This window comes from Triticum aestivum, chromosome 5A, assembly GCF_018294505.1.
Source record: "Triticum aestivum cultivar Chinese Spring chromosome 5A, IWGSC CS RefSeq v2.1, whole genome shotgun sequence".
NCBI classification, from domain to species: Eukaryota; Viridiplantae; Streptophyta; class Magnoliopsida; order Poales; family Poaceae; genus Triticum; species Triticum aestivum.
The window spans coordinates 503,356,678-503,428,766 of record NC_057806.1 but is presented as its reverse complement, the minus strand read 5'-3'; the positions used below and the strand labels follow the sequence as shown (position 1 = coordinate 503,428,766).

At 42.9% G+C, this 72,089-nt stretch overlaps 2 protein-coding genes across 7 annotated transcripts; both read left to right on the top strand.

Moving 5' to 3' along the window:
* Positions 1–17,947: 17,947 nt before the first annotated feature.
* On the top strand, positions 17,948–28,534 carry LOC123104350 (ADP-ribosylation factor GTPase-activating protein AGD3). Of its 2 annotated transcripts, XM_044526180.1 has the most exons (19): positions 17,950–18,368; positions 19,386–19,462; positions 19,585–19,685; positions 20,510–20,580; positions 20,669–20,731; positions 20,819–20,863; positions 21,387–21,452; positions 21,532–21,579; positions 21,665–21,760; positions 21,845–21,886; positions 24,229–24,444; positions 24,545–24,676; positions 24,784–25,005; positions 25,145–25,231; positions 25,310–25,648; positions 26,036–26,178; positions 26,270–26,366; positions 27,398–27,888; positions 27,996–28,534. In XM_044526180.1, exons 1-19 carry the CDS (start codon positions 18,324–18,326, stop codon positions 28,108–28,110), a joined length of 2,496 nt encoding a protein of 831 aa, XP_044382115.1. In that variant the 5' UTR covers positions 17,950–18,323; the 3' UTR covers positions 28,111–28,534. The 2 variants fall into 2 exon arrangements, with proteins under 2 accessions (XP_044382114.1, XP_044382115.1); XM_044526179.1 differs by having other exon boundaries at positions 17,948–18,368; positions 21,665–21,886.
* Positions 28,535–39,108: 10,574 nt separating this feature from the next.
* On the top strand, positions 39,109–41,269 carry LOC123107385 (transcription factor bHLH137). 5 transcript variants are annotated; one of them, XM_044529373.1, is made up of 8 exons: positions 39,109–39,454; positions 39,570–39,710; positions 39,827–39,895; positions 40,004–40,072; positions 40,173–40,259; positions 40,384–40,524; positions 40,650–40,791; positions 40,960–41,269. In XM_044529373.1, exons 1-7 carry the CDS (start codon positions 39,230–39,232, stop codon positions 40,758–40,760), a joined length of 843 nt encoding a protein of 280 aa, XP_044385308.1. In that variant the 5' UTR covers positions 39,109–39,229; the 3' UTR covers positions 40,761–40,791; positions 40,960–41,269. The 5 variants fall into 5 exon arrangements, with proteins under 5 accessions (XP_044385308.1, XP_044385306.1, XP_044385309.1 ...); XM_044529371.1 differs by having other exon boundaries at positions 39,116–39,454; positions 40,381–40,524; positions 40,957–41,269; XM_044529374.1 differs by having other exon boundaries at positions 39,117–39,454; positions 39,827–39,892.
* The last annotated feature ends 30,820 nt before the right edge of the window (positions 41,270–72,089 follow it).

Below are 72,089 nucleotides of genomic sequence, written 5' to 3'. Positions count from 1 at the left end.
GACTACTCATGGCCAGGTGTCCGTTGGCCACACCTTAATCCGGACACCTGGTTGAGGGACATTTTGTGTGATGAGCAGCTTTCATATGTATAGCGGTCACAGATGATAACTATCATGTGGGCTATTTGGCACTCACGGAACAAATTTATGCACAATGGTGAAATGTTGGACCGGTAACGACAATTCGACGCGTCAAGGAAGATCTGGCCGTGTTGGAGATCCCGCGTGCTTGTGCGGCTGTCCTTCCGGGCCATGGCTGGAGACCTCCGGGTCCGAGCATGGTTCAGATTAACACTGATGCAGCGATGAGGATGGAGTCGGACAAGTGTGGAGCGGGAGGGGTAGCTCGATCAGATGCTCGCTTGTTAGGTGCATGGTGCAAACCTCACTTTGGGGTTACGGATCCTTTTATTGGCGAGACGCTAGCTCTATGAGATGGTGTCATATGCTTCATTATGCGGTTTCTCACGTGCGATAATGGAGACAGACTGCCTGGAGGTGGTGAACCTCCGGAAATCTCGTCATAGCAGTCATTCTGTTGTGGCACCGATACTAGTAGAAGTTGGAGAGGTAGCTTTATATTTTGATTCCTTTTGTATTCAACATGTACACAGTTCAGCCAACGTTTCGGTCCATCTTTGTGCTAAGCATGTTTGCTTGCTGATGGTTACCGAAAGTTGGACCGATACTAGACCCCTTTCCTGCTCACAAGCCTTTCGGTTGATGATGTCAGGAGCTCTTTTGGGGCTTTTTGGTTTTAGGTATTGCATTGTCACACTTCACCACACATTTTTACCAGGCTTGCCTAAGGTTATTTCATCAAAATGAGAGTCACAAGTTGGCAAGTCTAAGGGAATTTTGTCACACTTTTTGTGTGTATGCCATGTAAGGCCCTAGTGTGGCTTAAACCAAACACTCATCTAAGTTGGTCAAATTTGCCTAACCATATGTGTGGCAATCTTTGACAAAGTTAGTCACAAATCAAACAGAAAAAGCTCTCAGGTTTGAACCGCAAAAAAAGGCGAACCAGTGTGATGTTTACGATGGAAATCATGTCGTTCTTGTGCAACAAGATCCAGATACAAATGCTGCCGCGGCAAAGGAAAAGGCTCTGGCTCTGGGCGACAGCGATGCCGACGACATCTCATCTGGCCGCCCACCACGCCATCCATCCATCAACCCCTCACGTCAGGCCAACTCCATCGCGCGACCCTATCCTGTCCGCCCCCGTCTGTTTGGGGTAAAACGGACAAACGAGACAGCCCAGCGCACGGACGCAAACGGACTTTTGTCCGCTTTCGACCCATCCCCGGCCCAAGTTTGTGCCGGTTTTGGGGTGAAACGGACAGCGCTCGGACGGGCGGGACGCGCACGCTTGTCCTCCCCTGGCCCGCCTGTCGGTGGGAGAAACCAAAACCCACACATGCCCATTTGCCGCCATTTCCCCCAAACCCTTCCACGTCCCTCCCGCCGCCCCTCTCTCCCCCGGCCATGGCCGACGCCCCGCCGAGTTCCGGCGGCCTGGCCGTCGACCCGTCCACAAAGGTGAAGAAGAAAGCGCCAAGGAAGCCGCGGTCGGAGTGCACGACGAAGGAGATTGCCAAGTTGGACGCGAAATCGGCGAAGAGGAGGGAACGGAGAGCGGCCGTCAAGGTCAATGCCGCCGCGGCCAAGTTCGCCGCCCAACGCGAGGAGCTGGAGGCCACGAGGAGCTAGAGGCCGCGCGGCGCAAGGCCGCTGCCGACGAGAAGGAGGACCTCGTCAACAAAGCGCACGCCATCCTCATGCTTGGCGGCATGGGCCGTCCGGCCGGGTTCCCTGCAGCGGTCGTCGGTCCGGCGAGCACAGGCTCGTCGGTCGCCCGGCCTACGCACTACCAGTCGCCGACGTCGCGCACCGCACCCATGTCGCCCGGCTTTCCTCCGCCAAGGCACAACGGCCAGACCCGTTTCTCGGCGTCGCCGGACGTGGGCTTGTTCGCGCCGTCCACACCGCGCCCCGCAACCGTCATCGACCTCAACATCACGACTGGGTCCAGCAGCGGCGGGGGGGCGTCCGTCGAGATGCAAAGAAAGCAGGCACGGGCACCGTTCACGGGCACCATGCCCCCCCCCCCCGCGTCTTGTTTGACGGAATGCCAACCCCAACGCCAACGGTCGACGACCCTTTCTACAGCCAGTACATGAAGGACGTGATCTTCGAGAGTGGGCATGGCCGTGCGTACGACCCCGAGAAGACCCAAAGTCAGGATGGCCGCGCCGAGTACGTGCCCGATGAAGAGGCCGACGACCATGCTGACTACGACCATGGTGACTCGTGGCATGAAGACGATGACATCTATGTCGAAGGTGATGAAGAAGAAGGCAATGACGTTGATATTAGTGGCGAGCCATTGTTCATCGACGAGCTCACCCAAAGAGCGGAAGCACAAAAGAAGAGGAAGAGCATTCGCACGGGTTCATACACACAAGATGAGGACAAGTTGATTTGCCAAGCTTGGATGGAGATTAGCCAAGATCCGAGGACCGGCGTGCAAAAAAAGGGCATTGTTTTTTGGACGAGAGTCCACAAAACATTCCATGAAAGGAAGATGTTTGAGCCCTACCAATTTACAAGCAACCGTGGCATCGGCTCGATTCAAAAGAGATGGTTGTTCATCCAACAAGAGTGCAACAAGTATTGCGCCGCATTAGAGAGCGTTGAAGCACGGCCCGTGAGTGGTCTCGGCGTTGGGGACATGGTATGCTCTCCTCTTCCTAGCCCTTTCCTTGCTATGGCCATGACACTTCGGCCGTGTATATGTTTGCATGTTCACTTGTTGTTGATCATGTGATTTAGGCATTTCAATCTTTGGAGGCATTCAAGGCCCGGCACAATGACAAGCCATTCACTCTTACGCATTGTTGGACGATTATCAACAATTGCCCTAAGTTCAAGGACCAATACCGTGAACTACAAAGGAAGAGGGGACTAAAGACGGCCAAGTACGCCGGAGGTGGAGATGGCGAGGCCTTGAAGAGGCCGAGGGGCAAGACCAACTCCAAGGTTGATGACATACGTGATGCCTCATCCATGGCATTGCATGACACTTTGCATGGCATGATGTCCCAAAAGGATGTGAGGGACGAGAAGAAGCGGCAAAGCAAGGAGGAGCAAATGAAGCAATACCTAGACCTTCAAACAAAGAAGCTTGAGATGAAGGAGGCGGCCAAGAGGAGGAAGATCGACATGAAGGAGGCGGCCCGGCAAAGGCAGCTCGACATCGAGGCCGACAACGTCAAGGCCAAGCAGAGGCAGTTCGACATCGAGGCCACGAACGCCGCCACCAAAGCGAAGGAGGTGGCCCTTGCGATCATGAGCGTGGACTTGTCGAAGATGAGCGACAAGACAAGGGCCTGGTTCGAGGCCAAGCAGAAGGAGATGCTTGAAGCCGAAGGCCTGAACTAGGTCGTCCGATCGGCCGTGGCCGTTCTTTTTGGAGGCTGGCATGGGTGTCGCCCGCCCGCTGGGCCGCTGGCTGTGTGCCGGCGAGAAAACATTCATTTTGGTGGCCGGCTGTGTTGCCGGCCACTGGCTGTGTTGCTGGCGAGGACAACTAATCATTTTGGAGACTGGTTGTGTTGCCGGCCGCTGCCTGATGCCGGCGATGGACATGTAGGCCGCTGGCTCTGTTGCCGGCGTGATGAACCGGGACCGCTGGCCTGAACTAGGCTTGGCATTTGAAACGTTGCTACTGGTTTTTTAAATAGACGCGGACAGGATGTGGCAAATGGATGCAGTCGCGCGCTGGGCGCACGGCCACCGCACCCCAGGACACGTCCGGACACGACCCCAAATCGCTACCCAAACGGACAGAATCCGGACAAAACGGACGTCCGTTTGGGGTCGCGCGGTGGAGTTGGCGTCAGTCACACGGACACACACGCACACCTGACAGCAACTCATCTTTCTTGGCTTTGTTTTCGATCATGTAGCACCTGCTATGTACTCCATGTCTCTCGCGCATGTAAGGACCAGTGGTCTCTCTGCTCTCGCTACCATCCAATCTCCTGCGTCAGCATGGAGACACACACACACAATATTGCGTCCAAAGGCGTCGAAGCTACTAGGAAAGTTTTCAAGCACCGGCTTGTTTTCTCATGAGGAATAAACAAGGGCTTGCTTATCCAGAGTGTCTGACTGTCTGTTGCATCAGCCAAGCAACCGTTGATTGAAGGCAACAACACCTCATTAACCAGTCAACTAAACTAGGCGGCGCCTGTACGACTCGACTAATGCCCCTGCGTCGGCAAAAGGGAACGAGACGTTGGTCTCAAGCTTCTCCGGGTCAGGTGGATGGATGGCCACAAAGCATGAAAAGAAGAGCAGCAGAGGACGAAAGCGAGACAGAAACAGGGAGATTCCTTGGACAAGTGTGCGTCTGTGTCTCTGCTGCCGTCGGTATAAGCAGATGTTAACTCGTCGACTTTGCTGCTCGCCAAACCTCGATGCCGTCACTCATCTGCTTAGCCGTCCCTGAACGAACGTGTGTAACGGGACCCGGTCAGTGCACTAACACTAGGACCATCAGCGCACTGTCACTGAGACCTGACAGGGAAACCTTGTCCTCGCCGCTCCGGTGACCGCCGGTGAGCGAGCGAGCATCCACGGGCGTCGGCAAGGGAGAGAGGCTGTAGTTTAGTGCGGACACCGGCGGCGTGCAGGCATCATTGCCGTCCCAAAATGGGGTGGCATCCTCATACAGAGGATTCAGACCTCGGACCAGCAGCGGCGGTCTCTGTCACCATGTCCCCACGTTTCCACATTTCTTCTTCTTTCTGAGTGGGTTTCCGCATTTTCAACTGATTGCCCACGCCTGCATGTCTCGCAGTTTCCAGTACGTACTCGTCTACGTTCCCCAGAAGAAAAATAACCTGACAGTCGCAGAATCAGCTACAGTACAAAGTAAACAGACCGAGGAGAAACTCTGAACTGAACTGAACTGAACTGAACTGAAGTGGGCGGCAACCCCACTCGAAAGTCGAGACGACGAGGGGCCGCAATGATCCATGTCGCAGTCCCGTCCGTCCACCCCTGATTGTGCAGTGCACCCACAATTCCTACCCAAAAGTCAGTGTAGGAGTATATACCGCCGCATCTATACGTGCCTGCCCGGTTTGGTTGCCGACTCTTTGCCGCCCGATAGTATTAGATTAGTTTAGCTTGGTCATCACGAGCTGCAAAAGCTGCTGACGCCTTACAAAAGCACACAGATAAATCCTCCATTGTTTATTCAGCGTGCGGCCAAGTTATTTTAGTAAATTTGGACGAAATAGATTCGCATATCTGGCAGGCGAGTGCATGTAATTATGCAGGTTGGAGATCATGGTAGAGGGGGCCCGGGGGATGAGTGAGGTGTTTACTGAATACTGATAGCTAAATATAAGTTCAGATAGATTGTATGCCACACAAATTAACTAGTACTACTAGTTCACTTAATTATGCGCTACAATTATGCTATAGTTAGTTTACTTGAGTAGTAGTAGGTGAGACAAGAGCAATGAAAAAGACCACTATCATGCATGATCGCTCACGCTTAATAATTGAGTTCAGCCAGGGTTCAAATATGGTCCCATCATACTCCAACATGGACATCACAAACTAAGAGTGGACGACCAATTATACGTGCACACGTATTTTCCCCAAATATAGTAAGTAATATCTTTTTTAATTTCCCACAGGATCTAATGACTGGACGACATTCGGCACTTGATAATAGTGGTGACATGTCTTCCTAGATTTTCTATCTATAAGACGAAAGATGTCATTTGGCCGCTTGTTATTGTAAGGAACAAACAAAAAACAAACCCTCCCTCGGCCATTTCCGGGGAAGCAAAGTGAGGCCAGATGAAAAGCTACTGGGCTAGACTAGACTAGACAGCGATCCCTGTTAATTCCATCTAGCAGCGTAGCAGTTTGAGGGGAAACAGGTAGGGGCCGCTGATTAAAGCCACACTCATGAGCGTCTCCGGGCTCAACTGTCCGAATTTCTTTTCTTGACTTTTTTGACACAGCACCGGTACAAGTACTCCCTCCGTCTCAAAATTCTTGTCTTAGATTTGTCTATATATGGATGTATCAAGTCACATTTTAGTATTAGATACATCCGTATCTAGACAAATTTAAGATAAGAAATTTGGGACAGAGGGAGTACTAACGATTTCCTCTGAGCTGCTTTTCATCAGGCACGTACCAAAAGCATTTTCCACGGAGCCATTATTCGCGCTTGATAAATCAAAACATTCGACCAGTGTGCTTGTTTAGTCCTGGAGACGGAATAATTCGATTTGAACCCAGGGACGTACTGTTGGCGCCATGATGACTGTCGAGGGCGGCTCACTGTGTGCATGCCGGACACGCGCGGTGAGGTTACCCTTGATTTTCCCGGCTCCGGTTCTTGTTTTAACCGTTGCGTGTGGATTTTGGGGCCGGGCAGATCAATCATGGGTGAGCTGCACTGGTGTAGCTGGTAGTAGTACGACGGTACGAGCTCACGGCAGGGATCTAGGCGCACATCTATATATGTGGTGTTTTGGTCCCTGCAGGTCAAGCGCCCACGATGGCCTTGTCTAGCCAAAATAATAATCCCTTGAACATTCAGTTGGTGATCACTCTGGCGTTTCACTTTGGAGTAATTGCTAGTTGTTGGCCCAAAAACAGTGGATGAGCTCAAGTTTTGGTCACAAGTTTCTGTTCGACATGATTAATTATCCGATTTTTCTTCCATTCTTCTTGAGGAGATTATCTTTTTTTCTCCTTAATCATGTGTTTTTTTTCAAAAAGGGATCTCCCCGGCCTCTGCATCAGAGTGATGCATACGGCCATCTTATTAACCAGATAAAAAGGTTCCAACAAGGTCACAAAGTCTCCAACTGGAAAAAGTGAAAAAAACCTCACACAGAGCCAAAATGGGCTAGAAACACAAACTAGCCAAATAAAGGACGGCACAACCGGCTGGCTAAAGAGAGATAGGTAAACTAATTGTCTATCCTATTACATGACCGCCATCCAAACCGGTTGAAGATATCCCGAGCTACCATCTCCCAGCGGACAGATCCAGTAACCAAATGCTCCCTCACCTTCATCGGAGTGAGTAGCGACCACGAACGGATCAATGCCGTGGCTCGGAAAATAACCTGCAAAAAATGAATACATGATGTTCTGTTAAAAACCAAATCATTTCTGCAATTCCAGATAATCCACGGCAAAGCGCATACTCCAACACGAATATGTCTCGCTAAGTCAGGCTCAATTCCATTAAGCCATGTCCCAAATAATGTGTTGACAGAATTCGGTGAAGTAATATTAAAAGCAATGTGGACCGTCCGCCAAAGAACTTTGGCTAACAGGCAATCAAGAAAAAGGTGCTTGATCGTCTCATCCCGATCAAACTACACCTAGTAGGTCCTGTCCAATTATGCTTTATCAAGTTGTCTTGGTTAAAATAACTTGTTTATGGACAAACCACATAAACACTTTTATTTTCAATGGAACTTTGACAGCCCAAACATGCTTGGAGGTAGGAATGAAGCTTGAATTGATAACATCAATATACATTGATTTAACTGTGAATACTCCAGACCTAGTAAGCTTCCAGCGTAGTTCATCGCGTTGTTGAGAAAGCTGAACCTCCATCAGTCTCCTAACTAGACGGAGTCATTCTTCCCAACGATTGCCCGCTAGCGACCGTCTGAACTGAATATTAAGGGGGATAGATTGAAATACCGTTGCAACGAACACCTCACGTCGTTGAACAATATGATATAATGACGGGTATTGAATGGCCAAGGGTGTCTCTCCGAGCCAAGAATCCTCCCAGAAACGTGTACTAGCACCGTTGCCAATAATAAACTTTGTCCTATTAAACAAGGATTGTTTGACTTTCATCAGTCCTTTCTAGAAAGGCGAGTCGGTCGGCCTGACTGTCACCTGGGACAAAGTTTTGGTCTGAAGGTACTTGCTACGAAAGATTTGCGCCCACGTGGCATCAGTCTCACTGGACAACTTCCACAGCCACTTACTGAGAAGGCATCTGTTCTTAACTTCAAGATTCTCAATACCAAGCCCTCCTTGGTCTTTCGGTCTACAGATGATATCCCATTTAGCTAGCCGGTATTTTCTTTTTAGTTCATCACCCTGCCAAAAGAAACGCGATCGATAAAAGTCCAGTCTTTTCCTGACTCCAACTGGGACTTCAAAGAACGACAAGAGAAACATAGGCATACTCGTGAGCACCGAATTTATCAGAATTAATCGGCCTCCGTATGACATGAGCTTGCCCTTCCAGCAACTCGGTTTCTTTTCAAATCGGTCTTTGATGCACTTCCATTCTCTGTTTGTCAGCTTACGGTGGTGGATTGGTATACCTAGGTAAGAGAAAGGTAAAGCCCCCAAATCGCACCCAAACAATTGTCGATAAGCCTCTTGTTCATCCTTGGCTCTACCAAAGCAGAACAACTCGCTCTTGTGAAAGTTAATCTTTAACCCGATCAATTGTTCGAAAAGGCATAACACCAGCTTCATATTTCTCGCCTTCGCCAAGTCATGCTTCATAAAGATGATTGTATCATCAGCGTACTGCAGGATGGATACACCTCCATCAATAAGATGAGGTACCAATCCACCTACTTGACCATTCTCCTTAGCCCTTCCTATCAAAATTGCTAACATATCAACCACAATGTTAAATAGGATAGGGGACATCGGATCTCCTTGTCTTAGGCCTTTATGTGTCTGGAAGTAATGACCAATATCGTCATTCACTTTAATTCCGACACTCCCTTTTTGCGTAAACGATTCAACCTGGCGGCGCCAGGCTTCATCCAAACCTTTCATACGCAATGCCTGTTGGAGGAATGGCCATTTATCGTACGCTTTCTCAAAATCCACCTTAAAAACTACTCCATCTAATTTTTTTGAATGGATTTCATGGAGCGTTTCATGAAGGACGACCACTCCTTCAAGGATGTTTCCATCCGGCATGAAAGCAGTTTGGGATTGTTGCACCACAGAATTCGCTATCTGTGTGAGCCTATTAGTCCCGACCTTGGTGAAGATTTTGAAACTAACATTGAGAAGGCAGATCGGCCTGAACTGCTCTATTCTCACAGCATCCGTTTTCTTAGGAAGTAGTGTGATTGTTCCAAAATTCAAGTGAAATAAGTGAAGCTGTCTAGAGAATAGATCATGAAACATAGGTAACAAATCCCCATTAATAATGTGCCAGCACTTTTTGTAAAACTCGACCGGGAATCCATCCGGTCTGGGAGCCTTATTGTTTTTCATCTGTGCAATAGCATCAAACACCTCCTTCTCTGAGAACGGGGCAACCAGATTATCATTATCAGCAGCCGATAGTTGAGGCACATCCTCAGTCTTGGACTCATCGAGAGAGACACAACTATCCTCCGGAGGTCCAAATAACTGCTTGTAATACTCAGTTATATAAGTTTTTAGGTTGTCCTGTCCTAAAATAGTTCCTTCATCTTGTTCAAGCTGAAAGATCCTCTTCTTTTTGTGCTTACCATTAGCAATCAAGTGAAAGAATTGAGTATTCACATCCCCTTGGACCACTTTGCGGACCTTAGCCCGCAATGCCCACTTCAATTCTTCTTCGCGGAGAAGTTCTTTCAACCTCTTTTCCGTCTCAGTTTTAACATGAAGCTCTGTTGGCTGCAAAATCGTGGATTCAACCTTTAAGTCTAGGGTCTGAATAAGAGAAAGGAGTCTGTCCTTTTCAATCTCATACACCCCACTAAGGTGCTTAGCCCACCCCCGTAGGAAACTTCTCAAATACCTAATCTTATTCTGCCAACGCTCGACAAAAGTCCTACCTCCTACACACTTAGCCCATTCCCTGGCAATCAGGTCCAAGAAACCTTCGCGTTCGAACCAGGCCATCTCGAAGGAAAAGGTATTTTTGTTTCCCACGTGGTTCGGCTCCCCTGAGTCCACGAACAAGGGTGTGTGATCGGATATTCCACGCGAGAGGGCTTGTACCGTTATGAGAGGGAACTTCTGTTCCCACTCAACGCTCGCGAGAACTCGATCAAGCTTTTCATATGTCGGGTTTGCAATAGCATTAGCCCAGGTAAACTTTCTACCAGAAAGCTCTATCTCCCTCAGATCCAAGCTTTCAATAATGGTATTGAACATAAATGACCACCTGTCGTCAAAATTATCATTATTCTTCTCCTCTCTCCTCCTAATGATATTGAAATCACCCCCAACTAAAATTGGAAGCTGCTCGGACCCACGGATTCGAACAAGGTCCGCCAGAAACTCCGGTTTAAGCTCGGGCTGTGCGGCACCATATACCGCCACCAAAGCCCAGTTGAAACCATCAGCTTTAGACCTGACTCGAAACTTAACCGCGAAGTCGCCCATCACTACACTTCGGACTTCTAGCGAATCGCATCTCACACCAAGCAAGATTCCACCCGATCTTCCTCGCGGAGGAAGACAATGCCAATCGAAATCAACACCGCCCGCAAGAGAGGTAAGAAACTGGGGCGCAAAGTTTTCTCGACCAGTTTCCGATAGAGCAATAAAATCTAAACGCTGCTCCAGAGATGCCTCAGCAAGAAACCTTCTTTTAGCCAAGTCTTTCAGACCTCTGCTATTCCAAAAGATTCCTTTCATAATTCATCATGAAATTTTTTAGTAGTCCGAATCCTAGCACTCCTACGAACTACAGAATCGGGATAAATCTTTTGTTTTCACTTGTGCTTTGGTTTACTAGGTTCTTCCCCCCGGTCCTCATAACCGGGCTCAGCAGTATTAACAACTGCGATGGCTCAAGATACTACCAAATTGTGTGACTTCACCAATACCAATAATAATGATTTCCTTAGCACTCCGATTGCTCCTTTTACCGATGCTGAATCTTGTGAAATCAATACTGCTTTGTTGAATCTTGTTATGAAAGATCAATTCGCCGGCCTTCCTAGTGAAGATGCCGCTACTCATCTGAATAGCTTCATTGATTTATGTGTTATGCAAAAGAAAAAAGATGTCAACAATGATGTCGTTAAATTGAAGCTATTTCCTTTTTCGCTTAGAGATCGTGCTAAAGCTTGGTTTTCGTCTTTGCCTAAAAATAGTATTGATTCATGGAACAAGTGCAAAGATGCTTTTATTTCTAAGTATTTCCCTCCCGCTAAGATCATCTCTCTTAGAAACGATATTATGAATTTTAGACAACTTGATCATGAACATGTTGCACAAGCTTGGGAGAGAATGAAATTAATGATACGTAATTGCCCTACTCATGGTTTGAATTTGTGGATGATTACACAAAAAAATTTATGTCGGATTGAATTTTGCCTCTAGAAATCTTTTAGATTCGGCCGCGGGAGGCACTTTTATGGAAATCACTTTAGGAGATGCTACTAAACTCCTAGATAATATTGTGGTTAATTATTCTCAATGGCATACTAAAAGATCTTCTAATAAAAAAGTGTATGCGATAGAAGAAATCAATGTGTTGAGTGGAAAGATGGATGAACTTATGAAATTATTTGCCACTAAGAGTGTTTCTTCTGATCCTAATGATATGCCTTTGTCTACTTTGATTGAGAATAACAATGAATCTATGGATGTGAATTTTGTTGATAGAAATAATTTTGGTAACAACGCTTATAGAGGGAATTTTAATCCTAGGCCATATCCTAGTAATCCTTCTAATAATTATGGGAATTCCTACAACAACTCTTATGGAAATTATAATAAGATGCCCTCTGAATTTGAGAATAGTGTTAAAGAGTTTATGAATTTCACAAAAGAATTTTAATGCTTTGCTTGAAGAGAAATTGCTTAAAGTTGATGATTTGGCTAGAAACGTTGATATAATTTCTCTTGAGATTGATTCTTTAAAAATTAGATCTATTCCTCCTAAGCATGATATCAATGAGTCTCTCAAAGCCATGAGAATTTCCATTGATGAGTGCAAGGAAAGAACCGCTACGATGCGTGCTTCCAAAGATGCCTTTATTAAAGCGTGTTCCTCCAATTCCTATGAAAATCAAGATGAAGATCTAAAAGTTATTGATGTGTCCCCTATTAAATCTTTGTTTTGCAATATGAATCTTGATGAAACTGAATATGATCTTTCTTTACCTAGAAGGCGTTCTAAAAATTCGGAGTATTTAGATCTTAATGATGAAATTGATGAAAGTGGGATTGAAAGAAATAAAAATCTAGATGTTGCTAAACCCACTATATTGGATTTCAAGGAATTTAATTATGAAAGTTGTTCTTTAATTGATTGTATTTCCTTGTTGCAATCCGTGCTAAATTCTCCACATGCGTATAGTCAAAATAAAGCCTTCACCGAACATATTGTTGATGCCTTGATGCAATCTTATGAAGAAAAACTTGAGTTAAAAGTTTCTATCCCTAAAAAACTCTATGATGAGTGGGAACCAACTATTAAAATTAAAATTAAAGATCATGAGTTCTATGCTTTGTGTGATTTGGGTGCTAGTGTCTCTTGTGGAGATCTATTTGATGTAATCTTCTTTTTGCGGTGTGTTTGTTGAGACCGATGAATTGTGGGTTTATGATCAAGTCTATCTATGAATAATATTTGAATCTTCTCTGAATTCTTTTATGTATGATTGGTTATCTTTGCAAGTCTCTTCGAATTATCCGTTTGGTTTGGCCAACTAGATTGGTAGTTCTTGCCATGGGAGAAGTGCTTAGCTTTGGGCTCGATCTTGCGGTGTCCTTTCCCAGTGACAGAAGGGGCAGCAAGGCACGTATTGCATCGTTGCCATCGAGGATAACAAGATGGGGTTTATTTCATATTGCATGAATTTATCTCTCTAGATCATGTCATCTTGCTTAAGGTGTTACTCTGTTTTTAACTTAATACTCTAAATGCATGCTGGATAGCGGTCGATGAGTGGAGTAATAGTAGTAGATGCAGAATCGTTTCAGTCTACTTGTCACAGACGTGATGCCTATATACATGATCATGCCTAGATATTCTCATAACTATGCTCAATTCTGCCAATTGCTCAACAGTAATTTGTTCACCCACCATAGAATAATTATGCTCTTGAGAGAAGCCACTAGTGAAACCTATGGCCCCCGGATCTATTCTCATCATATCAATCTCCATCATTTTAATCTTGCTTTGCTTTTTTACTTTGCCTTTACTTTTTACTTTGCATCTTTATACCAAAAATACCAAAAATATTATATCTATCAGATCTCACTTTCGTAAGTGACCGTGAAGGGATTGACAACCCCTAATCGTGTTGGTTGCGAGTAACTATCATTTTGTGCAGGTACAAGGGACTTGAGCGTGGCCTCCTACTGGATTGATACCTTGGTTCTCAAAAACTGAGGGAAATACTTACGCTACTCTGCTGCATCATCCCTTCCTCTTTGGGGAAAACCAACGCAAGCTCAAGACGTAGCACCCGCCCAGTCGCCTCCATCTCAGATCCCCCCTGAAGGCCTTAATCATGTGTATCGATTAATTAATCAGAATTCCTCATGCAGGAAAACACGTGTGCATGAATATAATCTTCACTTTTCAAGTGTGTGCACGAATATGATGTCAACAGTGAGTCACTGACTCATCCCTTTGTAGTTGTAGGATATACAAGCAGTGAGTGATGGAGCTAGAGAAAATTTTCCGTGGGTGGAGGGGGAAGACCGGAGGATAATCTAAGCTCTCGTAAAGAAAATTCCTTACTAATTTGGTTTAGGGTACCTGGGCACAGTTGCGCTGGCGCCATGTGGTGCACATATTTACGGTGGTAGTTGGCTTGAGTCCGAAGGAATGCCTCTACTGATTCGTCATATCAACAAATTACTACAAGGAAACGCGTTGCACCGTTGTTTTTAGGCACCACCGTTTCTTAGCGTTGTCATGGTGGTTCATATGAGAAATAATTCCTTGTGTAAGCAAAAGTTTCTATCTAGTCACTTGCTTGAGGAATGTAAGGCAAAGTAATTGAGGAATGAGGTACAAAGTTGAGCTATAATAAGAGGTCATGGAGTAATTAAATTAAGGACACATTAGCTAAGTACCACTTTGTCATCTCGTTGTTGTTGCAACCTATTCTAATAGCACCTTGAGCAACCGCTGGAAGCATTTTGTCTAATGATAATACAGATTTTGCTTGCTCTTGGTCATTCACTTGTTGCTTCAATCGATGCAATGTGAAAGAGTCTGGGTTATTTTTTTTCTTCAATCAAGGTAATGTGAGGAACCATGTAGAATTTAATGATATTCCTACATTCCAAACAGATGTGACTTATAACTTTTCAATGCTTCTCTTGGGATTGAAGTAACATGTCCCAAGGTTGCTACCAAAAATATTTGGTGTATTGTTGGCTTCTGCATCACTTTTTGGACCTCAAAACTAAAACTCATGTAGGATGACCGTAGGATCGATAAGTATGTCTAGATGGGGTGAATAGATTACTAAACACAATAATTGACTATTTTCCCAAGTTTTAATTTATTAGCATATTTTAAGATTTTCTAACAATCTATAAAACACTCTACAGATGCAAGTCTAGAGTAATAGGCAACGGAAATAAAAGACATGCAAGTGCACAATAAAAAGGCGAAGTTGAGAGAATCTTACATCCACTTTGATGGATGTTTTCAATCCATGATGGATCTAAGATCACAAGGATCTTGTTTGCTAGATTCCATAGAGGAACAAACCACAAAACGACACTCACCCACAAGGGGTCCATGAAGGAGTAATCCAACCTATTCAACTATATCTTACGCCCACAAAGGACTAACATCACTAAGGTAAATCTTCACAAAGTAGGCGATCTCTAGTCCGTTCAAACTTCTTGGCTTCTTCACAAACTTGAAGACTCCCAAGCACACCTAGTTGATCTAGGATGCGTGCACCCTCCAAAAGTGGCAAGATATAGCCTGCTCGGCAATGAATCCCTTGCTCTTGAGCTTCAAAAGATAATCTTCTCAGCACGCAAACTATCTCAAGATTTGTGTATGGACTTGGAGACACGCTGGGCATAAAATCTGATACCCGATTCTCGAATTCGAAAAACCTGAACACTATATCGGGTAGCAGTTTCAAAAATCGAAATTTTATTCAAGAAATTCGTGTTTGTATCAAATGTACCCGAACAACCTGAATTATCAGAATTAAGCAAGAATCCCATTAAAAAACTCTCTGGAAGGCCCAAACGGCCACAACTGACCCAAAATCCACCAACCTAGTTTCCTGGGTTTCAACCCTATTGCCCTGATCCCCGCTCACAACCGCCACAACCCACTGACACACCAACACCCCTATGCTTCCCGACTGCTTGGCCCCCCTCTACCACCCGTCGCTCGTTGCAACTATGACACACTGGCACCACCTGCAGCACTGCAACGCAAGGGTTGGAAGGAGGTTGATTCTCTTGATGCATGGAGGCTGGCGGGTTAGAAGGATAGTCCATCAATGAGGAGGCCTAGGGATGGTGGTTTGATTTTGCGAGTGAAAGAAATCACAAACACGAGCACAAGTGATGCCTCCCAGCTTTGAACTGAAAAGGTCCACAAAATCAAAACTAAACGTGTCCTCTAGAACTCCTGACCAAACACCAAGTCAACATTGAATCACAGAACCCTCTTTCTACCCATCACTACCCTCAAATGGAACTGGAAAGCAAAAAAAGACATACCAATCCTTACCACTGGCGAGATGAAGGAGCGGCGCACAACCAACCCACCATCGGACGGAGCGCCAAATCCTCCCCTACTCTTTTCTTTCCTAGCACTAGCATACAAGTGCTGCTGATGAAAGTTGGCAGGAAAGTGCTAACTGACCTTACCTTATTTCTAGGAGAAAGTGAAGGCTCATTGACGATGTAAGATATAAAGAATGAGGAGTCGATGCTTTGAGCTAGGGCTTTGGTTTCCTTCATAGCCAATTCCAATTCCCAATCATTTGCTGATGTGCGGACCCTGGGAATTTAGCTCCAAATCAAAGATGACTTTGCTTTGCTGCATTTCTTGGGTCGGGGCTTTACTTGATTTTGGAGAAAGAAAGGCCATATAGAATCCTATTTGCTTTGAGCGCCCCTATCCTATATTCTCCCCAACTATAATATGGAGAAAGACATGCTCGATATGAATTGGGACAAATAAGAAAGTCAAAAGAAGGAGGTAGGTCCATGGTTTCAAGTTGGGTAGTGAGTTGTTACTAAGGGGAGTCGGCAAAAACCTTTACTTGTTTGATTTCCTCCCAGAAAAAGGAGGGGCACAGATGATGTGGTTGGAGCCAAGAAATATGCCATTCAATTAGGCACCGGGCGGCAAAGTTGAGAACAACAAAAATTCTTCCTTTTTGAAGGGATTGCAGGTCTTCTTAATCGTCTATTCGACACAAAAGCCTTTTACTTGTGCCGATTCTTCTTGTATGAAAAGAATAAAAGTTTGTTTTTCTTTCGTGCTTCTCCTAGCGCAGGCAGTAGTTTGTTAGCATGTTTACCTTCCTAGTAAGGTCTGCTCATTTCATTCATTCTCATTCAAATATACTTCTAAGGCATGTGGATACAAAAATCCTTAACATAACAGAGCCCAAACAATAGGGCCCACTATCAATCTTACTTTTCGTGAATAAAAGTTTGAATTGAATAAACAATCCTACTTTCATTCCAATCATTAAACAAGGGAAAAAGATCAAGGAATAAAACCTTCAAAGAAAACTAGTAACCAAATCCCTTGCGTTTGTTGAGCAAAAAAGAACAGTTCAACGAGAAGAATATATGAAGAGATTGGAATGTTTCAATCCCGGCTAAATATATAAGTGAAGAATGCACGTGAAGTATTAAAGGTACATTCGACCATGCCTCAACAATTTGGACAGAAAATGTAGTTGTTAGGTTAGGTTGGGATCCTGGGTAAAAACTGATGATATTTAATTTAGTAGATAAATTAACGCCTTAGATAGCGAGCAAATCAATGTATACCATAGAAACTGGATTATTATGGGCCATATTTGGCCTAATTTAGTTCATGCCACGACAATCTATATGGAAAGGGAAGTTTTTTTGATGTTTTCCTGTTTAGAATAAATAAAAACAAAGATAAATGTGATGAGCATGAATAAATGGTCATGTAGACCTTCTGTTTCACTAGAATTCATTGATTGCCCCGTCCTCATTTCCTGCCCTCTCTACTCGGGAATAATCCTTTCTTAACTCGTACATAAGTTTCAGGCATCGACAAGAGAGTTAGCAATCTCAATTCCTCCGATGCACTGGGCCCATGGGAAGCCCTCACACCGATTCACCAATTTGTAGTCGTGCCTGCGACAAAAACAAAGCACATTCCTGCTCCGTGCCTTTCCCGCCCGCCAACCCTCTCCCCCCTCCCCCGAGCCGAGCAGCTCCACAGAGGCGACATACGCAGCCGAGAAGGCCTCAAAACCCCTATCAAAGGGACTCATCAGGACGAGGACCCAGTGAAAATCATGGACATGATATACAAAACTGAAGACCTAAATCCATTCCGAGAGCGCCAAACTTAAGAATTATTTTAAAGGTTATCGAGTGGTGTATATCGACCTTGGCTTAGCATGTGGACAAATCAGTCCATAGCACAAACACGATCATAGAACTAGCGGCAATTTTCATTTAAAAAATGCGTTGTGTATGCCCCGGTCAAAGACATGTAACCGGCCCATCATTACGCTCACCGGCGGGTGACCGCCTCCTCCGAGCCCAAACCGCCACCCCACGGCCCCGTGCACCGCGTCCACCAGCGCCCCCCTCACCGCCACCGGGCCCCCCGCGCCCCCGTACGCGAGGCCCACCACGCACGATTAGCTTCCTAATCCCCCACTCCCCTTAATTAACCCGAGAAATTAGTAAAATCGAACCAAAAGGGAGGGGCGCCGTTATTTTTCTCGCCGTCCCCCCGACCCTCTTTTCTCTTTACACCCCTCTCTGCGCCTGTCCCCTCGCCATTCCATTCCATTCCTCCGCCCCCACCGCCATTTCGCCGATTCCGGCCGCCGCCTAGGGTTTCTCGCCGGCCCTCGTCGGTCCCCTCCCGTGGCGCGTCCTGCTGCTCCCTCCGGCGGCACGCGGCGTCCGGAGCAGGAGGCGGAGGAGGAGGAGGAGCAGGAGGAGGGAGGGCTGTGAGGCCGAGCTGGCGGCGGCGGAGGCGGAGTGGGCTGTCGGCGGGCGAGAGTTCGTGCGGGCGGAGGCTGCGGAGCGGGGGTTTATGAGGTGGTAGGAGGGCCGTGCGGTTGCGCTGTTGGAGCGGCGGCGGCGGCTTATAGGTGGCAGACATGTATTTCACTCGGCTCGATGACTCGCCCATGTTCAGGAAGCAGGTGAGCCACCTTACTCCTCGGATCTCGATTTCAGGCCATTGGGGAACCCCGCTTGGTGGCTGGGAAGGGCCGGGGGTGACTAGTTAGTGGGGAGCGACGAAAGCTTGCAGTTTCTGGTCTAGTGCTCGCCGCTGCTGGCTCCTGGATTGGGCTCCCTGTGATGGATTGGATCTGTCCTTGTTTTTGCGGCTGCACCGATGGGAATGGGTGGAGCAAGTCTGACCCCTCTCGCCGTAGCTCCCCCTTCGCATCGAACCGTTCGAGATTGAAGCAGCTCTGTCTGTCTGTCTGGCTCTGTCTGTGGTAGCGATGTGCAGGTTTCTTGTCTGTTTATTTTGTTGTTTGATTGATTGATTGGCCTCACTGCTATATTTTTAAACATGTTATGATCTTAGCATGTGAGTAAAGGTTCCACCTGAGTTCCTAAGGACAATCGTATGGTATTCTAAGTCCATCCTGTTAGATGTTGGTTTTCTTTTGCCATGCGTGTGCGTTGATTGGTCAAAGTTTGTTTCGATGCAAATGAGACAGCAATGCTTGCTTGTCTATGCAAGAATTTGGTTCGAATTACTGGTGTAGGGTATGTTTGCTATACACGACTGCTGGACTGTTTGATATTGTGTTGGTAGGATTGGTTGGTTCAGAGTTTTGGCTATTGGCCAAGCAACTCGACAGGCTTTATCTATGCAATTGTATGAGTAATAAAGTAATTATTATACACAACAGTGTCACATCCTTTCAGAGTTTTGGCTATTCACCAAGCAACTCGACAGGCTTTATCTATGCAATTGTATGAATACTAATTTTATAATTATAAACAACTCAGCAAAAGGATGAGCTTTTGATGTGATACATGTGCTTTTATTACTAAAAAAAACATTTTTTGTGTGCTCCGCTGATTACAAATTGCTTTGCACCTAGGCTTTTAATGGTTCTTTCTGGGTTTATACCAAAAGGGTCAACAGATTTTGTTTGATTGACGAACACTGTTTAAATTGTCTTTCCTTCAATAAATAGATGCAATCACTTGAAGAAGGTGCTGACTTGCTGAGAGAGAGATGCTTGAAGTATCACAAAGGTTGCCGTAAATACACGTAAGTGACCATTGCCATCTCATTTGAGTGGCATACGCCCCTTTATCCTCCCTATTTTATGCTTGCGTGCTGCAATGTGCTATCTAGGATTGAACTTGTTTACATTTGCCCTTTTATTTCAGTGAAGGGCTAGGCGAAGCATATGATGGAGATATTGCGTTTGCAAGTTCACTAGAAGCATTTGGAGGTGGTCACAATGATCCAATCAGTGTTGCCTTTGGAGGTTAGCAATATAGTTCTCATTCAAGTATATTTATGTACTGTTATAGTCACATTCACTCACTTCAATTTGAGCATTATTTTGTTTTCATGCTTGTTAAAACTGGATACTTCCTCCGGCTCTCGTTTAGGTGTTGTTTTAGATAGGATTCTGATACCAAGACGAGTTCATTAAAATTGCTTGTTTGCCATTGTACCCAAACTAATTCAATTGAGACGGATTTATACCACCAAAAAATTTTCTAGGCTGTTTTGTAGGTAGTCAATTATATATATGAACTTATCAATAGATTGCAGGGTTCAAGTACTAGATCTCGATTTCAGCTAGACTGTTCATTTTACTTTTTCCTTGCTGCAACATCAGTTTGCATGGCGTCCATTTTTTTAAAGTCATTTACCTTGTCGGTTTGTTGTCGTTTATCTGCTTGTTGGTTGTTGGATGCGCACATAGTGCCAGAGCAGTAGGAGGAGAAATACAATACTACTACCATCTCTAGTAAACCACTAGCTCTAGTATGCCAGGGGTCAAGAATGCATTTTTAAGCAAGGAGTTCAAGGAAACTAAGGATGCACGCATGCATGCAAGTCTGTTAACTTTAGGGTTAAATGCTGCCATGTGACGCCTGAAATTCCTGAATGATAACCTTCTCATGGCCACTGTGTAAAAACCCCAGTAACAGCTAACTGAGAACTGAAGAGCGCTTTTGTCAATGAAAATGACAAGACATCATAACTTTCATTAGGTTTCATCGGCGCTGTAGTGTTTTTTCTTGTTGGTTTCCTAATTGGCCAGTTATGTATAAATTATGACATGTACCTCTGGTCCAGGACCTGTGATGACCAAATTTACAATTGCCTTGAGAGAAATTGGAACATACAAGGAAGTTTTGCGATCCCAGGTAGACATTTGTATGTACATATATTGCACGCGCATCCTTTTACACTTCAGGTTTAGGTGGTCTAACTTCTTGCATACTGTTCTGATAGGTTGAACATATGCTAAATGACAAGCTGCTGCAGTTTGTGGACATGGATTTGCATGATGTGAAGGTATTTGTGCAATTTTCTTCTAACATCTTATTTGTAAATTTCACATTGGGTTTGGACCTGCCATTAAATTTGATAACTTCTGATCAGGATGCCCGAAAGCGTTTTGACAAGGCTAGCCTTCTGTACGACCAGGTAATGCTGTTTTGAGCTCATTTCAAAGTTACAATATTAAATATGTCTTCAAGGTGATTCTGAAGCTCGTATCATATGGGTTCAATCTTGTGGCAGCAATAACAAAGTTCAATATATTGGCTTACTGTGAACAAAATGATAGAGCTATATATTCTCCCATTTTTGTTTTGGTGTTTGTTTACTCTGTTCCCGTCAACCTGCCAATATGATAGCCAACTTTCACTATAATCAGAAGGATTCTGTTTGCCATAATGTGTAGATGCTATTTCTGTGTTATTTTTCTGTCTACTGACTCTTAGTTGCTAAAATAGTGACCCATGGTAAAAATTAATCTAGGATAAGCAGAATCTGCCTTTTGCTGCATGGGAATAATTTTACTGCACCGTGACACCAATATGATAGCTTTATTCCATTTCTTCTGTTGATCGGCATGCTATCATTTGCGGTTGCTGATTTATTTTTTGACAAAAGTCGAGTTTATTTTTAAAAAGGGTCTTGCTGTCTGATTTGTCTTCTCACCCAGGCTCGTGAGAGGTATTTATCCTTGAAGAAAGGAACAAGGACAGACATAGCAACTGCAGTTGAGGATGTAAGTTCCTTTCCTTTATTTGACATTATCGAACTTCTGTTAGAAGCCATGATCACTAACTTGCTTGTGACGTTACCAGGAGCTCCACAGCGCCAGATCTTCATTTGAGCAAGCTCGTTTCAACCTGGTAGGTCTAATGCTTCCCTGTATATTCACTGTTCTGTTTTCTGTAATTATATATTTGACATGCCTTTTGTTTGTCTTATCTACAGGTGACTGCGCTTTCAAACATTGAGGCTAAGAAAAGATTTGAATTTTTGGAGGCTGTTAGTGGGACAATGGATGCACATCTTCGTTATTTCAAACAAGTATTGGCTTGTCATCATTTGCATTCTGATATTTCTTGGTTATGCACAAATGATATTCAAACTACATCTGCTATTTTTTTTCAGGGATATGAATTACTCCATCAGATGGAACCGTATATCAATCAAGTAACTATTTAACCGTGACTTTCTATTTTTCATTTTTTTTGTGGTGCTACATGTGAATGTTCCGTGCTAGTCTATGTAGTTGAAGTAATACATATGTACTAGTTAGTGGATATGCAAAAAATCTCTTCCACCGATGTGCCATTTGTTATAAACTTATAATCTTGCATGTTATCTGCACATTCAACAACAACAACAACAAAGCCTTTTACTCCCAAACAAGTTGGGGTAAGCTACAAACCCATAAGACCTCGAAACCAATTCAGGGTTCTGGCATGTGAACAGCTAGCTTCCATGCACCCCTGTCCATGGCCTACTTCTTTGGTGATATTCCAGTCCTTCAGATCTCTCTTAACGGACTTCTCCCATGTCAAGTTTGGTCTACCCTGACCTCTCTTGACATTGCCCGCATGCCTTAACTGTCCGCTATGCAATGGCGCTTCTCGAGGCCTGCGATGTATATGCCCAAACCATCTCAAACGATGTTGGACAAGCTTCTCTTCAACCATTGCTACCCCAGTTCTTCTATCACGTATATCCTCATACCGGACCCGATCCTTTCTTGTGTGGCCACATATCCATCTCAACATGCACATCTCTGCTATACCTTATTGTTGGACATGTCACCTTTCAGGTGGCCAACATTCAACGCCATACACCATCGTACGTCGAATTGCTGTCCTATATAACCTGCCTTTTAGCTTTTGTGGCATTCTCTTGTCACAAAGGATGCCAGAAGCTTGGCACCACTTCATCCATCCAATTTTGATTTGATGTCTCACATCTTCATCACCATCCTTCTGCAACATTGACCCCAAATATCAGAAGGTGTCCTTCTGAGGTACCACTTGCCCACCGAGGCTAACCTCCTCCTCGTGCCTAATAGTACTGAAACCACACCTCATGTACTCAATTTTAGTTCTATATAAGCCTAAAACCTTTTGATTCCAAAAAGTTTGTCTCCACAGCTCTAACTTTCTATTAACCCTTGTCCAACTACGTCGACTAGCACCACATCATCATCCGCAAAGAGCATACACCATGGGATATCTCCTTGTATATCCCTGACCTCATCCATCACCAAAGCAAAAAGATAAGGGCTCAAAGCTGACCCTTGGTGTGGTCCTATTTTATTGGAAAGTCATCAGTGTCGCTATCATTTGTTCAAACACTTGTCACAACATTATCGTACATGTCCCTGTTGAGGGTAATGTACTTTGTGTTTCTCCAAGGCCCAACACATGACATTCCGTGTTATCTTATCGTAGGCCTTCTTCAAGTCAATGAACACCATATGCATGCCCTTTTGCTCCCTGTATCTTTCCATAGGCTGTCGTACCAAGAAAATTGCTTCCATGGTCGACCTCCCAGGCATGAAACCAAACTGATTTTTGGTCACGCTTGTCATTCTTCTTAACCCATGCTCAATGTCTCTCCAATAGCTTCATTGTATGGCTCATCAACTTAATTCCATGGTAGTTAGTACAACTTGGAACGCCTCCTTTGTTCTTGAAGATTGGTACTAATTTACTCCGCATCCATTATTCGGGCATCTTGTTTGCCCAAAAAATGAGGTTGAAAAGCTTAGGCCCTGTTTGTTTCGGATTCTGGGAGTAGATTCAGCTTTGCCAGTGAAGCCAAATCTGGAATCTGAAACAAACAGCTATTTGGAATCAGCTTTGCCAGTGAAGCTGAATCTGGTTTTGGTCCATTTTTAGTGCAATTTCCTGAAGCACCTCAAAGTGTACTTCGGTGGCGAAGCTGATTCTGCGAATTAGCTTCGCCACTGAAGCGAATCCATAGGTGATTAAAATCCAAGCGAAGCTGAAACAAACAGGGCCTTAGTTAGCCATACTATCGCTGTCTCCGAGGCCCCTCCGCACCTTGATGGGGATACAATCAGGGCCCATCGCCTTGCCTCATATCATCCTTTATAGAGCCTCCCTGACCTCAGACTCCTGGATTCGTCGCACAAAACGCCTTCAAGAAATTGACCTCTTATGACCTTCAACCCCTGCAATTACGCGTTAGATGCTCTGGTTTCAAATATTTATTGCAAAAATGTTGTGTCATTTGGTCATGGCAATTGCAGTGAAAATCACCTCCAAGATTAGGTGTCAGATAGTCCGGTACCAGTTGCTTCATTTCTAAATTAATTTGTCATTTAATTGTGCAAATTGCACAGTGGAAACCACCTGCTGAGACCATTTTTTAATGATTCAATGAAGTACAGTGCAACGTTTGGTTACTGAATCCACCAATTCTTCGCATAGCTGCCTGTGCCTGCTTGCTTTTTCCTGGTAACAAATGTTTGTTTTAACACACCATGGATTCTCCTTTTGCAGGTTCTTGCTTATGCACAGCAATCAAGAGAAAGGTCCAACTACGAGCAAGCTGCTCTTGTAGAGAGGATGCAAGAGTTCAAAAGGCAGATTGACCGGGAAAGTCGGTGGTCGCCAAACGGGATGACTGATTCCCCTAATGGTGATGGAATACAAGCAATTGGTCGAAGTTCACATAAGATGATTGAAGCCGTCATGCAATCAGCTTCAAAGGGAAAGGTAGCACATTCTGGTTGACTTGAAATTTGGATTCATGCTTGTAGGAAGGTGTTCATTCAGTAAATGCATGTGATGTTCAAAAGTGTGTACTTATGTTCAGGTTCAGACTATTCGGCAAGGCTATCTCTCAAAGCGTTCTTCAAATTTGAGAGGCGACTGGAAAAGGAGGTTCTTTGTCCTTGATAATCGAGGAATGTTGTATTATTACCGCAAGCAAAATAGTAGACCATCCGTAAGTTCCCGTAACACGTACTCAATTTGGCATGATATTATAGAAATGCTTTGGGTTTGTTTCAGTTCACACCATTCCGTTAATTTTTCCTGTTTTTGATTTTACAGAGTGGTTATTCTAACCAACGAAGTAGCACTCCCACTGAGCATGGCTCTGGGCTGCTTAGCAGATGGTTCTCATCTCATTACCATGGCGGCGTGCATGATGAGAAATCTGTAGCACGACATACAGTAAACCTGCTAACATCAACCATTAAAGTTGACGCAGATCAATCAGATCTAAGGTTCTGTTTCAGAATAATTTCGCCCACAAAAAACTACACACTGCAGGTATTCAGCCTAACCAGAAACCTGTTGTCTGTATTTGTCATTTAGGCCAGCAAAGAAAGGAATGACACTATCGAGTTTTTAATAGATGCCAAGTTGCTTGTTGTCTATTTAGTAGTGACATGCACCTATTCTTGGGCAGGCAGAGAGTGCGATGGATCAGATGGATTGGATTGAAAAGATCACTGGTGTCATTGCTTCTTTGTTAAGCTCCCAATCCCCTGAGCGGGTTAGTGCTGAATGACTTTTGTGCAATTATTTACATATCCAGATTTGATTTTCTTAACACTAATACAATTTGTTCCAGCGTCTACTGCTGAGCCCTAAGGGCAGTGGCCATCATCGAACAAACAGCGAAAGTAGTTCTTTCAGTAGCTCAACAGAACTTGACCATTCCATGAGTGAAGATTTTATGATGGAAAAGAACTCAGGAAGTGGGTACTTTGAGCACTCCAGAGTCACACAACATCACCGAACCAGCATGAGACCTGACAAGCCAATTGAATTGCTTAGGAAGGTGGTTGGCAATGATGTTTGTGCTGATTGTGGTGCTGCAGAGCCTGATTGGGCATCCCTAAACCTCGGAGTCCTTGTATGCATAGAATGTTCTGGTGTACACCGAAATCTTGGTGTGCATATATCTAAGGTGAACATCCTTACACATCTAAAATGTATATATATTGTTTGTTTTGTGTTCAGTATATTAAGGCGTAGGAACAATTGAATGATAGCTGTGTCTCCCATTTGTTTTTCATTGCAAACCAGAATCTGAGTTGCAATAACTGCATCTTTGACAGGAAAACTAAGGAATTTTGGGATGCAATGTGTTTACTTCATGCACACAATTTGAAATAGTTTAGTTCTTTCAGACAACATTCACCAACCCATTTTTTTTTTGTGAAATGTCATTTTAGATTTAGTATTATGTAAGTCATAGCATGAATTCATCATTAATGTGATTAGCAGGCTGCGCTTTAATTGTTGAAAGATAAATCAGGATGAACATTACCTAAAGTGTACATTGTATTGGCAGGTAAGGTCTCTGACACTTGATGTCAGGGTGTGGGAGCCATCTGTAATCAATCTCTTCCAGTCTTTAGGCAACACATTTGCCAACACTATCTGGGAAGAAATGTTAATTTCATCAAGCAGTTTTGATCATGGTGATACTTTGAGGTAAATTGATGTTGTTTGCAACTATACAAAAATCTGTGAAGTCCCTATTGTTGTAGTATCATGTTAACTTGCAAGTTGTACTATTTTGTAGAGCTGACGGAATTGAAAACACACCAGATAACTTGGCTGTCAGAAAGCCTAGACAATCGGATCCTATCTCTCTGAAAGAGAAATTTATTCATGCCAAGGTACTTTATGATTTGCCTATTATTTCAGTATATTCTACTTTTGAGCAAACAATTGGTGATCACTAATAAGCAGAATGCAATTTGAATCACGTGTATAATAGTTCACCGAATAGGCCACATTGGGTTTACCGATTACAGAGTGCATAATATTCCCTCCGTTCCCCTATATAGTGCGCCTTTGCTTATGGCGTTTATACCAAGACGTGTGCTGGCCCTTTTATCTGGACTAGAAATGCCCTTTGCTTTTGTCAGACTGTAACGCATGTGGGTGCATGCAACTTCGCTGCAGTGGTCCAGCAGAGGGATATCTTCGTCCGAAGGTGTTAATGCGCACTACATTCCGGAATTTGATCCAAATTGTTATGCGCACTATAATATGGAACTGAGGGAGTAGTTCTTTTAAACAAAAAGAGGGACTATGGATATCTGCAACAGACCACCTCATCTGTATCTAAAAGGCTGCCATTTGATTTTTTTTTTGTGTGAGATTGAGAGTGAGAAAATAAATGGAAGGAAACAGTGGTGAAGTCCTCCCCACTTGTGCCAAGAGGTCCTGGGTTCGAACCAGCCTCTCTGCATTGCACTTTGCAGGGGTAAGAGTAGGTTCCTATAATCCCTCCCCAGACCCCACCTTGTGTGGGAGCTTCTATGCACTGGGTCTGTCCTTTTTTTTGTTGTTGTGAGATTGAGAGTGAGAAAATAAATGGAAGGAAACAGTACCTTGCATGAGATACAACCTCCACATGCGAATCAAGATCATTAGATACATCGTAAAGTGTGTTTGGGAATATTTCATTTCTACGATACGTGGTTTTAGGGAAACTGGGGAGTGAAAAAGGTAGAGAACTAGAGAAAATGTTAGGTGAACTTGGTGAGAATGAGATTAAAGTCTCATGTTTTCATTAATTTGTGCCAAGACAACAGTATTAGTCCTATTCATTGTTGATGTTAAAGGTATAAGAGATAATTTCATTTATAATATGCCTAGTGATGTTCAGTTGCTGATGATTATTATTTCTTAAATATTCCAGTATGCTGAGAAAGATTTTGTACGAAAGCATAGTATGGATGAGACTCAGCTAGCACAACAGATGTGGGATCATGTAAGTTCAAACAACAAGATGGAGGTGTACAGTCTGATAGTGCGATCGAACGCGGATGTAAATCTAACTTATGGGCAGACATCATTTAATTCGGCCTTGACTCTTGGAAAAGCGCTTCTCTTACAAGAGCAACCGTCTTCGCCGTCAAATGGTAGTTTTGATCGTGGCACACATGAGAAGATATCTCCCAGGGGTTCTCTTTCTCCTGCGAGCACAAGCGCACGAACAGATGAATTGGATGGCTGCGCTGAGGGCTTATCTTTGCTTCATCTGGCATGCCGTGTCGCGGATATAGGCATGGTTGAGCTACTCTTGCAGTATGGAGCCAGTGTGAATAGTACGGATTCTAGAGGCCGAACACCGCTTCATCACAGCATTTTGAAAGGAAGGCGCGTGCATGCCAAGCTGCTCCTCTCCAGGTATACTGATAATGCTTATAATATAGGAATGTACTTATTTTATAAACTTCACATTTCGGTGCTACCAGTATGCATGGATGCTATAACTCGCTTGAATCTCCATGCAGGGGTGCTGATTCGCAGGCGACAGACTGTGAAGGTAGAACGGCATTGCAGTACGCCATCGACAGCGGAACCATCGACGATGAAGAGATTCTTGTTTTGTTAGAAGACCCCAGGTAGATAGATGATCCAGTAGCTAGACCTTGGGTTGAGCAGAGTACGGGTTGCCGTGCTCTGATCTGATGTGCCTTCTCCTGCTGCTCAACGGGCACAGCTCCAAGCTCGCCTCGCTGATCCGATCAATGACCCCAGCTGGTGTCACAAGAACAGTATTATAGCTAGTGTTCCAGGGAGCCAGGGGACCCCTCCCCTGCCCCCCCACCCCGTTCCAGCGTGAGATACCCCCCTATCCCTATGTATTGTGGTTTTGCCGGGTTTTTGTTTGCAAGCGGATGATGATAGACGACGCTGTAAAAGTTTGTACATGGCGCCGGACCCAGAGTGCCCGGCCTGGCCCGGATCCCGGATCCGATGATGATGACGATGTGTGTATATAGTGATACCCATGTGTGGCATGAATGTGATTTGAGCAGAGCATTGGACATTGGTGGTTTTGGCCCAGGGTGGTTCGGAACAAAACAAGCAAGTTTCTGACCCTGCACATACTCTTCCCGTCCCGAAACCACCACCAGCAGCAGCAGCTGCTACAAGGCCGGTCTGATCATATTTACCCGAGGCCGAAAGGCTCTACAAGAACTTGAATGCTGGCAGCTCGGCTCACGCCGCTCCTGCTTGTGACGAATTTCCTCTGTTGCCGAGCAGTGCGAGCAGGAGGGGACTCACATATGTGTGTGGCCTACGACTACGCCGCTGACGCATCCAATCATAGCTTTCTACGAAGGCAGCGGCCTTTCGCTGTGCGGCGACAGCGCGTGAGAGGACGCTGTCAAGCTACATGCACGTCCGTGGCCGGCCGGCTGGCCGCTCTGCTAGCTGCGGCCCGGCCCGGCCGGCGCCCTGCCCACGGCTACAGGATTCAGACTGGCGCTCCGGCCGAGACGATCGGCGCAGGAGCCGTCGCGCATCAGCGACAGGGAGCCTGCCACGGGCGCGCAAATGTCAATGCCGGGCAGGAAAGAAACTGCTCGCCGTCGGTGGGCGGCGAGGTTTGGTTTGGTTGGTCACTTGTGCGGCCGTGCCGCGCCTGCGTTGGACATGGTGTCGCCAAGGAAGACGACGACCCAAGTTGCTCTGTCAAAAAAAGGGGTAAGACGGCGACCTTGCCGATGAGGACGAGAGGTGGAATTACCTCGCCGACGACGATGTCGACCTTGCCGACGAGAACGAGGGGAGGAATGTGCTTGCATGGGACATGGGGGCGAGGGTGAGTGAGCACTTGCGCGGTCGTGCATGCCGCGTCTGCATGGAACATGGTGGTGTCACAGAAAAGTCAACAATATTCTAGATAATTCATTGCAGGAATAATATAAAGAAATGTTACAAATAAAGAAAACCTTTAGGAACTTGAATCCCATGCTTTTCCATAACCATGCTAAAATCAATGTACATTTTTTTTCTACTATCTTGAATTTGATGATTTCAAATTCTTACTAACTTTAGAAGGACATTTATGTTTTTTTTTTTGCGAAAAGACATTTATGTTTTTCGTGAAGCTTTCTTTTATATGGACAATTTTTTTGATTGCTTTTCAGTTGTGTTGTGTTGTGTTGACTTGGATGCCACATTCGTGGAACTACCACTGTATCGTCATCAAAAAGCGTCCTCCCGCAGAAAAGAAGTCCGGCCGTGGTGGTATCGTCTGTCGACCGTAGAACTCCATGACTCAAGTCTTGAGTAGACGTGTGAACGTGGTGGTGTTGTGAGGAATGTGTGTGCACTCGAAGTTTGAAATAAAAATAAGAGATGAGTTTAAAGCACAACTTCAGTTGTGAAAAATTAGAGAATAGTCAATGACAAAAGAACCACATTATTTTTCGTCTGTAACGAGTCGATAGTTTTCTGTGCAAGCACGGTACGGTGCGTCACGGAAAGATACAAACTGAGATGCGTACCATGGGGCCAAGCTAGCCCTATCATGTGGTTAAACAGTGTTAAGAAATAGTAAAATCTCAGTACGTGGTGTACTGATCGATGATCATCAGCCACGATGCATGCATGCATGGCGAGTACGAGTACATGCTAAGGATTTTCAGTAGCTACTTACCAACAATGAACAGCACGTATATGCATGCAGTGGAGGTACGTCAGGTACGTAGGTTATGAGTGACTATACGTGCGTGTGCACGATCAGCAAGGTGATGATACACACGCGGTACCTTATATATTCCCGTACAGTACGGTAATAAACGATCGGTGGTGGACCGAGCATGGCAACAGATGCACTATATATTTTGCCATTATACGTGTGATTGAATCGGTAACTGGACGATCTACGATGGATGGCACCACTAGCGCCAAGCCAAGCTGCACGAAAGCAGCGACGCATGCATGCATGCACTGATCGATGCACTAACTCCATTATTGCATGCATGCATGCGCCCTACAGACTATATATATAGCCCTCTCGATTGCATGCTAATTTCTGTTTAGCTTGCTTCTTTCACTGTATTCTTCTCGAAAAAAGAAGAAAAACTTCTTCCACTGTAGTACTATGTATGCAACTTGAATTTACAAAGGCTATGTCGCAGTTAGAAATGCTTGGCAAACTCGCGGGCCACTGAAGATTCAAGTATTCAACTGCATGTGCTCGGATCGATCGCTGTGTACGTAGCAGGGCCCGGCACTTGTTGTGTACCAAACAATCAAACCACTGTTGGTCTAAGCTAGCTACACGTAGCTACGTCTCTTCACTTCGTTATCAGGGTCGCCGGGGAGAGGATACATATATAGAGAGGCCGATCGTCAGAATACATGAAATTGCCATGTGTGTGTTTCCAATTTAGCTTTAGCAATATGTAGTTAAATAAGGGACTTAAATGTCTTTTCCTACAACTACAAGAAGAAACTGCTAGATGAAGGAAGGAGGAGAAAAGGCTGATCATAGAGCAAAATGTGTGGTGTAAGGATGCATAGAAAACGGGAGAGGAGTAAACTATATAACATACACTATAAAATAGTAGTAATTCTTGTACTAAATCAGATATGATTAACATGGACCGGAGGGAGTAATTCTTTCTGCTGCGATGAGTCAATTCTCTGTGCAAGCACGGTACGTACGGTGCGTCACGGAAAGACACAAGCTGAGATGTGTACGCACGGATGGCCAGAAGCGCGTACGCTAACATGCTAGCATGGATAGCCATGCTGCCTCGGTACGTACCATAGGCCAGGCTTTCTTGTGGTTAAACAGTGTTGATAAACAGATAAATTTCAGTATCTGCAAGTGGCACATGGTGCATGCATATGCATGCGTGGATACGTATGTCAGTACGGACGAATGAATTTTTTATACTAGCAACGAACACATAGATTGGAACCGACTGTACGTAAGTTGCCTCTATTTCCTGGGGGCGGATTTGTGGCACGCGGGTCACAGGGCACCGAGTCTCTCGCGCGTGTTTTTAGTTTTGGTTTCTGATTTTGAAATTTTTAATATCTTTTGAATGAAAAGTCTAAATTAAGTTCTGTTTTTATATTCATGTTTCTCATGGTGAGAGCTTTCAAATAAGATCCATATTAAATATATTTTTACGAATTTTGATAGTAAATGTTAAGTTTCAAGTGCTGAAACTTGGTACGGGCGAACAATAAAATTATGATTTTTGTGCCTGCGATTGACAAAAACGTCTTAAAATTTTATCCATGAAACTTGGTAAGAGTGAGAGAGAATCACAATTTTCAATTAAAAAATTGTAAGTTTCAACAATTGAAACTTAAAATTTACTGTGCCCTTGTGCGGGATCCAACTACTTCATGAATCGCGAGGCAATCAAGCGACCGGGCATGACTTGGAAGGTGCGCGCCCCTGCGAATTTCCGCTATTTCTCTTCTTTTTGGGTAAGTCGAGTTTTTAAGCCGTTTGATCTAAATAAAACGTTTAATGTATTTTCCTAGCTCCAGGCAGGGATATTCTCCATTCTCTTCTCCTTCCTCTAATCCGCCCGATTCACTGGCCCAAATGTCTGCCACCGCCACACGCGGCCGAAGGCGCTCTCACGCACGTCGCCGCCCCATCCCGGCCATCCTTCTAAACCGCCTATGTCATCAGGCAACTTATTATATGTGACAAACAGGACATAACAATTTCGCAAAAAGGAGAGGATATAGCGTAGGTAAATTAGGTACTCCCTTCGTTCTTAAATATAAGTCTTTATAGAGATTTTATTATGGACTACCATACATAGCAAAATGAATGAATCTATACTCTAACTACGTCTATATACATTCCTATGTAGTCAACATTGAATCTCTAGAAAGACCTATATTTAGAAACTGAGGGAGTATGTACGTACATACAGTAGTTCATTATGCGCGTCACGTGTGCATGCAGGAGCAAGATGACGATACACGCACAGCACGTACGTACGGTGCGCGAAGCAATTAACCGAGGAGTGAGCGGTCAAAGCACCCAGCTAATTTATACTGTATGAATTTCGCTACTATATACATGTGATAACATTGGTAACTGGACGGTCGATCACCGATGGCACTAGCTAGCCTGCTGCACCAAATTAAGCATGCAGCACCTCATGCATGCACGCAGTGCCCGAGGCGCACAAGCACAACATTATGCATGCATGCACGGCCCCTACAGCCCAATGGCTGCTGCATGCCATGCCTTAATATCTGTTATTCTGTTAGTAACATCTTTCACTGTATGTAGCTTGAATTTACAAAGGCACATAGCTCAAAATCTTCACAAACTTGCAGACAATTAAATATACAACCAAATACAGGGGTACTGTTGAATTTTCATGGGGGTATTTTCCTTTGCGGCTCCATTTATGTGGGCCTAATTTTCAAAACCTGGCTAGCTAGTTAGCCAGATGGTGTATGTAGAGCAAAATATACATTTATAATAGGAAATGATTTCCTTGAACCGACCGATCTTGTGCGAGCGTCCGCCGCCTTTATGTCCATTGGATAGGCTCTTAATCATACGATCAGCAGCAAACCCTTCGTGTCCACATTCTGCAACCGATCCACTGTTTTAGAAAGAGGTTATGCAACCAGCCCCTTGTTGCAAACCGACCAAGGGCTAGATCCGGCAGCGGCTAGATCCCGCAACACAACCTATGTTGCAAAGAAAACCCTGCAACACATCCATGTTGGAAAAAAAGTTCTGCAACACAACCCATATTTCAAAAAAATCCCACAACACAACTTACGTTGCAGAAAGAACGCAACCATAACCTCTGTTGCGAATGTCTCCTCAACAAGACATCTTTTACAAAGTAGAGGGAGACGTTTGGCTGATTGATTGTGCCAGATCCGACTGCTCACGAGGCAGCAAATCTTTTAAAAAGATCCGCTGGCTGATGCGTAGTAGTCCCATTTATAATTGGAGAGTATAAGTGTGCTTACATGATACTTTTGCTTATGTGGAGGAGGAGACAAAAAAAGGGGGAAGCCGTGGTTTCTCATGCAAGGGCCAATCTCTACACGTTTTAATAGAAGTACAAAGAGTAAATGAGAGTAAAGGGGAATAGAGAAGGTGAAAATTAACTGACTAATCTAATAGCCAACATTATAGTGAACTATACAATATGACTGGTTAATAATGTAGTAGTCTCTTGATGACATGATAGTGTTATATAGAGTGATGCTGGGTACGTAGCTCAAATTTTAATATCTTTCTTTTTTGACGTGAAAGGCAGATGCTCTGCCCATTTCATATAGATAGGAAAAGGAAAAAATAATGTACAAGATTTTTTTTACAAGCTTTAAAGAAAGCTTAGAGGCAAAAAACAAGGGAAAACGATTTACATCTCACTGCAGAGAACTCTTTGTATCTTTCTAGGGAGCTTAGTATCTTTAGAGATACATGTGGTTGTACTTGCTAGGCTGTTAGAGCATCTATAGCCGGGCCTCTCATAACCTGTCTCAAACGTCTGGACAGGTCGTCCGGTCAATGACCAGACAATTTTTTTTGACTCAACCGGACCTCTTAAACCGCGGACAAATGTCCAGGCTGACCGGCATCCCACATATCCATCCCAAATATAGGGTGGATATGGGGCGGCGTGGGCACGTAGGGCCCATCCGTCTGACAGTCCCGACCCATTATCGACCTCACATCTGTCCCATAAATAACCTCAATCCGGGCGCCTCGCTCTCAGCTCTAGTTTACTCTCTCTCGCTTCGTCCTCTCCTCTTCCTTTCCGGTTCCGACCCCATCCACTATGATGTCCAGCTCCGGCAGCGACTCCGGTTCCGAGCTCAACTACGAGGAGGACATGGACCTCCACTTTGCGTTGGAGCGGTCCAAGGTGGAGACCGATGGCAGCTCCGGATTTGGAGCATCGCGGCAGCTCCCACGTCGGCACAGCACAGACGCCGGATATGGACCCTCCCGGCCCGCGTGTATCGATGCCAGGACAACGCAGTCCGCACCGCCTCGCGCCGTCTCCTTCCTCCGTCGGCCGCTCCTCCACGGGGGCAGTGGTGGGTGCTAGTGCCCGCGCCGCCGGCCCAGAACCGAAGGCGCGCGCCGCGCGTCGCGAGAGGCAGCATGCACGGGAGAGGAACACGACGGAGCAGTCACCGCCGCGGTGGGACGGAGGTGGACCCCGACGAGGACGCGTGTCTCCTCGCATGAGTCTACTGCGTCCCTCACGACGGCGGAGACGGACGCTCGCCGCCTTCCACAAAAGAATGCCAAGGCGCCCCGGCTTGCTATTGGGCAGTTGGAGCGCGAGGCGAAGGGGCAACGACGTAGAAGGTTCGGTTCGCCAGGTTGAAGCGTGAGCAGAACAGGGCGGTCTATCGGATGAAGGGGCTCGTCGTCGTCTCCGACCCCGACTCTGATAACGGCAAAAGCTATACCTCCTCGTCGGCGACCAAGACCCTTCACCAACTGCGGACGCCTAGAGCTGCGTCGGTGACCGGAAGCGCAAAGGCCCGACGAGGAAGTGGCGATTCCGCCCAATGTTTATATCATTTTTAGTTGTAGAAGTTTTAAGAACTTGTCCGGTAACGAACAATGATCTTTCGGATGTGGCAAAGTTTGCTAATGTTGGTTTGCAGCCGATCTTGTGTTCCTTTGCAGTCGATTTTTGCTGTCCGTCGTCTGATCATGTAGAGTAGATGAACGTTGTGTGTGTAGCATGGATATAAGGCACCGGATATGAGATATGCGGATATAGAGTGGATATAGAGTGGCAAATATGATATGTGTGAGGTTAGCGCTCGTTGACGCGTCCGAGCAGGTCCGTGTGTGTTTGAGAGGCTGGATTGCCCATCGGCTGTAGATGTTCTTAGCTTGTATACCTATAGGTAGAAGTACTACTGTTGTTTTGGTAGGCAATAAATGTTTTTGCGGCTCCATTCACGTATGACTAATTTTCAAAACCTAGAGAGCTAGCCAGATGGTGGCTGTATACTACTCTACGCAGCAGCAGCAGCATCAACAGCTGCATCTTGACCAGCGAGGCCACTCCCAAAAGAGAGAGGAAAAGACTAGCTAGCTGACTAGACATGCGGGCGCGTACTGTGCGAGATGGATGTGACCATACACGCCATCTTTTCGTGCCCCCGAGAGCTGGAAAGCGGAAAGGGTCGACCCACGCAACGTCTCTACATGCAATAGCACAGCCACAGCCACAGCGCATAGCTCTGCTGCACTTTTGCCGTAGGTAGATGTAGTGCGTGCAGTAGTATAGCCTGGAGCCCTGGGTCTGGGTGTGAGTCTGGACCGTCCAATCGTCCTACCACTCTTATGTCGATCGGCCTCTTCTGGCCACGCACCTGCGTCCATCGGCCGATCCATCACGTTTCCGTTGGGGTTTGCGGTGGAGGAGTACCACCTACGTACTACGTGCATGCATGTACACGTCCCGTCATGCATGTGGGCGCGCGCGCGGGTCAGTAATTGATTTCTACTCCGCGTCTTCCTCGTTTTACATGCCATGCCTGGTTGCACTGCATCTGACAGGTCAAAATGTGCTCATTGGATCGGCCATTTTGTCCTTTTTTTTATTGTCCAGAAGCTTGCTGTAAGAAATGTGCTCTTGTAGTTAATTTTGCTGTACTGGCATTATGATAACACTGCTAGATTTGCACTGTGCTCTCTGTATGAATCGAACACCAGTCTTACAAGAAAATCTCTAAAAGAAAAGAGAAGTGCAATTCAGCCCCTGGGGACTCCTATATCCTCTTCATACCGCACATGTCGATGGTGCGCTGATGTTGCCGCTGTTAGAGTTCCGCACCATCATCTTGTTGGACAAGGAAGTAGCATACATGGTAGTGATCGATCTCCGCACGATGTACCGGTGGTGTCGATCCCCAAGGATCCACAACCTAGAGAAGAGGACGGTGTTGGGTCAATTGTTCCTAGATGTCCGCCTAAGTCGCAGAATAACCAACCGCTGTTTCTGCTACCGAAGCACCACTAGCCCAACGAAGACACAACCAACTCCTTCTTTGGAACACCCTCTTTGCACAAAAAAAACTGTTTATTACAAAGAAACACCCTACTGGATCTGCTATTGGTCTTGTCCCTCTAGAAAACAGTTAATGGTAGTAATTATTTTTCACTCATAAAAAGAGAAGTGCCACATTCAAATTTCATTTCCACTTGATCATACGGAAAAAGAGAAGGGCCACATTCGAATTTAATTTCCAGCGAGAGCTCTCCAGGCTCGTGGAGCCAATAGTTGCATATATGAGACATCTGGAATATACTTCTAGGGTTGTTTGGAACTTTGGATGGAGACGGATTTGGTTGGGCAGAGGTCCTCAAGAACCATGCTCACATCCAACAGCTTGCCCGTTGCTCATGCCCGTAACAGACTAGATATCCATGGATATTCATAGAGCAAATACAAACAGTATTTGCAATAATTATTTATACAATTGCAACAACAAAAATAAATCCCTAAATAAAATATAATACATAATATTTATTTAGTCTTGCATTGCACACAAAGTAGTGTTTAATTTTCAAAGGGTTTAGGATCACTTACATGTGGATCCCACATTTTAGCCCGGTACTTATGGAGCAAAATCCATGCCCATTGCCGAGTATCATGGGAAGGTTACTCGGCAAATGTCGGGACACGTGGCAGCATTCAGGGAGCATTGTTTGCCGAGTCATAATAGTTGGCAAAGTCCTATGTCGAGAACCAGGGACACTATACTAGGCATATACTTATACCACATGGCGACTCGTCGTGCCGGCCCGTGTTTGCAAAGCACTGGAGGTAGACACTCGGCAAACCAAGGTGCCATGTGGCATCGCCGTTTCCATCGGTTGGCCGTCTGACCTTTATATTCCCGAGCACCCTCGTATGACACTCGGCAAAAGCTTTGCCGAGTACCTTGACAATCGACGCTCAGCATACTCCGTGTTGCCGACATGGTATAAGCCGAACAGTCTTTGCTGAGTGTGACACTCGCCAAAGCTGTTACCGAGTCTTTTTTGGCCATCGCCGAGTATTTCTGGTACTCGACCAACAAGGCTTTCCCTGCAGTGTGCTCAACACATGCGTTTGCTGGTGCCTGCCCACGAAAATACATGGACCAAAAATACCCTCGATACCCCTCTAGTGGTCACGGTATACCCTATAGATAAAATTGATAGCTTTAATGTGCATGGAATCACAAGCTTTTTGTTCACTTTTGATTTATGCAGATAATTCTTCCTTGTTACAGTACAATAGAGGAAAAAAAATCCCTCCCCAAATCGTGCTTGTATTGTTCATCGCACACGTTCCTATTTAGAAATAGCCAATTCACATTTACATTTAAAAAAGTTTACTATTCTTTTCAATTAGTAATTTGACTGAAATACTCCCTTTATATACATTATAATAAAAGAAATAGTTGATTCTCAGCTGACTGATAATTAGCGAAATCGTATACTTAGGACATGTACAATGGTTGATAAATTTGTCTTATCTTATGTCCGCCATGTAATCTAGATAAGGCAATAACAAATAATGTGCAATGGATCATTCTTAGTCTTGTCTCCAATAACTAGATATTCCTAAATATGTGGTGACAATTGTTCCTAAGAGATGATCTCTTAATTAAGAGAATGCAAACCTTTTTTTTTATGGTTTCTCTTTGTTTCACCTCGTCCATTATTCTATGTGGCACTTCTAAGATAGCATCATTGTACATGTCCTTAATCCTATTTCATCGAGACAACGGCCCCTCCTGATCAAACGATTCCCAGGAAAGTTCTAGCTGAATTCTGCAAATGCGGGCGAAACCACAAACGGAAAGAAAATTAACACGTGCCCGGCGACTGACATGCATGGAAGCGGTAGTATTCTCACCGAGAAGACTCTTTTGACTACCGTCCGAAAAAATCTGTCACAGCACTTGAGTATTATGTAGTTAATACTCACTGTCATGGGGGTTTCAGGCTTTCAGCTTGCAGTTATTGATGCAGCGACTTTATATGCACAGCACAGTGCACAGGTTATCTTTTAAGATCACTTAATTACCTTTGCAGGTTATGTCTCAGAAGGTAGCTAGATTTAAAGGCAGATGCTTTTCTCTGAGACAAGAGGGTACTAGTACAGTCAATTGACCAAGCTAATGCACCTACTTAAACAAATTAAAATAGTACTCCCTGTATAAAGACATATAAGAGCGTTTAAATCAAAATCTAAAATGTGTAGTATGTGGCCAAAGTAGGAAAAATGTGTTGTGTGCTTCCACACTCAGCTTGGGAGACAGAAAAGAGAAAGGGGCTCCAACCTATCAGATTAAAACACCCCAGCCCCTCCCCCATCCCACAAAAATTTCCTATCAATCAACTAAAATCATATATGATGGGCATCTCCTCCATTATTAATTTCCATCCTACAACAAGAGACATGGGGGCCCTTTCTCAACACTGCCCACACTGCCATCTTCCCCATTAATAGAGATGCAGTGATGATTTGGTCTTATCATGCATCTCTCTCCCACTTCCTCTCTCTCTCTCTCTCTCTTTCTCTCTCTCTCTCTCTACCATTATACCCCTCCCCAACTTTTATATAAACCGGCAGGAGGGACATCAAGGAGCCAAAAACTTGCTGTTGGCTCTTCTCTGAACCCCTCCTCCTTGCCAAGAAAACCTCATCTCCAACACAAGGGTAGCTAGCTAGCTTGTGGCTGTTGGGCAATGGCAGGATTCTCACACCTCCCGCAGCAGATGGAGTATGGCCTCACCAATGCCGGCAGCTTCTTGCTCTGCCATGGCAACCCTGAGGACGCTCCAGCAGCAGCAGCAGCCTCACGGGAGGGCTCATCTGTGGTTCTTGACACCCCTCTTGTGGCCACTGCTTCTGTGGAGAAGAAGAGGAAGCCCAAGGAGGACACTACCAGCCTCAACTCTGCCCACTCCAAGGTACCATATGTATAGCAGATTTATTGAACCTTCTATGTTTGTTCTGAAACACATTCATTTAGCAGTACACATGTTGCTTATGGATAGTATTGTTTGTGACTGAAAAATAATTTAGGAAACCAAGGAGAGTACTAGGAAGAGGGGAGGCAAAAAGCAGGGCAAGGAGATGGATGATGATGAGGAGGAACCAAAGGGGTACATCCATGTGAGGGCAAGGAGAGGGCAGGCAACAGATAGCCACAGCCTTTCAGAGAGGGTACTACTGGTGTTCTTCACTATATTTTCTCTTGTGTGGTTGTAGCTATCTTAGCTTGGTTTTTGGGGCCTATTTTTGTTACTCATATGCTGTGGCATTTTGTTTTCTTGCTTCAGGTGAGGAGGGAGAGGATCAGTGAGAGGATGAGGATGCTGCAGTCCCTGGTCCCTGGCTGTGACAAGGTTGTAAGTTAGTTGACCACTCCTAATTAGAATCACCACTGCACTTGAAATAACTTGTTGTGCGTGGGGTACTAACTTTAGAAGGAAAAATGTGCACTGCTTTGTGTATAGGTCACTGGTAAGGCTCTCATTTTGGATGAGATCATCAACTATGTGCAGTCACTGCAAAACCAAGTTGAGGTACTGAAGTTAGAAAAAAACTATCAATATTTATATAGGGAAAGCACTTAAGCCTTGGAGATGTCTTTAGTTAATTAACAAGTTCTCATTTGCCATTCAGTTCCTGTCCATGAGGATTGCTTCCCTGAGCCCTGTGGTGTATGGTTTTGGCATGGAGAGTGAGGCTGCCTTCAGTGACCAATCACAAGTATGAGTTAATCAATATGCAAGCTCAAATATATATATGATCATTGTGATAGACCATATATTTTTCTCAACCTTTCTTATTAAAAAACTTGCACATTTTGGAAATAAATTTGTTGTTTCAGAAGATTGAAGGCATGTTCCATGACGCAGCTGCATTACCTACTGGTCCTCCCATGAACAGATCATCTAGCCCAGCTCCATATCAGGCCATGATGGACACCGGCACCTCCTCCTCCTCCCCAACCTACTCACTTCAAGGCACCCAGGTTTGGCCACTTTCTCTCTCTAGAGATCTACATGATCGATCATTCAGGACCCAATTCCAAAGCACTGTTCAATGTACATGCCTGCCGTGCTGAATGAGGCTGCCCATGTGTGCATGATTTTCCAGGACAACGGCAGCAGCAGCAGCAGCTACATGATGCAAACAGTAGGTGAGCCGAGGCACGAACTGTTCAATCAAGTGGTGTTCAGTAACTACATGTGCTCCTTCCAGCAGTGAAAGGAAGGACCCTACATTTGACAACGTCTAGGTAAAGTGACATGATTATGCACTTAAGTTTCAGTAAAAGTAGGCATCATACCACTGTGAAATCAAAATTAACCACTAGCACCATGTGGAATGCATACAATAAAAAAAATTACAGTAATTTTTAGTACAGTACTTGATGCTCTCTCTTTTTTGGATTTGTGATTAGCAGGGGAGGAAATAATGCTGGCCAGAGTGGTGACTGAACTGAAGCACCAGATGAGTTTGAGATGTTGGATGATCTAGTGATCCATCCCCTTATCTGGTGGCATGCATGCAGCAGTAGAGATCAGTGAAGTACTAGCAACTAGAGTTATTAATTGATTAGCAGTAGAACCAGAGAGGCTTGTGTTGTACTAGTAGCTAGCATCTTTCCAAGTGATGCCTTGCCATCGCCCGTTGTACTCTACTAGCTTAGACAAAAGATGTTTATGATTGGATCATTTGTTTATATAAAAGAGGGCCATTTCTGCTGTGACAAACGACAATTGACTCTTGGACAAAAACAGTCTCAGTTCATTTCACTTCTGAACATACAGTTTGATCATTTCAGCTCTAATATTTACACCCTTCGGTCCTTTTTACTTCACATATTAGGTTTGTCCGAAGTCAATTTCATCCAACTTTGACCAAATATATATAAAAAATTATAGACATTCACATAACACCACCAATATCATTAGATTCATCTTGGAATATATTTTCATATTATATTTATTAGATGTTATAGATGCTAATAATTTCTAATATAAATTTGGTCAAACTTAGCAAAGTTTGACTTTCGGCAAATCCAATGTGCAGAGTAAAAAGGACCGGAGGGAGTACATGCACCTAGCTACTTGTAAAATTCTAGTATAGTATGTATACTAGTATCATTTTACACGGAAATACCCAGTGGATCTCGGGTCCCAATGGACCTGGATTGGAAATTTCTTTTTAGAAAATTCAAAGAGTCGAAAATTCCTGCAACCTTTTGGAATCAAACATGATCTGGTATTACACTCGTGGAAAAAGTTCTGCTCGATCGGGCTCCATTGCCAAAATAAATAAAATAAAATATTGTGAGTACAAAAAGTGTGTTTTTTATAAGGAAAATATATTAATATCATGAAGATATCAATTACACCTTGTTTCTGCACCAACAAGATGTCGAAAGACATAAAAGATGCACATAGGCAAGAAAAAAAATAAAAAAGAGAGAAAGAGAAAACAAAGACCTCGTCGTGGTGATGAAACTCGCAACAAGAGCACTCTAACCACCACCGAAGACAACACCCAAACCACAAAAGGGATTCCCCAAAAGCAACGCTTCCAAGAAGAAAAGAATGCACAAGCGTTGTCGTCACCCGATCGATGCAAAAGCGTGAATGTTAACTTTCATATAGTGTTGATTTTGTTTTTTTCGCCCAGAACACCATGAAAGTCATTCATTCGCGAAACTTTTCACACAAGTGTAACACGTGATCATGTTCGATTCCAAAAAAATTCAGAATTTTTGTAGGTCCTTTTGAATTTACTAAATTTATTTTCAATTTAGGTGCATTGGAACCCGAGACCCAAAGATTCAGGTCGCGTTTTACACTGGTAATTGAGGCGGGAGTAAATGTAGCTGTGGCATTAGGTAGAGGTCCCTCCCTGCATGGGTATTCAATTAGGCTGGTTATAGTGGGGAGTAACTTAGACTAGTAACATACATATGTTATTAGTCTATGTTACTACCTTCATAGTGTGTAGTGTCATAGGTGTGGTAACATAGTTGCCTTCATTTATTACTTTGTAGACTCATTATGCATTGAAAACCGCTATGTGATGGTAACATATTATATTACTCTATTTGCCTCTCTCCTCATTAACTACTTGCCACATCATCATTTTTGCTTATGTGGCATCTATGTTACTACCTATGTTACTTCCACTATGACCAGCCTTAGTAGCAGGCTAGCTCTCGTTCTTCTTCAGATTGATTGGAGATGGACCTGTACGTAGGAGTACGTACGTACATGCCGAACAGTTTTGTGTGAACCCTAAATGCAACAGCATAGTGGTAGTACACAGTTAGACACCGCCTCTTCCGACCCACCAACATTATTGGCTATAGTGGCCCCTCTAATCACGATTTGTTGTGTTTGACGAAAGAGAAACCGGACACATCGCACGATCTGTCATGTCGGCCATTGCATCACAGCTTCACGTCACGTAACTTTCATATGAGCTGGCGGAAAATATATAGCGAGCATACATAACAAGGTGACTTGAATTCTGGTGGGCTGGAGATACCACTGTTCTCCTAATCATTCAACCACAGATTGGTTTACACATAAGCATTTACTAGTATATACTTCTTCCGTTCCAAATTACTCGTCGCAGAGATTGATGTATTTAGAACTAAAATACATCTAGATACATCCATACCTGTGACAAGTAATTTGAAACGGAGGGAGTATAAATAAGCGCTAGTTCTTCGGATTCACGTGAAATGTGTCATATGAATTTGTAGTTTGTGAAATATGACTTGGAGTGCACTGATTTTGTATTTGTTTGAGATACACATGAGTTCTGAGATGAACATGAATGCTACTTTGAGATATGCATTGGTGGCCAGTGCAACTGTGTACTGCTGTGTGACTTCTGTGCATGGGCACACTGAGATAGTACTATTCAACAATACCCTCTAGAAACATTACTGTCAATAGGTAAACAATAAAAATCGTCCGCGGTAAACACAATCGTAGACGGGCATTTGAGCAAACCCGTACAAACAAACATAACATACGGTCTTTCGCAGTTTGCTTGTCAAATATATAAAAATCTCGTTGACGGGCCTTTGCACGCCAATAATGAACATCGTGTCCGGTGTAGTAAAACCTGTTGCGGCGGGGGTTTTGCTCATCAGAGTTGGACCAGTCCACAACAGTGAAATATATTAACCTATTAGATATTAGAAATTAGGTTGTTCATAGTGGGGAATATCATAGTATCGTACATGTTATTAACTTCATAGTACATAGTGTTATAGATTAGTGTTTTAAATGATTTCATTTATTGTTTCGTATGACACATATAGTGATACATATTGTGATACAATATCATAATATGATACTAGCATCTTCTATTTCTCAATTAGTACTATACTGTTTTTGCAATATGCATATTTGGCTTTGCATGGTGATTCATGATAGTACTGGATCATGATATCCACTATTGTCTGTGGGAGATCTTAAGTAGAAAGTAGTGCACAAGAGAGCATTAACGGACACAGTAGATTCTAAGTTACACACTTCCCCTCACTCTAGAACATTCTCTTTATGTGTTCTAAGTGATCTGTACTGCATTCTAGACACAAGAGCACATATATAAGTTGGTGAGTTTGTAATTGTCCCGAAAGAGGTATCATATTGCATACTATTTTTTTTTAAATGATATACGCAAAAAGGTAAAACATATGTCACAAATTGATGTTGACTTCATAGATGAAGATGTTTGCGTAGAAATTAACTAGTTCCCGAGGAAAGATGACTTACCATTAAAATAAACATCAGTCAATTAGTAGTTAGGAAGAGGTGGTATGACTCCTCCATATGTGCTCCTTTTGTCCCTCGAGATTATGTTTCGCAATATTTACCACATGATAACATGAGCAAGATTATGTTTTATTCTCGTAGGCACAAATAGATAGGTCCTCTAAATAATAAAATCTATAGAAAATACCATTAATTACAAAAAAGAATACACATGTTTTTGAGGCACCATCATACTATTGCTGCAAGAAACATGTATATTTAAAACAAAACATGTTAAATGAAGCTACTTTTGTGATCCTGATCAGAGCCATATGGTTAAAGGAAATGATAGGGTGACATTAGTGTGAAATAAACTATGTTGTATGGCTCGGATCAAATGATTCGAATATAATGATGGCAGGTTGGCATCGACCTGATAGATAACCAAATAAAGGGTAGAGAGATGTTGTGTTTTATGCTACTGTTTACACAAAGACTTGACACTTGTCTTTTTTATTTTGTTGGGTAAAATGATGTATGAATCATCTACGGATATTTTCAAGTAGGTGTTGAGACTTTAGATATTTACTCTGATACACTTGTCTTGCTTGTATTTGTTGATATTCTTGTGAATTGTTAGTTCTTCACAAATGGCATGCCACCCCCCCCCCCCCAAAAAAAGTAAGTCATGAGCTTCACAAGCTTGGACTTAGTTGTTTCACTTGTGAGTGGAGCCACAAGCCTCGAAGCTTTGTTTCAACCACTATGGGCCAGTGGTGAGTTCTAATAGTTGGCTCTTATTGTTGTTGTTGCGGTTCATATACTAGAGGATAACGAGGTCGAGGTCCCAACGGTCGCGACCAGAGCTTTGGGTCTTGATGTCATTGGTTTGATATAGGGGTCTCGATGTTGCTGGTTTGATCTAGGAGTCTCGAGTCATTGGCTTGATCTAGGGGGTGAAGGAAATATGCCCTAGAGGCAATAATAAAGTTGTTATTTCATATTTCCTTATATCATGATTAATTTTTGTTATTCATGCTAGAATTGTATTAACCGGAAACTTGATACATGTGTGGATACATAGACAAAACACCGTGTCCTTAGTAAGCCCATACTAGACTAGCTCGTTAATCAAATATGGTTAAGTTTCCTAACCATTGACATGTGTTGTCATTTGATGAACGGGGTCACATCATTAGGAGAATAATGTGATGGACAAGACCCATCCGTTAGCTTAGCATATTGATCGTTCAGTTTTATTGCTACTGCTTTCTTCATGTCATATACATATTCCTTTGACTATGAGATTATGCAACTCCTGAATACCAGAGGAATACCTTGTGTGTTATCAAACATCACAACGTAACTGGGTGATTATAAATATGCTCTACAGGTATCTCCGAAGGTGTTTGTTGGGTTGGCATAGATTGAGATTAGGATTTGTCACTCCGAGTATCAGAGAGGTATCTCTGGGTCCTCTCGGTAATACACATCATAAGAAGCCTGATGTCTACTACACAACCTTCTTCTTGTAGACATTGTTGGGCCTCCAAGTGCAGAGGTTTGTAGAACAGTAACAAATTTCCCTCAAGTGGATGACCTAAGGTTTATCAATCCGTAGGAGGCGTAGGATGAAGATGGTATCTCTCAAGCAACCCTGCAACCAAATAACAAAGAGTCTCTTGTGTCCCCAACACATCCAATACAATGGTAAATTGTATAGGTGCACTAGTTCAGTGAAGAGATGGTGGTACAAGTGGTATATGGATGGTAGATAAAGGTTTTTGTAATCTGAAAATATAAAAACAGCAAGGTAACTAATGATAAAAGTGAGCATAAACGGTATTGCAATGCGTTGAAACAAGGCCTAGGGTTCATCCTTTCACTAGTGCAAGTCCTCTCAACAATAATAACATAATTGGATCATATAACTATCCCTCCACATGCAACAAAGAGTCACTCCAAAGTCACTACTAGCGGAGAACAAATGAAGAGATTATGGTAGGGTACGAAACCACCTCAAAGTTATTCTTTCCAATCAATCCGTTGGGCTATTCCTATAAGTGTCACAAACAGCCCTAGAATTCGTGCTAGAATAACACCTTAAGACACAAATCAACCAAAACCCTAATGTCACCTAGATACTCTAATGTCACCTCAAGTATCCGTGGGTATGGTTATACGATATGCATCACACAATCTCAGATTCATCTATTCAACCAACACATAGAACCTCGAAGAGTGCCCCAAAGTTTCTACCGGAGAATCACGACGAAAATGTGTGCCAACCCCTATGCATAGGTTCATGGGCGGAAACCGCAAGTTGATCACCAAAACATACATCAAGTGAATCACGTGATATCCCATTGTCACCACAGATACGCACGGCAAGACATACATCAAGTGTTCTCAAATCTTTAAAGACTCAATCCGATAAGATAACTTCGAAGGGGAAACTCAATCCATTACAAGAGAGTAGAGGGGGGGGGGGGAAGAAACATAAGATCCAACTATAATAGCAAAGCTCGCGATACATCAAGATCGTGCCAAATCAAGAACACGAGAGAGAGAGAGAGATCAAACACATAGCTACTGGTACATACCCTCAGCCCCGAGGGAGAACTACTCCCTCCTCGTCATGGAGAGCACCGGGATGATGAAGATGGCCACTGGAGAGGGATTCCCCCTCCGGCAGGGTGCCGGAACGGGTCTAGATTGGCTTTCGGTGGCTACGAAGGCTTCTGGCGGCGGAACTCCCGATCTATTGTGCTCCCCGATCGTTTTAGGGTATATGGGTATATATAGGAGGAAGAAATACATCAGGGGAGCCACAAGGGGCCCACGAGGGTGGAGGGCGTGCCCCCCTGCCTCGTGGCTTCCTCGTTGATCCCCTGACGTGCACTCCAAGTCTCCTGTATTGCTTTCTTTCCAAAAATAAGTTCCGTGAAGTTTCAGGTCAATTGGACTCCGTTTGATTTTCCTTTTCTGCGATACTCTAACAAGGAAAAACAGAAACTGGCACTGGGCTCTGGGTTAATAGGTTAATCCCCAAAATCATATAAAATAGCATATAAATGCATATAAAACATCCAAGGTTGATAATATAATAGCATGGAACAATCAAAAATTATAGATACGTTGGAGAAGTATCAGCATCCCAAGCTTAATTCCTGCTCGTCCTCGAGTAGGTAAATGATAAAAACAGAATTTTTGATGTGTAATGCTACCTAACATATTTATCCATGTAGTTCTCTTTATATTCAGATCCCTAAGATTCAAGACAAAAGTTTAATATTGACATAAAAATAATAATACTTCAAGCATACTAACTAAGCAATCATGTCTTCTCAAAATAACATGGCCAAAGAAAGTTATCCCTGCAAAATCATATAGTCTGGCTATGCTCCATCTTCACCACACAAAGTATTTAAATCATGCGCAACCCCGATGACAAGCCAAGCAATTGTTCCATACTTTTGATGTTCTCAAACTTTTTCAATCTTGACGCAATACATGAGCGTGAGCCATGGATATAGCACTATAGGTGGAATAGAATGGTGGTTGTGGAGAAGACAAGAAGGAGAAGATAGTCTCACATCAACTAGGCGTATCAACGGGCTATGGAGATGCCCATTAATAGATATCAATGTGAGTGAGTAGGGATTGGCATGCAACGGATGCACTAGAGATATAAATGTATGAAAGCTCAACAAAAGAAACTAGTGGGTGTGCATCCAACTCACTTGCTCATGAAGACCTAGGGCATTTTGAGGAAGCCCATCATTGGAATATACAAGACAAGTTCTATAATGAAAGATTCCCACTAGTATATGAAAGTGACAACATAGCAGACTCTCTATCATGAAGATCATGGTGCTACTTTGAAGCACAAGTGTGGTAAAAGGATAGTAGCATTGCCCCTTCTCTCTTTTTCTCTCATTTTATTATTATTATTATTTTTTATTTTTTATTTGGGCCTTCTCTTTTTTATGGCCTATTTTTTTTATTTGGGCTTCTTTGGCCTCTTTTATTTATTTATTTATTTATTTATTTTCGTCCGGAGTCTCGTCCCGACTTGTGGGGGAATCATGGTCTCCATCATCCTTTCCTCACTGGGACAATGCTCTAATAATGATGATCATCACACTTTTATTTACTTACAACTCAATACTTAGAACAAGATATGACTCTATATGAATGCCTCTGGTGGTGTACCGGGATGTGCAATGATGCATGAGTGACATATATGAAAGAATTATGAACGGTGACTTTGCCACAAATACGATGTCAACTACATGATCATGCATAGCAATATGACAATGATGGAACGTGTCATAATAAACGGAACGGTGGAAAGTTGCATGGCAATATATCTCCGAATGGCTATGGAAATACCATAATAGGTAGGTATGGTGGCTGTTTTGAGGAAGATATATGGTGGGTTTATGGTACCGGCGAAAGTTGCGCGGTACTAGAGAGGTTAGCAATGGTGGAAGGGTGAGAGTGCGTATAATCCATGAACTCAACATTAGTCATAAAGAACTCACATACTTATTGCAAAAATTTATTAGTTATCGAAACAAAGTACTACGGGCATGCTCCTAGGGGGATAGATTGGTAGGAAAAGAGCATCGCTCGTCCCCGACCGCCACTCATAAGGAATACAGTCAATAAATAAATCATGCTCCAACTTCATCACATAACGGTTCACCATACGTGCATGCTACGGGAATCACAAACTTCAACACAAGTATTTCTCAAATTCACAACTACTCAACTAGCACAACTTTAATATCACCATCTTCATATCTCAAAACAGTCATCAAGTATCAAACTCCTCATAGTATTCAATGCACTCTATATGAAAGTTTTTATTATATCCCTCTTGGATGCCCATCATATTAGGACTAAATTCATAACCAAAGCAAACTACCATGCTGTTTAGAGACTCTCAAAATGATATAAGTGAAGCATGAGAGTTCATCTATTTCTATAAAATAAAACCACCACCGTTCTCTAAAAAGATATAAGTGAAGCACTAAAGCAAATGACAAACTACTCCGAAAGATATAAGTGCATATCAATGAGTAGTCGAATAATTATGCAAATATATGAAGACTCACTAACATTTAAGAATTTAAGATCTTGGTATTTTATTCAAACATCAAGCAAAACTAAATAAAATAAAAAGACGCTCCAAGCAAAACAGATATCATGTGGTAAATAAAAATATAGCTCCAAGTAAAGTTACTGATGAACAAAGACGAAAGAGGGGTTGCCTTCCGGGGCATCCCCAAGCTTAGGCTCTTGGTTGTCCTTGAATATTACTTTGGGATGCCTTGGGCATCCCCAATCTTAGGCTCTTTCCACTCCTTATTCCATAGTCCATCGAATCTTTACCCAAAACTTGAAAACTTCACAACACAAAACTTAACAGAAAACTCGTAAGCTCCGTTCGTATAAGAAAATAAATCACCACTTCAAGGTACTGTAATGAACCCATTATTTATTTATATTTGTGTTAAACCTATTTTATTCCAACTTCTCTATGGTTTATACACTCTTTTACTAGCCATAGATTCATCAAAATAAGTAAACAACACAATGAAAACAGATTCTGTCAAAAACAGAACAGTCTGTAGTAATTTGTAGGTTTCGACCACTTCTGGAACTCATAAAATTCTCAAATAAATTGGTGGATCTGAGGAATTTATCTATTACTTATATGAAAAAGGAATTAACTAAATATCACTCTCCAATAAAAAATGGCAGCAATTCTCGTGAGCGCTAAGGTTTCTGTTTTTTTACAGCATGAACATAAAGACTTCACCCAAGTCTTCCCAAAGGTTCTACTTGGCACAAACACTAATTAAAACATGAAAACTCAATCATAACAGAGGCTAGATAAATTATTTATTTCTAAACAGGAGCAAAAAGCAAGGAACAAAAATAAAATTGGGTTGCCTCCCAACAAGCGCTATCGTTTAACGCCCCTAGCTAGGCATGATGATTTCAATGATGCTCACATAAAAGATATGAATTGAAACATAAAGAGAGCATCATGAAGCATATTGCTAAAACATTTAAGTCTAACCCATTTCCTATGCATAGGGATTTTGTGAGCAAACAACTTATGGGAACAAGAATCAACTTGCATAGGAAGGTAAAACAAGCATAGCTTCAAAACTTTAAGCACATAGAGAGGAAACTTGATATTATTGCAATTTCTACAAGCATATATTCCTCCCTCATAATATTTTTCAGTAGCATCATGAATGAATTCAACAATATAATCAGCACCTAAATTATTCTTTTCATGATCTACAAGCATAGAAATTTTATTACTCTCCACATAAGCAAAATTCTTCTCATTTGGAATAGTGGGAGTATCATAAGAAACTCAAATACTATAAATTGTTTCCACATTAAAAGAGTAATGTTCAGAGAAGGGGTAACCATAATCATGACAAGTTTTATAAATATAATCACTACTTTTTATAGCATAAGTATCATCACAATAATCATCATAAGTATGAGGCATGTTATCATCATTATAAATTTGCATATCAAAACTTGGGAGACTAAAAATATCATCTTCATTAATCATAGCTTCCCCAAGCTTGGGACTAACATTAATTGCAGCAAATATATTCTCAAAAACATCATCTTCATCAAATATAGCATCCCCAAGCTTGGGCCTTTTTATATCATAAGCATAATCACTCTCATCATTAATAGTGTGGATAGCACCAATAGTATAGCAATTATCATATTCTTCCAAGCAAGTGCCAAAAAGATTTTTAAGATCATAAGGAGTGTCATTATCTTCCCAATCATAATCATCACAACAAGCAATAGGCATAACGAGATCATCATCAAGTGCATCATCTTCATTTTCGTGAGGCACAACAATAATAGGAGCAACATTATTTGGGAGGGATACCTTTTTACCTATCTTCCTTTTTCTTTTCTTCTTCTTCAACACATCATGTGTGGGTTCAATCCTCTTTTTGGAGCTCCTTATTAATGAAATTGGTTGAATAGAGGCTCCTCCTCGTTACCTGATTCATCATAAGAAATAATAGGAGGATATTGGGAAGTCTCTTCCCTTTCATTAGTATTCTCTTCATCTTCTATTTATTTTCTTTTCTTTATGTAATTGGCAATATAAGGATTTTCAATGCAATTCACCGTGCAATACATATAAATTTCCTCTAGATCAAAATTAAGAACTCTATCAAGGGCAAATTTTGGAATATCCTTAGTTATACGTTTCATTTCTTCATAACCCAAGAGCAAACTAAGTTCATTATGGTGTGCAAGGGAAATCAAGTCATCACAATTTTTGGACACGATACGATCATGAAACAATTTGCATTGGGTACTGAAATGATCATGTTCGTTGCAAAGTTCACAAGTACGGCTAAGAAAATTTAAATTTTCAGCACAAGCTTCTAGCCTTTCTTGCAACAATTTCTTTTCTAAATGCTTATGCCTCTTGCAATATCTATCTTCCCTATTTGGTGTGTACTTACAAACCCAATGCACTCCACAAAAATTGACATGTTTATAGGAGACATTTTCATCATAACTAGTGCAATCATCATTAGTACCATGGATATTCAAGGAGTTCATACTAACAACATTGCAATCATGCTCATCATTCAAAGATTTAGTGCCAAACATTTTAATGCATTCTTCTTCTAACACTTTGGCACAATTTTCCTTTCCATCATACTCACAAAAGATATTAAAAAGATGAAGCATATGAGGCAAACTCAATTCCATTTTTTGTAGTTTTCTTTTATAAACTAAACCAGTGCTAAAACAAGAAACAAAAATATTCGATTGCAAGATCTAAAGATATAGCTTCAAGCGCTAACCTCCCCGGCAACGACGCCAGAAAAGAACTTGATGTCTACTACACAACCTTCTTCTTGTAGACGTTGTTGGGCCTCCAAGTGCAGAGGTTTGTAGGACAGTAGCAAATTTCCCTCAAGTGGATGACCTAAGGTTTATCAATCCGTAGGAGGCGTAGGATGAAGATGGTCTCTCTCAAGCAACCCTGCAACCAAATAACAAAGAGTCTCTTGTGTCCCCAACACACCCAATACAATGGTAAATTGTATTGGTGCACTAGTTCGACGAAGAGATGGTGATACGAGTGGTATATGGATGGTAGATAAAGGTTTTTGTAATCTGAAAAATATAAAAACAGCAAGGTAACTAATGATAAAAGTGAGCGTAAACGGTATTGCAATGCGTTGAAACAAGGCCTAGGGTTCATCCTTTCACTAGTGCAAGTCCTCTCAACAATAACAACATAATTGGATCATATAACTATCCCTCAACATGCAACAAAGAGTCACTCCAAGGTCACTAATAGCGGAGAACAAACGAAGAGATTATGGTAGGGTACGAAACCACCTCAATGTTATTCTTTCCAATCAATCTGTTGGGCTATTCCTATAAGTGTCACAAACAGCCCTAGAGTTCGTACTAGAATGACACCTTAAGACACAAATCAACCAAAACCCTAATGTCACCTAGATACTCCAATGTCACCTCAAGTATCCGTGGGTATGGTTATACGATATGCATCACACAATCTCAGATTTATCTATTCAACCAACACATAGAACCTCAAAGAGTGCCCCAAAGTTTCTACTGGAGAATTACGACGAAAACGTGTGCCAACCCCTATGCATAGGTTCATGGGAGGAACCCGCAAGTTGATCACCAAAACATACATCAAGTGAATCACGTGAGATCCCATTGTCACCACAGATACGCACGGCAAGACATACATCAAGTGTTCTCAAATATTTAAAGACTCAATCTGATAAGATAACTTCGAAGGGGAAACTCAATCCATTACAAGAGAGTAGAGGGGGGAAGAAACATAAGATCCAACTATAATAGCAAAGCTCGCGATACATCAAGATCGTGCCAAATCAAGAACATGAGAGAGAGAGAGAGAGAGAGATCAAACACATAGCTACTAGTACATACCCTCAGCCCCGAGGGAGAACTACTCCCTCCTCGTCATGGAGAGCACCGGGATGATGAAGATGGCCACCGAAGAGGGATTCCCCCTCCGGCAGGGTGCCGGAACGGGTCTAGATTGGCTTTCGGTGGCTACGGAGGCTTCTGGTGGCAGAACTCCCGATCTATTGCGCTCCCCGATCGTTTTAGGGTATATGGGTATATATAGGAGGAAGAAATATATCAGGGGAGCCACGAGGGGCCCACGAGGGTGGAGGGCGCGCCCCCTACCTCGTGGCTTCCTCATTGATCCCCTGACGTGCACTCCAAGTCTCCTGTATTGCTTTCTTTCCAAAAATAAGTTCCGTGAAGTTTCAGGTCAATTGGACTCTGTTTGATTTTCCTTTCTGCGATACTCTAAAACAAGGAAAAAACATAAACTGGCACTGGGCTCTGGGTTAATAGGTTAATCCTCAAAATCATATAAAATAGCATATAAATGCATATAATACATCCAAGGTTGATAATATAATAGCATGGAACAATAAAAAATTATAGATACGTTGGAGACGTATCAAATCCTTGCAAGCAAAGTGACTAATGAGTTAGTTACAGGATGATGTATTACAGAACGAGTAAAGAGACTTGCGGGTAATGAGATTGAACTAGGTATGAAGATACCGACGATCAAATCTCGGGCAAGTAACATACCGATGGACAAAGGGAATTATGTATGTTGTCATAAGGTTCGACCGATAAAGATCTTCGTAGAATATGTAGGAGCCAATATGGGCACCCAGGTCCGCTATTGGTTATTGACCGAAGAGGTGTCTCGGTCATGTCTACATAGTTCTCGAACTCATAGGGTCCGCACGCTTAACATTCGTCGACGATATAGTTTTATACGAGTTATGTATGTTGGTGACCAAATGTTTCTCGGAGTCTCGGATGTGATCACGAACATGATGAGGAGCTCCAGAATGGTATGAAGGTAAAGATTGATATATGGGGTAATAGTGTTTGGTCTCCGAAAGGTTTCAGGAATTCACCGGAAGGGGTTCCGGATGTTTCCCGAAATGTTTGGGTACGAGAACACTTTATTTGGGCTAGATGCCAGGAACCCTGGCATCTAGGGGGTAGACACCGAGAACTCTGGCGTCTAGCCCTGCAGTCTGAGAAGGACTCTTGCCTTTCGGGCAAAACCGACTTTGAGGAGGCTTTTACTCCAAGTTTCAACCCCAGGGGCTCAACATATAAATAGAGGGGCAGGGCTAGCACCCAAGACACACCAAGATTCACCAAGCCGTGTGCCGACAACCCCATCCCCTCTAGTTTATCCTCCGTCTAGTTTCTGTAGTGCTTGGCGAAGCCCTGTGGAGATTGTTCTTCATCACCAACCGTCACCACACCGTCGTGCTACCGAAACTCATCTACTACTTTGCCCATCTTGCTGGATCAAGAAGGCAAGGACGTCATCGAGCTGAACGTGGAGGTGCCGTACGTTTGTTACTTGATCGGGACGGATCATGAAGGTATCCGACTACATCAACCGCGTTGATAAACGCTTCCGCTTGGCGATCTTCAAGGGTATGAAGATGCTCTCCCCTTCTCGTAGCTATGCATCTCCATGGATAGATCTTGCGTGTGCATATAATTTTTTTTCTTTCCCATGCTACATTTCCCAACAGTGGCATCCGAGCCAGGTCTATGCGTAGATGATATGCACGAGTAGAACACAAAGAGTTGTGGGCGGTAATCGTCATACTGCTTCCCACCAACGTCTTATTTTGATTCAGCGGTATTGTTGGATGAAGCGGCCCGGACGAACCTTACATGACCACGTTCATAAGACCGGTTCCACCGACAGACATGCAACTAGTTTTGCATAAAGGTGGCTGGCGGGTGTCTGTTTCTCCAACTTTAGTTGAATCGAATTTGACTGCGTCCGGTCCTTGTTGAAGGTTAAAACAACAAACTTGACAAATCACCGTTGTGGTTTTGATGCACAGGTAAGAACGGTTCTTGCTAGAAGCCCATAGCAGCCATGTAAAACTTGCAACAACAAAGTAGAGGACGTCTAACTTGTTTTTGCAGGGCATGTTGTGATGTGATATGGTCAAGACATGATGTGATATACGTTATTGTATGAGATGATCATGTTTTGTAAAAGTTACTCGCAACCGGCTGGAGCCTTATGGTTGTCTCTTTATTGCATGAAATGCAACCGCCATGTAATTGCTGTACTTTATCACTATGCGTTAGCGATAGTTGTAGAAGCAATAGTTGGCGAGACGACCACGATGCTACGATGGAGATCAAGGTGTCAAGCCGGTGACGATGGAGATCATAACGGTTCTTTGGAGATGGAGATCAAAGGCACAAGATGATGATGGCCATATCATGTCACATATTATGATTGCATGTGATGTTTATCTTTTATGCATCTTACTTTGCTTAGTACGTCGGTATCATTATAAGATGATCCATTAACTAAAAATTTCAAGGTATAAGTGTTCTTCCTGAGTATGTACTGTTGCGGAAGTTCGTCGTGTTGAGACACCGCGTGATGATCGGGTGTGATAGACTCTACGTTCACATACAACGGGCGCACGACATTTTTGCGCATGCGGAATACTCGGGTTAAATTTGACAAGCCTTGCATCTACATACATGGCCACGGAACATTGGAGACCGAAAGGTCGAACATGAATCATATAGTAGATATGATCAACATAAAGATGTGCACCATTGATGACTGCTCCATCTCACATGATGATCATACATGGTTTAGTTGATTTGAATCACGTATCATTTAGATGACTCAAGGGATGTCTATGTAAGTGGGAGTTCTTAAGTAATATTATTAATTGAACTGAATTTATCATGAAATTAGTCCTGATAGTTTTTGCATATCTATGTTGTAGATTGCTACCTCTTGAGCACTGCGTTGGTTTTCGCTGAAGAGGAAGGGATGATGCAGCAAAGTAGCGTAAGTATTTCCCTCGGTTTTTGAGAACCAAGGTATCAATCCAGTAGGAGGCTACACGCGAGTCCCTCGTACCTGCACAAAACAAATAAATCCTCGCAACCAACGCAAATAGGGGTTGTCAATCACTATAAGGCCACTTACGAGAGTGAGATCTGATAGATATGATAACATAATATTTTTGGTATTTTTGTGATAAAGATGCAAAGTAAAATAAAGGCAAAGTAAATAGCAAAGGAAATAACTAAGTAGTAGGAGATTAATATGATGAAGATAGACCCGGGGGCTATAGGTTTCACTAGTGGCTTCTCTTGAGAGCATAAGTATTCTACGGTGGGTGAACAAATTACTGTTGAGCAATTGCCAGAATTGAGCATAGTTATGAGAATATCTAGGTATGATCATGTATATAGGCATCACGCCTGAGACAAGTAGACCGACTCCTGCCTGCATCTACTACTATTACTCCACTCATCGACCGCTATCCAGCATGCATCTAGAGTATTAAGTTAAAAACAGAGTAACGCCTTAAGCAAGATGACATGATGTAGAGGGATAGACTCATGCAATATGATGAAAACCCCATCTTGTTAACCTCGATGGCAACAATACAATACATGCCTTGCTGCCCCTACTGTCACTGGGAAAGGACACCGCAAGATTGAACCCAAAGCTAAGCACTTCTCCCATTGCAAGAAAGATCAATCTAGTAGGCGAAACCAAATTGATAATTCGAAGAGACTTGCAAATATGACCAATCATACATAAAATAATTCAGAGAAGATTCAAATATTATTCATAGATAGACTTGATCATAAACCCACAATTCATCGATCTCAACAAACACACCGCAAAAAGAAGATTACATAGAATAGTTCTCCACAAGAGAGGGGGAGAACATTCTATTGAGATCCAAAGAGAGAGATGAAGTCATCTAGCTAATAACTATGGACCCGTAGGTCTGAGGTAAACTACTCACACTTCATCGAAGAGGCTATGGTGTTGATGTAGAAGCCCTCCGTGATCGATGCCCCATCCGGCGGAGCTCCGGAACAGGCCCCAAGATGGGATCTCGTGGATACAAAAAGTTGCGGTGGTGGAATTAGGGTTTTGGGTCCGTATCTGATCGTTTGAGGGTACGTAGGTATATATAGGAGGAAGGAGTACGTCGATGGAGCAACAAGGGGCCCACGAGGGTCGAGGGAGCGCCCGGGGGGGGGCTCCTCTTTTTGATGCGGAGTGCTACTTGGCATAATTTTGGATGCGGAGTGCTACTTGGCATAATTTTAATGTAATTCTTCTTAATTGTGGTATGAATATTCAGACCCGAAAGATTCAAGACAAAAATTTATATTGACATAAAAATAATAAAACTTCAAGCATACTAACTAAGCAATTATGTCTTCTCAAAATAACATGGCCAAAGAAAGTTCATGCCTACAAAATCATATAGTTTAGTCATGTTTCATTTTCGTCACACAAGAATGCTCTCATCATGCACAACCCCGATGACAAGCCAAGCAATTGTTTCATACTTTAGTAATCTCAAACCTATAAAATTTCACGCAATATATGAGCGCGAGCCATGGACATAGCACTATGGGTGGAATAGAATATAATGAGGGGGGTTATGTGGAGAAGACAAAAAGGAGATAGTCTCACATCAACGAGGCTAATCAATGGGCTTTAGAGATGCCCACTGATTGATGTTAATGCAAGGAGTAGGGATTGCCTTGCAACGGATGCACTAGAGCTATAAATGTATGAAAGCTCAACAAAAGAAACTAAGTGGGTGTGCATCCAACTTGCTTGCTCACGAAGACCTAGGGCATTTGAGGAGGCCCATTGTTGGAATATACAAGCCAAGTTCTATAATGAAAAATTCCCACTAGTATATGAAAGTGACAAAACAAGAGACTCTCTATCATGAAGATCATGGTGCTACTTTGAAGCACAAGTGTGGTAAAAGGATAGTAGCATTGCCCCTTTTTATCTTCTCTTTTTTATTTGGCCTTTTTTATTTGGCCTTTCTTTTTCTCCTTTTTTTATTTGGCCTTTCTTTTTTTATTTGGCCTTTCTTTTTTTATTTGGCCTTTCTTCTCTTTTTTTGGGACAAAGCTCTATTAATGATGATCATCACACTTCTATTTATTTACAACTCAAAGATTACAACTCGATACTAGAACAAAGTATGACTCTATATGAATGCCTCCGGCAGTGTACCGGGATATGCAATGGACCAAGAGTGACATGTATGAAAGAATTATGAACGGTGGCCTTGACACAAATACTATGTCAACTACATGATTATGCTAAGCAATATGACAATGATGAATGTGTCATGATGAATGGAATGGTGGAAAGTTGCATGGCAATATATCTCGGAATGGCTATGGAAATGCCATAATAGGTAGGTATGGTGGCTGTTTTGAGGAAGATATAAGGAGGTTTATGTGTGAAAGAGCGTATCATATCACGGGGTTTGGATGCACCGGCGAAGTTTGCGCCAACTCTCAATGTGAGAAAGGGCAATGCACGACACCGAAGAGGCTAGCAAGGATGGAAGGGTGAGAGTGCGTATAATCCATGGACTCAACATTAGTCATAAAGAACTCACATACTTATTGCAAAAATCTACAAGTCATCAAAAACCTCGGTACTACGCGCATGCTCCTAGGGGGATAGATTGGTAGGAAAAGACCATCGCTCGTCCCCGACCGCCACTCATAAGGAAGACAATCAAATAACACCTCATGTTTCAAATTTGTTGCATAACGTTTACCATACGTGCATGCTACGGGACTTGCGAACTTCAACACAAGAATTTCTCAATTTCACAACTACTCAACTAGCATGACTTTGATATTATTACCACCATATCTCAAAACAATCATCAAGCATCAAACTTCTCTTAGTATTCAAAACACTCTTAAGAAAATTTTACTAACTTTGAATACCTAGCATATTAGGATTTTAAGCAAATTACCATGCTATTTAAGACTCTCAAAATAATATAAGTGAAGAATGAGAGAGATCAATAGTTTCTATAAAACAAATCCACCACCGTGCTCTAAAATATATAAGTGAAGTACTAGAGCAAAACTAACTAACTCAAAAGATATAAGCAATGCACATAGAGTATTCTAGCAAATTCCAAATTATGTATGGCTCTCTCAAAAGGTGTGTACAGCAAGGATGATTGTGGTAAACTAAAAAATAAAGACTCAAATCATACAAGACGCTCCAAGCAAAACACATATCATGTGATGAATAAAAATATAGCTCCAAGTAAAGTTACCGATAGAAGTAGACGAAAGAGGGGATGCCTTCCGGGGCATCCCCAAGCTTTGGCTTTTATGTGTCCTTAGATTATCTTGGGGGTGCCATGTGCATCCCCAAGCTTAGGCTCTTGCCACTCCTTGTTCCATAATCCATCAAATCTTTACCCAAAACTTGAAAACTTCACAACACAAAACTTAAAGTAGAAAATCTCGTGAGCTCCGTTAGCGAAAGAAAATAAAAGTCCACTTCAAGGTACTTTAATGAACTCATTCTTTATTTATATGGGTGTTATACCTACTGTATTCCAACTTCTCTATGGTTTATAAACTATTTTACTAGCCATAGATTCATCAAAATAAGCAAACAACACACGAAAAACAGAATCTGTCAAAAACAGAACAGTCTCTAGTAATCTGTAGCTAGCACAAGATCTGGAACCCCAAAAATTCTAAAATAAATTTCTGGACGTGAGGAATTTATCTTTTAATCATATGCAAAACGAATTAACTAAATATCACTTTCCAAATAAAAATGGCAGTAGTTCTCGTGAGCACTAAAGTTTTGTTTTTTTACAGCAAGTGTAACAAGACTTTCCCCAAGTCTTCCCAACGGTTCTACTTGGCACAAACACTAATTAAACACAAAAAACACAACCAAAACATAGGCTAGATAAATTGTTTATTACTAAAAAGGAGAAAAAAAACAAGGAATAAAAATAAAATTGGGTTGCCTCCCAACAAGCGCTATCGTTTAACGCCCCTAGCTAGGCATAACAAGCAAGAATAGATCTAGGTATTGCCATCTTTGGTAGGCAATCCATAAGTGGCTATCATAATGGATTCATAAGGTAATTTAATTTTCTTTCTAGGAAAGTGTTACATGCCTTTCCTTAATGGAAATTGGAATCTAATATTTCCTTCCTTCATATCAATAATTGCACCAATCGTTCTAAGGAAAGGTCTACCAAGAATAATAGGATATGAAGGATTGCAATCTATGTCAAAAATAAATAAATCTACGGGCACATAATTCCTATTTGCAACAATAATAACATCATTAATTCTTCCCATAGGTTTCTTAATAGTGGAATCCGCAAGGTGCAAGTTTAAAGAGCAATCATCAAAATCACGGAAACCTAACAAATCACACAAAGTATTTGGAATCGTGGAAACACTAGCACCCAAATCACATAAAGCATAGCATTCATGATCTTTAATTTTAATTTTAGTAGTTGGTTCCCACTCATCATAAAGTTTTCTAGGGATAGAAACTTCCAATTCAAGTTTTTCTTCATAAGATTGCATCAAGGCATCAACGATATGTTTAGTAAACGCTTTATTTTGACTATAAGCGTGAGGAGATTTAGCACGGATTGTAACAAGGAAATACAATCAATCAAAGAGCAATTTTCATAGTTAAATTCCTTGAAATTCATAATAGTGGGTTTAGCAACATCTAGAGTTTTAATTTCGTCAATCCCACTTTTATCAATTTTAGCATGAAGATCAGCAAATTCTGGATTCTTGGAACGCCTTCTAGGTAAAGGTGGATCATATTCAGTCCCATCATTATCAAGATTCATATTGCAAAACAAAGATTTAATAGGGGACACATCAATAACTTTTAGATCTTCATCATTATTTTCATAGGAACTAGAAGAACACGCTCTTATAAAGGCATCTTTCTTAGCACGCATCCTAGTGGTTCTTTCTTTGCACTCATCAATGGAAATTCTCATGGCTTTGAGAGACTCATTGACATCATGCTTAGGTGGAATAGATCTAAGTTTCAATGAATCAACATCAAGAGCAATTCTATCAACGTTCCTAGCCAACTCATCAATCTTAAGCAATTTTTCTTCAATCAAAGCATTGAAATTCTTTTGCGAAGTAATAAATTATTTAATATTAGATTCAAAATCAGAGGGCATCTTATTATAATTTCCATAAGAATTGTTGTAGGAATTACCATAATTATTAGAGGGATTACTAGGATAAGGCCTAGAATTGAAATTTCCTCTATACGCGTTGTTACCAAAATTGTTCCTACCAACAAAATTCACATCCATAGATTCATTATTATTCTCAATCAAAGTAGACAAGGGCATATCATTAGGATCAGAAGTGTGGGGACCCTGACTCATAAGAAGAGATCACCGAATGCACGTGTGCAGTGATCCCAAAGATCAATGCTCACTGAACACACAGAAGCTGAATAACAAGAGTCTTACATCCATACATACCGTATTACACCAGTAGGACCATTATGGTCAAGTCTTGAGTATAACATCGCAGCCGGAAATCTTTGTCGGTAACTTGGACCCATGCCATCTGCCTTAACCCTACAAGCATTCTGACTGGGAAGCGTCCCAGCTCGCATGCTCGTCACCGAAGTATCCTTCTTCATAACATGCTCTTTTATGCCTGGCCAATAAAATAACCAGTGGCAAGCCAATGAGTACTTTGAATGTACTCACAAGCAATCCATGTTTTGGTTCAAGATACAACAATGCATGATATAGGTAAATTTTTGCGGAAAGCTAGTTTTTGAGTGCAATGACATGTTCAACAAGTCGTAAGACATGCATCAGGAGAATTCAAGTAACCATGAGGACAGGTTACAGATACCAACATAAAAAGAGTGGGCACCAACCCAACTCAATCATGTCAAGTCCTTTGACTTGACCCAAGTAGTGGTATCAACATAAAAAGAGTGGGCACCAACCCAACTCAATCATGTCAAGTCCTTTGACTTGACCCAAGTAGTTCTTCCCACTTATCCAAACACACACACTGGTTTGTAAACATGTGGACGTAGCCAAGAGCGTACCCCAACTGTCCTTGACCGTGGACACGGCTATTCGAATAGTTTTACTCTCTGCAGAGGTTGCACACTTTACCCACAAGATCCGGGGAACTTCCGTGTCATCCACGACCCGCGATACCTCAAGTACCCGGGGTAAGCACCCGATCACTACCTTTCCCTAAATGACACTAACATGGAGTCCACTCGTTGTTCCGTATCCTCACGATGTACATCATACGAGACTCACTCGAGATCGTTACATCCGAGAGGGGACACAACGGTGTATCCGGTGCCCTGTGAAAACAGTCATGGCCGCCCTACCTGGCACGACCCCGTCCCGGGAGAGCGCACCAACAACTCTCCCATCACTATTAATGCGGGCTCCAAGCTAGTATCGGCCTAGGTAATCAATAATGCCCTTTCCCATACAAGGGTAGAGTGGTTGCACATGTAAGGTTGGAATAACGGCCGCAACTTAAACCAATCCATTTTTAAAAGCAACACACACCCACTTGCCTCGGTACACCACTTCGTCATCAAGTGGTTACCCAACTCATCATCTCCCTCGGGCATAAGTGGCACCCGACGGGGTTTTCGAAAAGTCCTTTCAAAATACTTTGTCTCCATCACCATGCATATAACCCGTCCCTTTTTGCGTAGCACTACTTTAGCATCCTATCTATTCCCACCGGCATAACCCTCATAAGGAGGTAGGATCATGCTCAATGCAAGTATCAACAAGGAGGAAATGAAGGCAACCCACCAAAGTGGCTACCATCTCATCATGATTCCGATGCAACAATAATAAAGTGCTATATGAAATGCATAAAAAGGGTTTCATAGACATGGTCAAAGGGCTGCTTGCCTGTTTTAACAAAGTCTTCGAGGTCTTCAAATAGCTCTGGTCCAACTCCAAGCATTTCTTCTACTTCGTCAACTATCGTCGAAAGCAACCATAATAAGCAACACAACAAGGCAGGAAATGAAAGTGCTCCAAAAATATTGATTTGACTTTTCTAGGATACCTCTGGTCATGTGAGGAATGACCAAAGTGATTTCATTGGAATTGGATCATTGGATATTTCTAAACATTTTGATATGATGGAATCAAGGGGTTTATGGAATTGCAAGAAGTGGACAGAAACATATTTTTGAAAAATGAGCAAAGGTACCCATTTAACAAAGGATGATTTTGTAAGCATCTAGGAATTGGTTTCACTGGATTTGGAGTTGAAATGATTTTCCTATGAATTTACAAAGTTGACAAATATGAAGAAATAGACCATTATTTGAGGTGATACAGAAAGTATTAGTAAAAATGTTCATGACCTAAGTTATAAACTCAGGAGCATCTAGAAATTTGAATCGTGGCATTTGGATAAAATTTGAGCCCTCTGTGATTTTCTAAAGTTTATCACAGAAATGGAAAAATAAGATTTCATAAACATTTGTGAAGGAAATGTTTCTGGAAAATTGTGCAAATTGCACCCTGTGATAGAGAATGAATTTATGAACTAGTAGAAATTTGAATCATCAAATTTGGGCATGAAATGAATGAACTATGGATTTTAGAAACTCACTGGAAAAGAATAAAAAGAAATATAAGGCATTACCCTTATCCTGCGCATTGGGTGAGAGATAGGCATGGGCCGGCCCAGCTGCACGGCTACGCGCGGCGACAGGGGCAACGTCGAAGGCGTACCGGGGTAATACGCCTTCCCGCACGGGAGGCAACCCCGAGCTGGACCCGTGTTCACTTGCCAGCGTGGCCCGGTGGGTGGAGCCACTGACGAGCGGGCCCCGCCTGCAGGTTCGTCCTCAACCTCCCGCGCGGGCGCGAAGGGCGACAGAGGAGGCGTTCGACGCCGGCCGCCGGCGCTACAGGGCGTCTCCAGCGATGATCCGCCCACCGACGTGCTCAGCGGAGAGAGACGAACCAGGGAGACCCCACCACGGGTGCCTTCGTCACCGGATGGGAGCAGGGCTTCGCCCGCGGCAGACGGTGGTGTCGGGCGAGAGTGGCCGTGGCCCAGCGGCTCGCCGGAGGAGAAAGAAGGGTGCGGTCGAGCTCCTCAGGTTCTGGGGGGTCCTGTGATGCGGCTATAGGGAGAGGAGGGAGTCGGGACGGCGCAAATTTTGGCGATGGACGGCGGCTCGGCTTCGGCCTTGGAGGTGGACGGGGGGCACGGGAGGAAGAATGGCGCGGTTCGGGGGGTCCAGGGGAGGGAGAGAGGGCAGTTGGAGATGAGATAGTGCTCGGGGTGGCCTTTAAATAGGCGGGCGATGGTCCACCGAGGACTCGTGCATCGGCGAGCTCGTTGCCGTCGCCACGGGTCACGGGAGCTCGTCGCGGTGTGTCTGGGGTGTTTGTAGGGGTGGTCTACGCCCAGAGGAAAGGCGAGAAGGAGCGGGGGAGCGTCAGGGCAGCGCGCGTGTGAGCATGCTCATTGGAGCTCTTGGGCGGCCGACGCGCGTGCGAAAGGAGGCAGCAGGAGGGAGAAGGAGGAGGGGGACAGAGGTGTAGCGTGCTGTGGACATCGAGGAGCATCGGCTGGCGTGAGGGGGAGAGCCGAGGTGGCCGGAGGTGGTTGGCAGGGGGCGGCTACAGTGCGGGAGCGCACTGTAGCGCACTCCAGAGCGTGCAAATGGCCGGCATGCCATTTTTTTGGCAAAGTGGGCACGTCCAAGCATGTCTGGTAGCTCTAGGGAGGAGTAAACAAGTGGGGAGGAGCTTTGGATGCCTTGGAGAGCTACTAGGAGAGGAAAGAGGTTGAGGGAGAGAGAGAAAGAGGCTGTCCAGAGAGAGAAAGTGAGGGTTTCATCCCCCAAATAATTGAGCTGTTGAAAGGGGGAAATTACTGGAGGTAGAAGGTGACTAGATTAAGCTCTGGTAAAAAGTTGAGCTCATGGAGAATAGTGGAAGGGGTCAAAACAGTGGTTTTTGTAAAATGTCAGAAGGTGTTTGATAATGGTTTGGGCAAGTAGATGATTTCCATTTGCCATGAGACTCTACAGGGTGAAAGGACACATATAATTAGGGTGTTCCACCAAATTTGAGCTTATTTGGGAAAAGTGGCCAATGTAACTTTGGCAAACCCTAGAAATCAACAGAAATGGCTTTATCAAGATTTAGTCATGCAAATCTATTCTCCTTGATGCACCACTTTGTGTAGTGTCATCATTTGAGGTTATGAACATGCCCACAAAAGTTGAGATCAAAAGGAGAAAGTTGCCAATGTAGAGTTGTTCAAATTTGGTTCTGAACAGGAAGGGTTTTGGGGCACTTTGAGCAAGATAACATTCTCTCTAACTTGTGCCATTTGGTCTAGATGAATAATTAGACCCTTTGAGCATGTTCATAAGGTTTGAGAACATTTGGACATGTTTGGCAATGTAAAGTTGCTCAAACTTCAAAATGGACAGAAATGGTTTTGAGGAGATTTCATGGGGTTATACTATTCTCCATGACATGATACTTGGCAAGATCATCAAACATGTCATATGTGACATGCTAGAATTTTCTTGGAATTGTTGGGGAATATTTCCTGTAGAAATATTTAAAATCCTTGAAATGGGCAGAAATGGTTTTTGAGGGATTTGACCAATATTTTGAACATGACCATGTGTTGAAACTCTTATATATGGACAATATATGTCCATTGAGTTTCCCTAAATTTTCTCAAATATTTTTGAAACATTAAAATAATTCTTCCCTATTAAAGACCATTTCTGGCTTTGAGAAAAAGCTTTTAAATAAAATAAGAAAATAACTTTTAAAATTATATTTTTGTGGTTTCTGGTAATCCTATATCTATTAGGTTTCAAATATACCTTTTGAAAGATTTTTCACACCTCAAATCAAGTACTTGCAGTGCAAATCTCAATTCAAGGGTTTTTGGAAAACTAATTTTAGAAAATACTTTTTGGCCAAATTTTTTGTAAGAAAATACTATATTTCTCTATACACATGGCATGATCACTGGGCAGAAGTTTGGGGCAAGGAGATGAAGTATAGGAGTTGGAGGATTTATTTGATTTTTAGAGCACTTGCAAACAACAGACAAAAATCAAATCAAGCAAAGTCCAAAACACTCAAAAGTTTTTGTCAAACCACATGTTATCATGATTGTTAGCTTAAGTGCTGAGGCATGAAAATCAGGGTGTGACAAGAAGAAACACTCTGATTAGCAAATAATTTCATAAGTTCATCCGTCTTTCCACTAAAAACATTAATTTCTTTTATCGCATGCACCTTTTTATTAGTAGATCTTTCAGTACGCCATTGAGAATAATTAACCATAATATTATCTAGGAGTTTAGTGGTTTCTCCTAAAGTGATTTCCATAAAAGTGCCTCCCGCGGCCGAATCTAAAAGATTTCTAGAAGCAAAATTCAATCCGGCATAAAATTTTGTATAATCATCCACAAAATTTAAACCATGAGTAGGGCAATTACATATCATTAGTTTCATTCTCTCCCAAGCTTGTGCAACATGTTCATGATCAAGTTGATTAAAATTCGTAATATCGTTTCTAAGAGAGAAGATCTTAGCGGGAGCAAAATACTTAGAGATAAAAGCATCTTTGCACTTATTCCATGAATCAATACTATTTTTAGGCAAAGACGAAAACCAAGCTTTAGCACGATCTCTAAGCGAAAAAGGAAATAGCTTCAATTTAACAATATCATTATCCACATCTTTCTTCTTTTGCATGTCACACAAATCAACGAAGCAATTTAGATCGGTAGCGGCATCTTCACTAGGAAGGCCGGAAAACGGATCTTTCATGACAAGATTCAGCAAAGCAGTATTAATTTCACAAGATTCGGCATCGATAATAGGAGCAATCAGAGTGATAATAAAATCATTGTTGTTGGTATTGCTGAAGTCACACAATTTAGTATTATCTTGAGCCATCGTGACAAGCAAGCAAACTAACAGACAAGCAAAAAAGCAAGCAGGCAAAAAGAGGCAAAATAGAGAAAGAGATGGAGGATAGAGAGAGAGGGCGAATAAAACAGCAAGGGTGAAGTGGGGGAGAGGAAACCGAGAGGCAAATGGCAAATAATGTAATGCGGGAGATAAGGGTATGTGATGGGTACTTGGTATGTTGACTTTTGCGTAGACCTCCCCGACAACGGCGCCAGAAATCCTTCTTGCTACCTCTTGAGCACTGTGTTGGTTTTCCCCGAAGAGGAAAGGATGATGCAACAAAGTAGCGTAAGTATTTCCCTCAGTTTTTGAGAACCAAGGTATCAATCCAGTAGGAGGCTACGCGCGAGTCCCTCGTACCTGCACAAAACAAATAAATCCTCGCAACCAACACAAATAGGGGTTGTCAATCCCTATAAGGCCACTTACGAGAGTGAGATTTGATAGATATGATAAGATAATATTTTTGGTATTTTTGTGATAAAGATGAAAAGTAAAATAAAGGCAAAGTAAATAGCAAAGGAAATAACTAAGTAGTAGGAGATTAATATGATGAAGATAGACCTGGGGGCCATAGGTTTCACTAGTGGCTTCTCTCGAGAGCATAAGTATTCTACGGTGGGTGAACAAATTACTGTTGCGCAATTGACAGAATTGAGCATAGTTATGAGAATATCTAGGTATGATCATGTATATAGGCATCACGTCTGAGACAAGTAGACCGACTCCTACCTGCATCTACTACTATTACTCCACTCATCGACCGCTATCCAGCATGCATCTAGAGCATTAAGTTAAAAGCAGAGTAACGCCTTAAGCAAGATGACATGATGTAGAGGGATAGAATCATGCAATATGATGAAAACCCCATCTTGTTATCCTCGATGGCAACAATATAATACGTGCCTTGCTGCCCCTACTGTCACTGGGAAAGGACACCGCAATATTGAACCCAAAGCTAAGCACTTCTCCCATTGCAAGAAAGATCAATCTAGTAGGCCAAACCAAATTGATAATTCGAAGAGACTTGCAAATATAACCAATCATACATAAAAGAATTCAGAGAAGATTCAAATATTATTCATAGATAGACTTGATCATAAACCCACAATTCATCGGTCTCAACAAACACACCGCAAAAGAAGATTACATCGAATAGTTCTCCACAAGAGAGGGGGAGAACATTGTATTGAGATCCAAAAAGAGAGAAGAAGCCATCTAGCTAATAACTATGGACCCGTAGGTCTGAGGTAAACTACTCACACTTCATCGGAGAGGCTATGGTGTTGATGTAGAGGCCCTCCGTGATCGATGCCCCCTCCGGCGGAGCTCTGGAACAGGCCCCAAGATGGGATCTCGTGGATACAGAAAGTTGCGGTGGTGGAATTAGGGTTTTGGCTCCGTATCTGACCGTTTGGGAGTACGTAGGTATATATAGGAGGAAGGAGTACGTCGGTGGAGCTACAGGGGCCCACGAGGGTGGAGGGCATGCCTGGGGGGGGGGGGGTAGGTGCGCCCCTACCTCGTGGCCTCCTCTTTTCTTTATTGATGTAGTGTCCAAGTCTCCCGGGTCTTGTTCGTTGAGAAAATCACGTCCCCGAAGGTTTCATTCCGTTTGGACTCCGTTTGATATTCCTTTTCTTCGAAACCCTAAAACAAGCAAAAAACAACAATTCTGGGCTGGGCCTCCGGTTAATAGGTTAGTCCCAAAAATAATATAAAAGTGGATAATAAAGCCCAATAATGTCCAAAATAGTAGATAATATAGCATGGAGCAATCAAAAATTATAGATACGTTGGAGACGTATCATAGATCAATGGCTCATGCTACCGTTCCCTTGAATTTTAATGCGTTCCTAGAGAAAGCTAAGTTGAAAGATGATGGTAGCAACTACACAGACTGGGTCCGTAACTTGAGGTTTACCCTCATTGATGCATAGAAAAATTATGTTCTTGATGCACCGCTAGGTGTGCCACCCCTCCAGCTGTTGGGGAACGTAGTATTTCAAAAATTTACCTACGATCACGCAAGATCTATCTAGGAGAAGCATAGAAACAAGCGGGGAGAGTTGTGTCCACATACCCTCATAGACCGAAAGTGGAAGCGTTAAGTAACACAGTTAATGTAGTCGAACGTCTTCGTGATCCAACTGATCAAGTAACGAACGCACAACACCTCCGTGATCTGCACACATTCAGCTTGATGACGTCCCTCGAACTCTAGATCCAGCTGAGGTCGAGTTAGAGTTTCATCAGCACGACGGCGTGTTGATGGTAATGATGAAGTTACCGACACAGGGCTTCGCCTAATCACTATGACAATATGACCGAGGTGGAAATCTATGGAGGGGGGCACCGCACACGGCTAAGAAATCAACTTGTTTGTCTATGGGGTGCCCCCTCCTCCGTCTATAAAGGAGTGGAGGAGGGGGCCGGCCAGCCTAATAGGGCGCGCCCCAAGGGGGGGAATCCTACTCCTACTAGGAGTAGGTTCCCCCTTTCCTAGTCCAACTAGGAGGGGAAGGAAAGGGAAGAGGGGAAGAAGGAAAGGGGGGCCGAACCCCCCCCCCCCCAATTCGGATTGGGCTTGGGGGCGGCCCTCCTCTTGGCCGCCTCCTCCTCTCTTCCACTAAAGCCCATGAAGGCCCATTAACCCCCGGGGGGGTTCCGATAACCCCCGGGTACTCCGGAAAATGCCCGAACCTATCCGAAACCTTTCCGGTGTCCAAACATAACCTTCCAATATATCAATCTTCATGTCTCGATCATTTCGGAACTCCTCGTCATGTGCGTGATCACATCCGGGACTCCGAACAATCTTCGGTACATCAAATCACATAACTCACAATACATATTGTCATCGAACGTTAAGCGCGCGGACCCTACATCTCCAATCAATAACCAATAGCGGAACCTGGATGCTCATATTGGTTCCTACATATTCTATGAAGATCTTTATCGGTCAAACCGCATAACAACATATGTTGTTCCCTTTGTCACCGGTATGTTACTTGCCCGAGATTCGATCGTCGGTATCATCATACCTAGTTCAATCTCATTACCGGCAAGTCTCTTTACTTGTTCCTTAATGTATAATCCCGCAACTAACTCATTAGTTACATTGCTTGCAAGGCTTATAGTGATGTGCATTACCTAGAGGGCCCAGAGATACCTCTCCGACAATTGGAGTGACAAATCCTAATCTCGATCTATGACAACTCAACAAACACCATCATAGACACCTATAGAGCATCTTTATAATCACCCAGTTACATTGTGACATTTGATAGCACACTAAGTGTTCCTCCGGTATTCGGGAGTTGCATAATCTCATAGTCATAGGAACATGTATAAGTTATGGAGAAAGCAATAGCAATAAACTAAATGATCAAAGTGCTAAGCTAACGGATGGGTCATGTTAATCACATAATTCTCTAATGATGTGTTCCCGTTCATCAAATGACAACTCATGTCTATGACTAGGAAACTTAACCATCTTTGATTAACAAGCTAGTCAATTGGAGGCATACTAGTGACACTCAATTTGTCTATGTATTCACACATGTACTATGTTTCCGGTTAATACAATTCTAGCATGAATAATAAACATTTATCATGACATAGGGAAATATAAATAACAACTTTATTATTGCCTCTAGGGCATATTACCTTCAGTCTCCCACTTGCACTAGAGTCAATAATCTAGATTACATTGTAATGATTCTAACACCCATGGAGTCTTGGTGTTGATCATGTTTTGCTCGTGAGAGAGGCTTAGTTAATGGGTCTACAACATTCAGATCCGTATGTATCTTGCAAATCTCTATGTCTCCCTCCTTGACTTGATCGCGGATGGAATCGAAGCGTCTCTTGATGTGTTTGGTTATCTTGTGTAATCCGAATTCCTTTGCCAAGGCAATTGCACCAGTATTGTCACAAAATATTTTCATTGGACCCGATGCACTAGGTATGACACCTAGATCGGATATGAACTCCTTCATCCGAACTCCTTCATTTGCTGCTTCCGAAGCAGCTATGTACTCCGCTTCACACGTAGATCCCGCCACGACGCTCTGCTTGGAATTGCACCAACTGACAACTCCACCATTCAATATATATACATATCTGGTTTGTGACTTAGAGTCATCCAGGTTAGTGTCAAAGCTTGCATCAACGTAACTGTTTACAATGAGGTCTTTGTCACCTCCATAAATGAGAAACATATCCTTAGTCCTTTTCAGGTATTTCAGGATATTCTTGACTGTTGTCCAGTGATCCACTCATTGATTACTTTGGTACCTCCCTGCTAAAAAAATAGCAAGGCACACATCAGGTCTGGTACACAGCATTGCATACATGATAGAACCTATGGCTGAAGCATAGGGAATGACTTTCATTTTCTCTCTATCTTCTGCAGTGGTCGGGCATTTAGTCTGACTCAACTTCACACCTTGTAACATAGGTAAGAACCCTTTATTTGCTTGATCCATTTGAGCTTCTTCAGAAATTTATCAAGGTATGTGCTTTGTGAAAGTCCAATTAAGCGTATTGATCTATCTCTATAGATCTTGATGCCCAATATATAAGCAACTTCACCGAGGTATTTCATTGAAGAATTCTTATTCAAGTATCCTTTTATGCTATTCAGAAATTCAGTATCATTTCCAATCAACAATATGTCATCTACATATAATATCAGAAATGCTACAAAGCTCCCACTCACTTTCTTGTAAATACAGGCTTCTCCAATAGTCTGTATAAAACCATATGCTTTGATCACACTATCAAAGCATATATTCCAACTCCGAGAT

Bases quoted from the DNA above. Each gene is read 5' to 3' on its own strand.
- LOC123104350 (XM_044526179.1), top strand. From the start codon at position 18,324: ATGTATTTCACTCGGCTCGATGACTCGCCCATGTTCAGGAAGCAG. The intron at 25,232-25,309 runs GTTAGTGCTGAA...AATTTGTTCCAG, and splicing joins GCTCCCAATCCCCTGAGCGG to CGTCTACTGCTGAGCCCTAA. The intron at 27,889-27,995 runs GTATACTGATAA...ATCTCCATGCAG, and splicing joins GCCAAGCTGCTCCTCTCCAG to GGGTGCTGATTCGCAGGCGA.
- LOC123107385 (XM_044529371.1), top strand. From the start codon at position 39,230: ATGGCAGGATTCTCACACCTCCCGCAGCAGATGGAGTATGGCCTCACC. The intron at 39,455-39,569 runs GTACCATATGTA...AAAATAATTTAG, and splicing joins TCAACTCTGCCCACTCCAAG to GAAACCAAGGAGAGTACTAG. The intron at 40,260-40,380 runs GTATGAGTTAAT...TTGTTGTTTCAG, and splicing joins CCTTCAGTGACCAATCACAA to AAGATTGAAGGCATGTTCCA.